The following is a 72,089-nucleotide window of genomic DNA, read 5'->3' on the forward strand; positions in this document are numbered from 1 at the left end:
CAGCTAATAATAATTTAATCTCACTGTCAAGGAATAAGCACTACTAGCGTGCAAACTAATGCAACATCTGCCACTATATCTAATTTCAAACGTTAAGACAAAGTTCAATAATCCAAAGACATTGTTAGATCTATAGGGGAGACATTTACAGCAACAACTCGTAAATAAGAGTATCCTTGAGTCCACATGTATAGTGGGGGAAAAAAACAAAACCATGGGCTAAGAAGGAAAGAATTTCAAACAGCAAGAACTAGGTTGAAAAAAAGAGGTGCATAGTATATCAGATCTCTTAGGTCTCCACAAAACATGTTATGTTGATTCACAGAAACCAGAATCCCCCATATCGAGCATTATAACAGCACACACAAAAGTCTTGGATCATAGGAGACCACTGGAGAAGCTTGCAATTAGGTCTAGGAAGAGACATTCTGCATGCGACAGCTGCATGGCACGACTGAAAGTTCCCAGAATCAGCTCTACCCTGCCCAACTATAAAAACACCTCATGCAAAATGGCAGTTTTGTTCTGCATTTTTCTTATATTAACTATTTGCACCAGACTATAATGGAAATATAAGTGACAGCACAAAGAAACTACAGGTGATGGCTTAGTACCTTGCAATTTCAAAAGCATTTCAGAGAACATACATATTCAGGAGGAAAAGCAAGAAACACTGAAAAGGCCATGAAAAACATGCCAAGATATACAGGATATATTTGCAGAAGTGCTGTAATTCTTCACCATAATAAAATGGAGACAACACACGGACAGCAGAACTGCAACAGAAAGCTAAGACAATTGAACTACATTTGTCTTCATTTGCTTCACTGACCTACACATAATATTTGACATGCATCTAGTCACACATTTATTTTTCTGTGTTTTAACTGTGACACTGCTACCCAATTTTCTTGTTAGTGTGAAAGATTACATATTTTAAATTGTTAGAAGTATCTTTATGCCAGCTGATCCTCTTAATTCAATTGAATCATAATTGAAACAAAACAATAGACACGACATCGTTTTTCTTCTAACACATAAGAATGATATATTTGTATATTCTTTCCTTTACTGGAAAATGACTGTAAAACTATAAAAATAGTAGTTGTTGAATACTTAGAGGTAAATAACTATTAGAACTTGAAAATATAAAATATCTGTGCTAAACTAATGCCAGATTTCAGAGTAAAAGTTGAAACTTGAGTATCATCACAAGTTGGACACAAAGTTAAATGTAACCTGGCATCCTTCTGCACTGCAAAACACATTAATGGATCAGCCATATATTGTGTTGTGGCCAGTGAAGTGAATGCATGCAGTTTCAAGCAAATTAAGATTTTCTCCACTATCTGGGCTGCCTTTGAGAACTGCAAAGTGAGGTTGACTTTTCACACCAATTGGAAGTCATTTACATCCAGTAAGGCACTTAGCTACAAGCTGATCAAAGTTGAGTGTCCTCAAAAGCAAGTCCTTGGATTACAGAGGACCTAATTGTGGTTGGCAAGTGGACTAAAGGCAGTGTCTGAAAGGCAAAATAAGATTCAATTAGTGTAATTTATTTCACGTTTTCGTATTTCTGAGTCCAGCTTTCACCACCATAACATTAATATTAAAAAAAAAAATCTTGTCATCTCTAAAGATAAATGCAAGCTGTTTTTCAAACAGAATTTAGTATTCAGCATATTTTTCTCTCAAGATTTCTGCTCTTCCAGACTTTTATTTCTTGTTTGATAGACTCACAACAAAATAAAAAATACTCCATGTTCCTCGAGTCATATGAGTGTGTCTTCATGATTCAGTCTCTTTCATTTCTTTCAGTCTGCCTTACTTTTCTTCAGAATTGTCTTTCACCTGATCACTCTCTGTTATGCTCCTCAACCGTGTTCCTACAAAGTGTAATCTCCAACTATCTCCTTTCTTTTCGCTTCACCCCCCACCACCATTAACAAAATGTCCTTTATGAACAAATTAAGTATATATCCTCTGTTCCATGGTTAAAAACTACTGCAAAAGAAATGAAATAATGTCTTTGATATTCTTTAAAAATCCATGGAAATAATACTGGGGGCTGAAATTCTTCTGCGAGCCCTTCAACTGCAGCTCAAGTGTACAAGTTCAGACTGAAGCAAACATAATATTAAAAATTACAGAGCTTGCACTGAAACATGTATTCAGTATTTCAGCCTGCACAAAGTAATTGCAATAAGAACGAATCTAATGATGAAAACGTTAACAACCGCCTTTTTATTTTAAGTTGTACACCAGAGATGGAGATGATGTCTGGATAGCAAGGTGAAAGCAAAGACACAACTAACACGACAACATGCAATCAAAATCCACCATTCCATAAAACAGCCTTGTTACTCTCACAAGAGATGACTGTCAAAAATTTACCAGGGTCATAACCATTAATCATTTTATTTAGCTGATAAGCAGGCAGCTTGCTGACTTAATTATATGTAACAGCACCCTTAAAATTCCTGTACTTGCATAAATGTTAACACCACCACAGATTTGTATTTGGGCATTCTTGTTACTCAAGTGACTTCAGAGCCTAAACATTAATTACACTTACATAATTATTGTGCTGACAATTAATCTGAAATTCTGTGCTGAACATGGAATGTTTACTTTTTTTATCCGAATTGACATATTTGGTTTATTCCCTTAGTCACAGATGTACAGCCACCCCTTCGTCAATCTGGACTAACTGCATTATGTTAATTAGAGAAGAAATTTTAATTTCTTTCCCCCGTGTACCCAAAGGAATCAAGAGGACATGGTTGCTAAGACACATTCCTGTAAAAGAAAAGCATTTCTACATATTCACATCCAGCAAATGCTGATTATATACTGAAAACAAACTTCTGTTAACAGAAAGCAGTGAACTAAATTTTAATGATTAAAGATTATTGTGTAAAACTAGAAGAACTTTAGTAAGTCAGAATTAAATTGTGATTAAACCCAGTATGCTTGGCCATTAAGCTTGGTGGCTAAGGTTGAAACGTGCTGCAGTAAACAAAGTTTGGGACAGATACTGAAAATTGGTTATTATTTTCCTAATTATTTTACCACCTCCTACTATTCTTTATAAGCAATAAAAACCTATAAAATTTAATACATCCTATTCCAATATATATAGTACAAACAAGAGACAGTTTCCTTAGGTAAATCTTTACTTGTTTGTAAATGGTTTCAATTTTGATAAATCTTACCTAATCTACCTATCTAATTCCCTTTTTTATTTCCATAGTAAATAATGTAGGAAACTTTCTTTAAAAAATAATTTTGAATTGAAAATATTTCCCAAAGCATACCTCTGTACATTAGCCACAGTTACTACACCATCAGAATGGAGAAATAGTTGAATTGTTTTCTCAAAAAATATTATACAGTTGGTCATGATTTCAAAGATAATTTTACATTAAGTTCACCTAAGTTGCTGAGGGTTTATATTATTTATGGAAGTGTAGATGAAAAATTTCTTGTTCCTAGAAAAGCCTTACCAAAGGTAACCAATATCTCAATGTAGGAAAAGGAAATTTCCAGTTTTCCTCTTTTTTTCCAATTGCAGCTGCGCATTGGAAATGAACCGGAACTGGTAACCTTATATTAATCTATGTTTTGATAATTTGATAATTTAAGTAGCTTGCCTAAAGCTTGCTGTAATAATAGAATCTTTTTTAATGTTCCACTCCTTTGTAAGACTAGCTGTCTGGGTATGAAATATCACAAGACAGACCGATTCCAGGTCATTTTAAAGACAAGAAATGCTGGGGCTTTTAATTATGGAACCTCTTTCCCATAGACTTTAGTCTAACTGCTCGCATCCAGGAGCTTCAAGGAGATACCGACTTTTCAAAGCGAGTCACTGAACAAACTGAAGTCTGACAAGTGTCTGAAGGCAAGACAGGAAAACATTTACTCTTCCTGTGCCAGTCCATGAAGAAGGCATATATCCTAAGAAATGTTAGTACTTGCTATAATGTTTTCTCTCAGCAGCCCACTGCCTGCGTACCAAGGATTGGAGGCCTTGACTGGGAGTGGACATGCTGGGAAGTAGCCTGTAGAGAGATAAGAAAGGTGAAATTTCAGCCAGAGGTGGGGTTGTTAAGATAGGATTGTTGTAGCTCATGGATGCAAGAGGAAAAACACCAATGTAGAAAGGTATAAAATTTCAAAGGAAACAAAACAAAACAAAAACAAGGAGGATAATCCAGTCAGCTGGGCATCACCAGGTCATCAGGATGATTTGATGTTGTCCACAGAGCTGGTAGGAGATGGACCTAGAGTCACACCAGGGTCTGACCTGGGTGCGACAGACTCTTAACCTCTGCTCCTGGAGAGGGTTACACAAGTGCTTAGCTTCTTAACTCATTGCATCTTAGCGATGGTTTATGTGTGCTTGCCAATGAACTACTGGTTTGTATTTTTAAGTGATGTGCATTTTGCTTGCAGAGTCTCTTTGCAACTGATTAGAGAGGCTTGACTCAAAAGAGAGGCCACGACACCATCTTCTACAACAGGTACTTTGAATAGGCTGGTGCATGCAAATGCCCCCCACCCACCATGGTAAGCCCTGTGTAGTCATTTGAACTTAAAAATTTTTCCTTTTCTCTATTTTTGACTATATAGCTCATCTTTTTTACCATTAAGTGTGTGCAGTGTCCAGCAATACGTACTAAAATCCCAGATAACATACATGCACTAGCAAATGAGCAATAAGACAGCACAGTGCTCAAAATTACACAATTAAGTGTTATATTAATCATATCAATAACTTAAAGAACATATGGAACTTGGTCAAGAGTCAATGCTCTTAGTTTAATCATATGTCTTAAATTTTATCTGTTATTTCAGAATTAAATCTTTATTTATTTAATCCTTAGTAAATAATTCACCTTTGATCATCTTCGCATGTCTTTATAGCTAGGATTTTTGCCTTTATTAAATTTAAAAGCATCTATATTTTAATGATATATAGCTTCCCAACATCCTATGGCTTTTCTGAGAGTCTCAACCTAAAAGCATTTTGAATGAATTTATTTTCTGTTCCACATGCTGAATACAAATATAATGATAACTGTGGTTATAATAATACTTAAGTGTACAATTTTTTTTTTTTCTTTATGAGTCTTTATAATCTTTTGTCCAAAAAAGTTTTTTTCAAACTCTCTAGATATTAAAGTAAAATAATCCCGTATACTTTGTACTGGAAGAATAGAATTACCTTCCAAAAGTTCTACATAATTTTTGCAGTTCCAATTCATGAAAGACTATATTATCTCTTCATGTTATATCAATGTACATTAGTGCTTTGGTTAAAAGGGATACCACTTCGCAGTTTATGCCCTGTCAACTTCAAATACACCCACGCTCTTTGACAAGACTAAATTGTACATTTACTTGTCATTTCAATGCTGCAGTTGGTTGAAAATATTATGGCTCTAAGCAGCAAACACAAAGCACATTCTTTTATTATTAAATCCTACCCATGTATCAACCTAAAGACCTCCAGAGTTCTTGCTAAAATGGAAGGTAAGTAAGGTACAGCATTTTTTACAGAAGGTTAAAAGAAGAAATACAAGTTATGCTTTTCCCTAAATTCAAACTGCAGGTACAAGAATGATATTAACATGGAAGGGTTCAATCAGAGAAAAAGAAGCTCTGAATTGTAGTGTGGCATCACATCTAAGTTACTGAAGAGCAGCCACCTCTGGGGTGAAACGTAATAGACTTCTTGCTGCAATAAACTTCATAAATGTGAAGTAAAGAAAACAAACATACAAAACGTTGATGATTGTTAAGATTAATCAGAGAGCATTGGGCTTCAAACACGTCAAGAAACAAGGCAAAGCCCTGTAAGTAAAATAAATCACAAAATCCTCAGGTGTCTCCAGAGCCATTACTGCTGCATTGTTCCCCTACACACTTCTTGATTGTAGATGGCTTCAAACGTCGTAACTGACAGAAAGAATAAAGAGAAGCCAAATCTGAAGAGTTGAGAAAAATTAAGTCACAATGCTCAATAAAGTACTGGCTTTATTTTTCCAAAGAAAACCTGAACGTAAGTCTGCTGAAAAACTCATTGAACATTATGGATAGAGGAACCTGTAATGAAGATAATGTATACAAGTGGCATAACTTGTAACTGCTAAACTAGTCAAACTGAATTTGACTCAAGAACGCCTAACTGTGCTTAATTTAAAAATTGTGAGTTACCCTGAACTTTGTTCATTATTTTCAGTGGCAGTAGGACATGTTAAAATACAACGCTGCAAACAGTGCACGTTCTTTAAGAATTAAAAGCATTGCATTTATATAGCAAATACATTTTAAACGTTTAGTATATTTAAATATATGTTTAAATGTTAACATATTTAAACATAAGCAATGTTTTAAAAATCAGTGGTTTTATTTGAAGAGGTCATTCAATTACTGACCTGAACTTCTACTTGAACTTCTACCAAACCTGATCATATAAAAAACTGATAATCAAACACTTCATGATTTTTACGACGTGCAGTTTTTCCTGTGGCAAATCTATTTTTAATTCTGTTTTATTTTCAGTAACTCTGCTTCACTTTTCTTAACCTTATTTTTAAATAATAAAAGTATTCACATCCTTGATACTGTTCCCTGAGATTATGCTTCATAGAACAGCAGTCCTTCTAAAGGCAAGGTAACTGTGCTGAATAGTGTACCTTACCCTATTTAAGACTACAAAACTGAGGCCAAAATTTGTCTACCTATTATTTCTTTATCTGGAGACGGGCAGGAAAAAAGACTCAAGTTAATGACTTGAGCTTGAAATTTAAATTAGAGCAAGGATTTTCCAAGAAAAAAATTACTTTCAAAGTTGTAATGTCAGATATCCAGACTGAAATGCTCTTTTCAGAAAGAAGAAAAAAACCAACCAACCAAAAAAACCACAAACCAAACCTCAACAGTACTGAAAATAAGCAAGTATTATTAATAAAGGCAAGAACTCAGCAGAAAAACAAAAACAATACAGGACAGCAATATCAGTGACAATTACTTGTACAAATTGGTGAAAAAAACTCTGTAAGAAGAAAAAACATCAGTTTTTTTATTGTCTTGGAATAACCAGAGCAATCTGGTAGCAACGCATATATTTGACTTTAGTATCAACAGTGAAAATTTAGTAATATCAATGTTATCTAGGGACTATATATTTAATTTTACAAGAAAATTAAGAGTATCTCTTCTAATATGCCTGTTTCTGGATTTTAACAAATAATTCCAGAAAAAAAAAAAAAAAAATCACAGAATTCCCGACTGAAAACTGTTACCAGATGGATAAAATTCTTAGCACTCTCTCCTGGCTGACTGGAAGCCAGCTTCAGACTGGAAAGGGCCATTGTGAACTGTTCAGTTGGAGTTTTTTGGTACTAAAGTTTGCCTGAATAGCATCTTTTTAACTCTTCCTTGGAAAGACTAAAGGCCACCGAGATCAACAGGCACAAGAGCGGGCCTCCTGCTGTTGGCAAACCTTGGGAAAGTGGTGATGGTGACATAGATGACACTGACAGGCTGACACTGTAGATTAATTTACAACTAAAGTATTTCTGATATCCTGATCATCAAGTCAGACCATCTGCAATGAGCTATTTGTGCTTAAGGCACAGGGAGAAGCCTACATAGACATTACCTCACCAAAGGCAGGGACCCACTCTGGTCTGGAAATAGAACTATCAAAAAGCTATCAAAAGAATAACACTGTCAAACCCACTTTCTATTTGATTATGTCGACTATTTCCTTTTTATAGTTGTTCATTTATATTTTATTCCTCTGAAGTACATCCACTCTCTATGGAAAGCTGAAGCTGTGGCTGCTTTGAAAATTGTCTCCAACTATGAGCAAACATAATTTCCTCACTTGTTTGGGCAAGCTACAATTTATAAGCTATGGCTAACAGACAGATAAATGGGACCAAAGGATAGAAAAAGAATACTCTTATTTGAAAGGCATAACTATACATACCTTGAAAAAAGGGATGTATTTCCTGGAGCTTGACGAAAATCGATCAAATCCACAGCTTTTTGTAGACATCAAATAGTACACTGAATTAATTGCTGTAAAAACACAGTTCAAAGAGTGGTTCTATCAGGATGTTCTTGTTGAGTAACCATACCACAGTGAGCTAGCCAGGAATACATACTGCAGCTTCACTTCGTACTTGCAGTCCTGCTTTCGAGTGCAAAATCTGTAGAAGCAAATACAGCCATTGCTTAACAAACTGTATTTATTTTATAATTGTTTTCTATTCTGTTTCTTATGCCTCATTTTATCCCTATTTTGATATCATCTGCATTTTCATGTTTTCAGTAAATCAGAGATGCTGAAAAGCGTACAGGACAGGATACAATCTATAAAACAGCCCCAAGTTAGCATGTCTACACCTGGTGGACGTTAAAGGGGAGATACATATGCCAAAGGTGGAGCTTTTGGTGCTCCATTACTCGGCTGAGAAAGCATAAATTTATTTATAAGTAAATTGTCAAAACAAAGCACTTAATATGTTGTCTTATATTGCAAGTCACTGATGCCCTTGGGCTAACAGAATTTACAAGAACTCTATTTTCTTCTCTCTTCTGACTCAATGCATATTTTATATAGCGTATTTCTGACTGCTGAGGCTCTTTTTCAGAGTTGTTCATTTTACAGGATAAAAACTGATGGGAGCATTTCACTTTCGCATATGAAAGTAAAAGGCTTCAGTGCACTGAATTTCAGGGTTAATTAACAGTGAGTAAGTCTGTGAAAATGAAAATGAGCTTCACGATGACAACTCTGGGTAAAGAAATAAGATGCAGGGGTGGGTCACATATCTGACTTGTGACTGAATACAAATCTTTAAATGTTACAGATGTGACTATGCTGGTGTTCAGTGATCATAAAATATAGAGGGAGATAATGTGAAAAACAAAATAAGAGTGTTTCCACAGGTATTTAAACAGCTTATGGATCATACATTTAACTGGTAGAAACAAGGACAACATGAACAATTTCCATTAACTGAAATGGAATGAATGCAAAATTATAAAATTTTCTTCTTTTTAAAAACAACAAAAAAAGAAACATTACTTTATAAGACCAACATTCTAAAAGACCATCCAAATCTTTTTCTGAGACCACTCGAATTTGAGGAAGGCTGCCTTTTCAGGAGTTTAAACTGGTAGTGGAGACTGGTGATATTTTTAAACAAACAAGCAAACTACAGACCTTTTAGAACAACGGAAGAAGTTTTTGGCCTTTTGTGTCTGCTGGGAAATCAAACCAAAAACTCCCACAAGAGAAAACTGACTACAAATATGGATCTGAACTTGTTATAAAAGAAACTATCAACTTTAAATTTTTAATAGAAGAGTCTGAAAAGAAGTTTTTGTTTCTCACAAGGAAACTAGGCAGTGAGTAGTAGGCTAGAAAATAAATCTAGCTTTCCTTGTCACAATTCATTTACTTTACATCTGAATGGAAAAACCTTAAAAATTCAAACTTCTCTTATCTCTGATTTTTCCTTCCTCGTGGTTAAAGCACAATACTTTCCTATCTTTAGTGTTTAAGCATTTATCTGCCTCCCTACAGTGTTATTTCACCATTTTTTAAAGGAGGACTTCAGAACAATTTGAATAGTTTTTATGCATACTGTTGTCTGTACTAACAATCATTTTGAAGATCTAGTTAAGATGTGAGAACTCAAAAAGAATTATGCATACAAAACATGAAAAGATGTCCTCTTCCATTCAAAAGCAAGTTTACATGGAAAGCAAACAGAACTCTTATTTAATTTCTCCAGACTTAGTAGTAGTGCAGAGCATTCAAGAAAGTCATGAAAGCTTTAAGATTAAGATGGACATGCTTTTGAAGAAAGTTGTTTTATATGTAGACACAGACAAAAAACATATGAAATTTCTTTTGACCTAATAAAAAAATCAAAGAGAAATAATTTGTTGAAAATATACAATCAGATTTAAAGAAGTTATCTGTTCAGCAAGCACTGATAATGTGATCAGGGAAAATATTTTTTTTTTTTGACAACTACTGTATTTATGATTTATTAACTTTTTTTATTACCTGCAATTCATTCTTTCTGAGTGTGTTATGTAGGTTTCCCATTTTCTAAAATGAATGTTTTGAAACACACTGGTAAGCCAAGTTAAAATACATTAAGAATTTTTGCTTATGATTTCATATTCCACTGTTCTTGTAAGTTTGAAACTAACTACTTAATTGCCAAGTGAGCCCAAGGAAAAGTGCTGGTTTTAAAACAGCTAGTAGACATTGCTAAAGGAAATCTGAACAGAGTGGAAAACACTGAATTAATTACCTGTTCTTTGACTGAGAGATAAAATAGCATGCAGAGAACATTTTTCTTTTTTGCTTTATGAAAACTTAACATTAATGCCTTTGGGTATTTTTTTCTTCCTGTGAGTTTGTTTTCTAAAGGGCTATATCTATTTCCTTTTCTTATTATATTTAGTTCAGGTAGATTATTGATAATCTCAATGCATTATTTTTTTTCAGTTAGAAAGCACTGGAAGTCTAAGATAATTATTTCACTTCTTTCATGCCTTCTAGCTGTGTTTAATTGGACTTTTAATTTTATCTTCATAAGCAGAACCATGACGACGAAGCCGATCTTATGTAATGACTTATCTGTCATGGCCACAAAACCAGCACTGGAGAGTCCAAGTAACTTTATGTAAAAACTTTTGCTTTTGGACTGAGGGATTTTTAAATTGAGTTTTTGTGGTAGCGAAGTCCTACGTGTATTCCTTCTCTTATCAAGAGTAGAAAGCAGAACTGAAACTCACCCATCTAAACAGTAATCTGTGCTGCTTGGAAATAACATAACATTAAACACATTCCTTCCTCCCATTTGCATCTCCTGATGGCTGTTTGTTTGCTTGCAGTGACTGGGTGTAGAGGAGATGCAATGTGACGGGGTAGGTTTTGTAATTATTCAGCAAGAAGGGTCATCTTGAGTTTGCAGTGAGAAAATTATTCTTAAGGCTATGGGAGATTTCAGCCACTCTTTCAACCACCCTTCATTAACTCTTTTTCCTTTATCTCTTTCTTCTAAACAATTTTTGGCGGGATTTTGGTGCCACAACCCATCACCCAATAGGTGGGATACCTACACACACCTGAACAAAGAAGTATCCTCAAACCCCATATGCCTTACTTCTGAGGAGCCCTATAATAATGCAGGAGCAATCATCCCTATGTTAAAAATATTTCTTCCTCTCATGTTTTCACATAACAAATTAACTACAACTGCTTTATTAATCCTCATAAATTTTTGATGCGTTCTTTTCTTTCCAAACTGCTTATCGGACTCATTCCTTCTTTTCTAATGTCTTTCCTATAGAGGAAAGGATACTGAATGTGTCTTATTTTAATTTCATAAAAATTAGTCCTCATTTCAAATCGAAGATATTGATAGACACAGGCATTTGTAACTACTTCCATATAGGTACTGTATTGCATAAACTCAAATTGAATCTTTCCTACAAAACCACTTAAATTTTCATTATCACCAGTGGGCATTGAAAGGCTACGTGTCAAAACTTGTTAGATGCCCTCTTGGAAAAATAGCCAGCTCTTGGATCCTAAACACATGCCAGAATTATAGCACTGTTTATTAAGTAGAGGAGACTTGATGGTAAACGCGATGGAAAATTATCACATTGTATTACTGAAATTATTTTCAGGGGAAGTTTTAACATGCAACTGTAATATTTTAAGCTTAGTGCTATCTGTTGCTGAGTAATAACATTTTACTGGTTGCCTGAGTATGGTTTCTTTTAGATCTTTTGGAAAGTTATCTCATGAGTGACCTAAGGAGGAATTTTTTTGTTTTAGCTGTAGCATACAGGATATTTTCTTCTATCGGCACTGTGGAAAGTATTCAGCCATGACCTGTCAGCGTAGTGACAGATCAATTACAAATTGCAATTTAAATCATTAAAGTAAAACAAAACAAACGTTCTACTTAAAGGATGGCAAATAATAATTTTTTTTCTTCCTCTTACTTATCCTTTTTATTTTTTTAGGAACAGCTGAACTTTCAAAAACGTGTACCACTATTAGTCTTCAGTCAATAATGTTATGCAGAATCCTAAAAAGGAACTTATTTGAGCAGAGAACATAGGAATAATTTCCTCAAGGCAGTTACTTTCGTTGTTTTCTTCCACTGTGAGACAGACAGATCTAACTATTTTTTCAGGACATGTAACTGATAGAATCCTGTACTACAATCCGTAGAGCCATTATGAATTAACAGCAAATCAGCATTCTTTGGATTTTCTGTTTTTTTGTGTGGTTTTTTTGTGTTTGTTTTTTTTTTTTTTTTTTTTTTTTTTTTTTAAGAAGCATATGGATTTATTTATTTGTAATTCCTGGTAACCTGATGAAATACAAAAAGTGCAGATGTAAAAAGCACGCCATTATAAACTGATCTTTCATATCCCAGATTTAGATAAGCCCATGGGCTCACAGTGCACTGTTCCTTGTATTTTTTTTTTGCAAATACACTTTGTTTAGAGAGATTTAAAGCCATTTTCATTTGGTTTAATATGATTATTTCAAATTTTATCTCTGAAATGTTTTATTGAGCCTAGCCTTTCACGTTTTTCCCAGACAACTCCTTTTCTGATCTGCTGCACATCTACTTCCAAGTCTGTAAATTAAGTAAATACTATGATAGCAATTTCCTGTTTCTTAGTATTCGATGTTCAGATTTTATTCTATTTATTTTAACTAATTTTCATACCTCTGTCAAATCTGATCTAGTTAGTGATTTCCTTGCCCCATTTCTTTTGTCTTTCATAAAAGAAATTTTGCTCTTGCCTAGGGAAGAAGAAATTTCCCAAAGTTCCTCTCCAAGTCTGAGGTCTACTCCATTGCCATCTCGGTTCTGCTGCAATACAATATTTGAACTTATTTTTGCACATCAAAAAAGTGGAGAACAGAAGTCCCATTGTGGTTACATGTTACACAGTTTAGGTCAAGGCTGTCATATCTTTGGACATCTTCTTTCCACGTGGTTTTTTTTTTTTTAAGAAGACGGTAAAGAATGTGTTAATGTTCAGCATTAAAGAAGGAGCAGTTGCACAGTACGGTATTTCATTCGCCAACAAGACTATAACAGAAGGCCAGAAAGCTCGGAGTAAAACACACATTGAAAACCAGAAAATGTTTTATGCCATTATATGACACCTCCAAAGGTTAGTCTTACATTTATACATAACTACTGGAAAGAAAGCAAAACGTAAGTTGAAATAAATGGGTAAATAATCCCAATAAAGTTTAATTAACCCTCATTATCATTCTTAAATTATGAGACCATACATATTACAGCTCTGAATAAAAAAGATTCATTGGGCAGAGAAGCAAATAGATTTTATGATTTAAAAGATCAAGATAAGTTTTATTTTCACCGAAAATTCTTCTATAAACACTAGTAAATCTGTGAGTATTGAGCTGGATATCATCTATTTTGATATCTCTGCTTCTCCCTATCAAACCACCAGTCCTCTACGTAAAAAAAAGAGGAATAAAAAAAAGAAAAAATAAAAAAAGACCTCAGCACCTCCGTAAATATTAGGAAAGAATAAAGACAGACAATATGCTGTTCTGTATCTCAACTCATTAGCAGCTAATGAAGCAGAGAATAACAGCAGTCCAGAAGGAAATAGTATATGATTCAGTTGAAAAAGGGCAGTAAATGAAGACAAGTAACAGGTGTAATGAGCCAACAGAGGAATTTTCAGGTTGCACCTTTGAATTCATAGATAACTCCAGATGTTTTTTCCCATTTCCTTGCACAATGGAGAAATAGAACATTTTTTTTTGTTTTCTTTTTTTTTCTTTTGACAGTTGATGTTTTCATATTATTTCAAAGAGACAGCAAACTGGATCATCTTTAACTACAACTATGCTTTGTCATAATAAATCTTCAGAATTATTCTGGACAAGAATGAATGAAGACCACTAGCACTTAAAGTAATATTTTCTTCAGAGATTGACATGCTTTTCTGTGGAAGCTGATAAAAAACATGTGCAAAGATAGTATTTGGGCAATAGACCAGAGCAAGTAACTTGAAAAACTTTTATTGATATGAATTGCAAGCTTTAAAAAGTAGTTCACTGTAACCGCTACTAATATCAGTATTAGAGTTGCAAGATGAAATTCAGAAGTATGTTTTCATCTTAAATCATTTTAAGGATTAAACGTTCTCAAAATATACCTCCTTGGATACACAGAAAGGGATATGAAAAGTCTAAATAAATTGCAGGACAGCTAGAGTCTCTGCATGTGTTAAAATTTCATCTTGGCTTAAAACCAGATTAAGTTGGGGCCCCCTTCTTGAATTAATCCTTTAGTCCTTGACCACCAATTTTGAGCTGCAAATAAAATACAACAGATTAATTCTCAAAAAGCGTTCATATCCCTTAACACTTTTTGTTTGTTATCAAAGTTTAGACGCTGGAACTTTGTAGAAAAAACAAAGTGGTTTGTGTAAACATTTAATTGTTGATTTGTCATTTATTAGATACCATAAGTCTTTAATGCTGCCACTGGCAGTTTCAGTTACTAAAAATGACATTTACATTAAAATAATCTTGAGGGTCTTCATAGTAATTTAAAAAGTAATGAACATTCCAGCTATTCTTCCTTCCCAGATCTGTGAAAATACTGGGAATAAGCATAAGAAAGAGAAGAGAGTCTCCTGTTTACTGTATCCAAGCTGTTGCAAAAGATCTCTTTGGACATTCAGACACAGCACCTCCTCCCCAACCTGCATTTCTTTCCTCAGCATATGGAATTTAGATACGATATATACAGTTTCCTCTTTCCAATTCCATTTCTGTATAACAAAATCTGCATTTTCACACACCATACTCATACTTTTTAGAACTTATTCTAAACATCTTCACACATATAACCTCTGCAAAGTCTTACTAATGTAAGTAGTACCACATTTAATTAGTTAAGACAAAACTTTCTAGCTTACTCCCAATTTTTACAGAGGAATATTTGAAATAGTAATTATAAATTACTTTATCTTCTTCTGTCAAGCTAATGACCTTCACCATAATGACCATACACTCCAGTACTATAGAAAGACTATGCTTTTTCTCTTTTTAACATTTTTTCTGGTTTGTTGTATTTTTTTCCTTCTTCTGGTACTAGATAGGACAAGGGATAATGGTTTTAAAATAGAGGGAGGTAGATTCAGATTGGATATTAGGAAAAAATTTTTTACCATGAGAGTTGTAGAACACTGGAACAGGTTGCCCAGAGAGGTGGTGGAGGCTCCATCCCTGGAGACATTCAAGGCCAGGTTGGACGAGGCACTGAGCAACCTGATCTAGTTGGAGATATCCCTGTTTGTTGCAGGGGGGTTGGACTAGATGACCTTTGAAGGTCCCTTCCAGCCCTAACCATTCTATGATTCTATGATTCTACTTAATAAGTAAACATTATTTTAAAAAGAAGACACTACAGATAAACAGTTCAAAGGACCTCATTACTCGTTAAAGATGCATTAAAGAGGATGCTGGAAGTGAAGCTGTCAGTGGGCACAGTCACATGTGACTGATGGCTACATGACAACCTCAAACAATCGGTCACCTCAGCAGCTGTCCTGGGGATCTTGTGACCAGCAGCACAGCAGTGCCATGCAATGGCACAATGTAGACAGAAACAGGAATAAAACCAACCGAAAAATCCCGAAGCCATCAGTACCAGCTTACTCCAGCACTGCTCCACACACCCTGGACTATCCAGCAGGAGAGCAGTGTGATGCCTGCAGAGGTACTGACACGTTGTTAACCCCTATGGATCTCTCTCTTGCTCTAGTTCTCCAAAGCATTAACATGTTTAGTGACTTTCAGCTGCAGGGAAGGAGAATTCTTGGCATCTCTTTCTTGCATCATCACTTGATGTTATTTTAAAGAACAGTGTTACAAAGAGGATTAAAATCCTAAAGATATTCTGCTCTCTAACAGCCTCAGAGACCTTGTTACAGCCACAGCAGGGACAGGAAATTGTTCTCCTATCCAGACATGGTCTCCTAATATGTTTGAGATAAAAATAGGAAAGACAGGTCAATTAGCCAAACCTGTCACTCCCTGCTTTCTACCATTACTATTCTGTTGATCGTCTTTCCTCTGCTCTTTCAAAATTAACCTTTGCAGCTACAAACTTTAGAGGGTGGGTGGAAATTTTGACAGTCCAAAGAGTAATCATTTAAAGTCTGTTTCCTTACATCTCCTTTAGTTGTAATATTCCCTGTATATATATTAATAGTCTCTACCTCTTGTAGTTCCCATTTAGATATTTTAATGTTGACTGTGCCACATACAATTACTTTGGGTATTTACCATGAAACACTAAGATTAATGATTATAAAAAATTACTCACAACATAAGTACTGTATAGAGGAACTTAAAGCCTGCAGCCAATACGTAGAACTGAGAATACTAGTATTTCACTTACAACAGGATGTCAACAAGATCTTACCCCATTTTCTCTGAAGGTGTGACCAAACACAAGCTGATAGTATTTGATGACCATTCCTTTTGCTTGTTTCCTTGACCTTGTAAACTGATATGAGGAAAATTATAAACATGTTTTCCCTGCAGGCAGAGGAATCTAGAAGAGCAACAATGCAAATCGTCTTTGGCAAAGTGCATTACAGATTGCTTGTTATCATCATAAACGTCACAAAATATTACCTAGAATAGATATTATTTCATAGTGGGATAATACCTGTCATTCCTGAGATAATCTCTATGCGTATCATCCACAGGTTGAAAAGTATATAAAGAAAAGAGGCCTAAACTTCAACAAATATTTCAGAGTTCATAAGAGAATGGAATTGGTTAAACGAATATATCTACTTCAAAATAAGTTACTCATCTCATATGTTAAATGAATCATCAGGAGGAAGTTTCAGTAAGGCTTTATTTTATTCCTTATCATGTTTCTCTCCCTCCCCTGATCAAAAACTAAATATCAGCTTCTCCCTCATCCTATAAACTATTCTTTTCAGAAACAGCAATTACTCTTTCTGCAACAGTAGAAAGAACTGGCAAAATATTCTTGATACCTACCAAATTGTCAAGTAGAATTTTTCTGTACTTGAGCCAGACGTGCTATATGTAACATACTACAGCTGGCAAGTGATAGGATTTTCAGATTTAAAAACTATCCGTCTGTTCACTACTTTAAGTATAACTCTTATACAAAATTAATTATATGCTTTTCTCTCTTTACATCATAACTTTTCTCTAATATTCCTAGGTAGTAGCCTCAAGACCATTCTCAGAGTAAAAATCCCAAATTGTGTGTTGAATTGCAAGTGCAACATAAACCTTAAAGGCAGCAATATAATTATTGCCATAAGCTCATCTTTATGTCAGCTTAGCATTTGCTAGGGAACAACTTAAGAGTTATTTTTAGGCATTTAAACAGGGGCACATCTGGCATGGGGTGTTCATTAATGAAGTGTGTTAAAACTGGTAAGACATTGCTGATATCAACAGAGGAAAACGTTGAGACTCTGGAACATTTGGCCTGGTATTTTTATGTGCTGCTTTGAATGTTAAGTGTTAATAATGATGAATCAAAACCTGGCAGAATGTTCTTTCTGTAATACCAGCCATAACATCACAATCTTTCAAGGTTTTGACACAAATTTCTGTCTTCAAATTAAGTAGATTCAAGCATTTAGACATACTTCTAGAATGATAACCCATGCAAAAACTGTATTTGGTATTGTGTACTGTTACAGACATAGCATGGATATAACCAATTGCCATACAATCCATTTTTAAAACCAGCAACTGATCATATAAATTATAATATGCTTTCCATAATAAAAATTGTCTAAAATATGCAACATATTGTAGACAAACTACAGCTTCAGTAAGTACTCTTTGTTTTAAATTAGTTGGGAAAAATTTATGTACATAGTAATTTTGATCATTCTAACCTAGAAGAGGTCTTCTTTATAATATGCTACCAGAAAAAGTCCTTGAAAATGCGTAATGCAACAGAATGTGCCACAGCCTGTACTTTGTATGTAAATTTCTTTTCGCGCTTTGCCCTTTTTTTCTTATTGTAGTAAGAGCAAGCTCATAGGAGAACTCAGACAAAAATTATTAAAAATCAAAAGAAGGGCAATAAATTAATAAAGCAAAAATTGAGTAGAATAAAGGATGTTAGATTTTTTGGAAAATAAATTTATACTGAACAATTAGAAATTGGGTAAGCAAAAGAGGATTTTTGAAACTGTGCTGCTAATTTACTTCTTAGTATTTTCTATTTTGTATTTCCTGTCTTGAATAGCATGGAAATAAGTGGCCATAAGGAGCACTCTTATCTCACTGTTCATAATTTATTGGACTAAAAAGACATTTTCCTCTGCAACTTTACATGATGCACAGGCAGAAAGTGTTACGTTATAAGCTTAAGGTTTATTGGCATAGGAGCACGATGAAACGTGTCACACTAATATATACATCTTCATCTCCTGATGTGCAAGACTCACATTTTCCATTCATAAGCAACAACACAGTAAATCCTCTGACAGAAAGTGGATCAAATTAAATGGAGTATGTCCTAGAACTTCTAAAAAAGTTTATAAAATTATTTAAACATCTGAATACTCAGCATCACTCAGAAAACAGAACATAAAGGGTCACAGTCTGGTATCCTGGACAAAATAGGGAAGACACCACCTACATTATTCCTGACAGATGGAAGGGTTACATCCTGGAGACATTTAAAAGCAAGTTAGATAATCTGTTTATTACTTCAGAGTGTGGGTGTCCTGGTTTCAGTAGGACAGTAGGAAGGTACCTATAAACCAACAAGACCCATTTCAGGTATGCTACAAATATTCTAGCTGTACACGAGCAAAAGAAGTAGGAGAAGCCTTATTTTGATGTACTTGAAGAGAAATGAAGGAAAAGAAAATTGAACTCTGTAGTAGCTACAGCCATGACTAGAAATTTCCCATTGATATATATTTATTCCAAAAATAATGCTGGAAACAATTTATACACAGTCTTCCTTTTCCACACAAGGAAATCACTCAGAGATGACGATATTGAAATAACATTCTCACAGCAAACAGTAGTAGTATCATGCTTCAAAGTATGAAATAATTCAACATAGAAACCTAAACATTGAACAGTACAGGTTTAAATATCAGAAATCTTGCTGCCTTTTGCAAAGGTGATGCACTCAAGTACATCATCAGACCAGAAGCATATAAAATATACCTCGTCAGAGAAGTGCATTGTCTGTATGATACTGAATCACTACGCATTTCACATTAAATATATACACTAACCTCACTCTCCACAGATCATGTCTGTAATTCTACAAAGAGTAGTGATTTATTGTCTTTCAAAGGTAAAATTGTGGGAAACATTTGCATACTATGAAGAGGAAAGGTAAACACTGGCTATACGTTGAGAAGAAGAAAGTCTGAGACACCAGAACAGCAAAAGTGATCGTTTTAATTTGCTAAGGTCCACCAGAGGACGTTCCTTGAAACTCCTTAGTAACAGAAGGAAGTTATTTCAGGTCTCTGGAGGAAATTGCTTAATTCATTTGCATGACATTTAGTGTCATATTCATGCTAAGAAATACACATTTAGTTGGAAGGGAATAATTCATTAAAGGAAAGGGTATAAGGTAATTCTCAGCTTCCAGATTTTTTTTTTGTACAGAGGGAAGTCCAAATCCTGCTGAATACTCAGGCAAACTCTATATCGTAAAGTCTGTGTTTTGGCTAGCAGCAGCAAAGATATTGGCTGTGTCTGACACTTCTGCATCCAGTCTTGATGTTTTCCAACTGGAATTGATACTGACTTATGCTTGGCTGTAGTGTGGATGACATGCTCTCAAGAAGATCTGGAAAAGAGAAAAAAGACTCCATGCCAGTAGCAGGAGAGGTTCACGCCCCTGAAGAGACTGCTTTTTTACAAAGCAAAATCCAGATTCATCATTAGTAAAACCAGTAGGATCAGTTTAGCCACGTGGTCAACAGTGGTCCACACAAGGCAATTCCACAAGTGGCATATCTGAGTATTACTCACTACAGGACCAAGACACCTGAAGCAAAAGTTTGCAGCATATGCCAGAATATGGTTTCAAACTGTGCTTGCAGTGAGCATACTTCAAGACAGTTTAGATCTCATTGCTGCACAAACACAAGAGCAGAAAGGTTACGTACAATGTGAGGCTTGAAACATTAAGGAGTTAAGAATTAATAACTTTTTTCTTAATAATCCGAGACTTCTCTTGTGGAAAGCCTCTTTTAAATTGTTATTTTTACATATCTGTTTCAAAGCTTTTGTGAACTGTTGAGTACCTGGCCTTTTTGAAAACCTAACCACTCTCTTCGAATTCCCAGACAGAAGAGAAACACTGCTTCAGGAATTAGTCAGATACTTAAAAGAACTGAACATCTGTGAAAACCTAAATGGAAGTTTTGCCGCGGTGCAGTCTGTAACACTGGGACAGCCTGGTCAAGACAGTTTGCTATGACCGATGTACGGCCTGATGATAAAGTGAACCTGTCTAATGGTTAACTACCACTGAAAGAGGAGGTTCAGCCCTGTTCTTGAATTCTCTTCCCGTGTTCTGGAACTGAAAATTGACTCACTCTGTAGTTAACTGGTAAAAGTTGGTAAACGGCAAGAAATTGTTTATGCCACTACGGACGTCTGATCCCATGGCTTTATCACAGCAAGTCCTGATATAGAGAGGTAGTATATCATAGTCCTGATATATTGAGAGTTGTAGAACACTGGAACAGGTTGCCCAGAGAGGTGGTGGATGCTCCATCCCTGGAGACACTCAAGGCCAGGTTGGACGAGGCCCTGAGCAACCTGATCTAGTTGGAGATATCCCTGTTTGTTGCAGGGGGGTTGGACTAGATGACCTTTGAAGGTCCCTTCCAGCCCTAACCATTCTATGATTCTATGATTCTATAGCCCTCAAAATATCCATTTGATACCTTGCATATGCAACTGGGATCGTTAAGAGCCGAGCTCTGTTCAGCCAGTGGAGCAAAGACATCTTGTACTTCTGGTCTCCTTGCTAGTTTCTGAGGTTATATGCAAACCAGGGTGACTAAATTAGGTTTCCAGGAAAATAAGCTTTAGGAAGTCCGTACAGGGGGTCAAGTAAATTGACATTGTTATGAGTTCAAACGCTACTAACAGAAACTTGTTTAAATGTCTTCCTTACCTTTTGAAAATAACATAGTTTTTTAAAAAATAATAATAACAAAAAGCGCCAGAGCTTTCTGACTGCATACTAAGATTTTTAGCTATTCACTTTCTGCCCGTGGAGACAAAGCCAATCTCATAAATAACTAGGCTATAATCCAAACCCAGAAATCAGGACTCATTTTACAATATTTGTTTCCCTCAAAAAATTTGCAAAAATGTTTATGTCAGTGCATATCGGAGACAAGCATTTCTCAGAAGTGTTTTTTTCATCTGTGGAAAGGGTTTTGCTTTTTCAAACAAGCTCAGACCATTAGCTATATCTTTAGAAACCTTATATTTTCTTTCACAAGCTTCCACATGCTCTAGCTGGAACTGCTTTTGTGTGTATAATCTTACAAAAATGATGACAGTAACAGTGTATATAATTCAAACAATTAAGCTACTGTGATAGGAGGAGTATAATGTCTGTGTGTTAAATCATATTTGCAGTTTGAGTACTGTCCTGCATAATGTATTTGAATGGTGCAATGTTTTGTCTGCCATAAATAGCAGCTTTTACTTTCTTTGTGATTCTACTATATCAGCCATGCACTAGGATAAACAACACACCATAAAAGAGCAGAAGGCACAGTTAAGATAGAATCATTATGCAAATAGGTTATGGCATGCTTTATATGAGAACAGCTTCCCTAAAGAGACCTAATGGGATGACTGACCTATAAAGCATTTAATTTGTTGTTAGCATTTCATTTAATTGTCTTTCAGTTCCTCTAGGAATAAAACTTTTAATTGTAAAAACTTCTAAATGACATAATGGTTGATTTCTCTTTCTGTAACTAACAGGTTCCTCTCATAGTAAAAATAGCTTGCTGTAATTTCTAACTGTACTTTTTAAATTCTGGTAAATTCTGGTGAAAAAGTTAGGATGTTAGATTTCAGCTGACAAAACTCTATTAAAAGAATGCTATTCTAGAAATGCTAATGAGAGGCATGCTGAAGAAAGACTATATATCTTGATATATAGGTATGCAACAGATGATCAATTTTTCTCACATTTGACCTTTGAGTTTTAGACTCAGGATCCATAGTTTTAGTAGAATTGATTATTGTGTGAAGGTTACATGCAATAGGTGGTAAATAGACTATATAAATAAATCTTCATTTTCTTTGACCAACTACTAAAGGAGATTTAAAATTGCTACAAAAAAGCCAGCAGCATCTAGAAGTAAAGGGACTACATAAGTAACATATTATGAAATGTACTGGCTATTTCAATAAAAGCCTTCAGAAGTGTTTACAAAGATAAACTGATTTTTTTTCATAAATGGGCAAATTGTATGTCTTCAAAGGCATACCTGGATGCATCTCTTAGGATATGACAAAGTAAGAGGCCATTACTGTTGGTTTTAACATTTGGGCTTTTTTTGGATGAACAATGGGGTGGCTGACACTATTTGAGTTTAAATCTAAAAGCTATGCTTTTCTGACTAAGTGAAAAATACTGAAGCTTCTTTCAGAGAAATGAGGAAGGAAATGTTTCTTAACCAACGCATCAGTATTTGAGGTATCCAAGTAAAATGAAACATGCTTCAGCACCTCCTTGTGCTTCCCAACAATGATGCGGTTCATTTTTCTCCATGAAGCTGCTCAACATCTCCAGAGGACTTACTTTCACATTATGCATTTATCTAAATGTGTGCTGGCACCAGGGTATATTATAATCCATGTGATGACCTAACCCCAAGTATTATTTTTAGGCCAGACGAGTATCCATACAAAGTAGAACTGCATGAGCAGGAGAGAGACATCCATCATTTAACTGATACTGGCTTGGCCAGACATTCAACTTCTAGCCTATTTAAATACAGTCAAATAATATCAGCTGGAAGATCTGAGAGAACCTCCTTGCCCATATGTGTCAAGAGTTGAGAACAATCCCAAATAGCAGTATAGGCTGAGTCACCCTGCTGAACAGGACCAGGGACTCCTGGTGAACAGCAAGCTGAGCATGAACCAGAAATATGCCCTGGCAGCCAAGACTGTCAACAGCATCTTGGGTTGCATCAGCAAGAGAAGAGCCACAAAGATCAGGGGATTTGATAATTCCACTCCATTCAACATTTTTCAGTCCACATCTGGAACACTTTGTCCAGTTTTGATCCCTCATTTCAAAGAAACAACTAAAAAAAATAGAAAATGGTACAGCAGAGAGCCACCAAGATAATCAGATTATGAGAACTTGGCATGTGAAGGAAGAATGAAAGAATTTGTTTTGTTCATCCAAGAGAAGAGAAAGCTCAGAAAGAAAGCAATCACAAGCTTCCAGTACCAAAAGGTGACTACAGAAGTGATGGAGGTCCTCTCTTCACAAGGATGCGTTCTGACAGGACAAGATGCAATGGGCTTAAGTTGCTTCAGGGGAAATATTGGTCTGGAAATAGGAAAACAATACATTGCAAGAAGAAAACAACATTGAAATAAGTTACACAGAGAAGTGGTGGAATCTCCCTTGCTGGAAATATTCTAGCCTCAGCTTGACAGGGATAACCTTTCAACAGGAGGTTGGAACAGATAGTCTCCAGAGATGCTTCCCAACCTAGATTTTTCTGTGATTTTACAAAAGCCTGGTATGCTGCTATGACATTTCTTCCTACCCAGCCCTTTTTAAAACTTAAAATCTTGTCTGAAATATATACTTCATTTCATAACCATTAATCTTGTTAGCAATTTTGTTATGAAAAGAAACCTCCTTTCTACAAATTGAACAAATGAAAAACACTTCAGTCATCATTAAAACATGTCTATAGGCCAAGTCTGCTGATAAGATATGGTAAAGACAAGAACTGCCAACCAGCTATGGAATTGTGATGGATATATTTTAGTTCTTGCTCCAGAGAATATTAAATTTAAACATAAACATAAAGGTGAAGAGCAACATATTTAAAAAGGTCAGAATAAATATTCCAATTCTAACCTCAAGCAAGGAAAAAAACCCAACAGGATTTTTATAAAGGCTCTTCCTAATTCTAATGTATTGAAATAAAATTGAAAGACACATTTTTAGTGGGGATAGAAATACACACGATCCTTCCAGAAAGAGCGGTTTTAGTATTCTGTTGGCATTCCTTTCCAGGAAGCTGCAGAACTCATGCATTTTCATTTAGATTCCTCCATCTTAACCTTTCTTCATGTCAGTGCACCCTTAAGCAAAAGTGTATAATGTATATTATTTTATCCATTAATCTCTCATTTCTGCTGTTACTATACCTCAAAATGATTCACTGTGGATAATTCTGAAATATTTTGTCCAGCATAATACCACGCACAACAAGCAATGCAAAGCAATCCAATGAAAAATGAAAAAGTCTAAACCCCAGAAATATCTAAGGTTTATCATCCCATGAGTTTCTAAATGTACGATTTAAAGACAAAAAAACCCCATCAAAACTCACACATTTTTTAATTCTACAAAACCTATCCACATTCTGGAATTAATATACATTTCTGAAAGCAAGATAAAACCATACACATTGCTGTTTATAAACTAATGGACATGACTAGTTTGTAATAGGTAATTAAAATTCAATTAAAAGGAAGAAACATTGAACTGATGATGTTGAGAAATTTCGAGTTTCCAACAATGTATAAAACAAGACAGTAAAGTTGCTTAGAGATGATACCAAAAGTAATAACAGGCCTTAAAATATAACAGATGCAATGGAAAATCCTTGTAACACTTGTGCTTTCTAAGCGCTGAGGACAGTGACTTCTGTAGTGTTTTGTTGGAAGTAATTGGAAAAGGAATCAGCGTGAAAGAAGGCACCAGGTAGCATTTCTAACATGGCTGAAGAGTGAGAGAATAAAAATGCATTGCTTCTTTTTTTTTTATACTACCTTCAGAATGTAACACTTGAGGTAATTTTTCCTGAAGTTGTAATTTCGCTACATGTGATGGATACTACTACTACATGTGATGTAGTGATTGTTTCACTACAATTTTATGAGATGTGGTATTAGGGACAGATAATGTTCAATTGCAAACCTGCCAAATTTCACTTGTGCCGCTGTGAACGTAACAGCTTAGCAAGCATAGAAAGGTAACCATTACTGATGTCAATCATCACATCAAAATGATGTATTTCTAGTTTTTACATTACAGAAAAGAAAAACATTAGCTGACTAAGCAAATCATGGAGAAAGTAAAAGATATGTTTACAGAAACGCAGAAGGAGCCAGTGCTTATATCCAGTAGGAATATGCTGAATCAATGCTATCCACACACAGATTTCATGTTACCAAAGATAGCTTGCTCCCTAAATTTTTGGATTATAAAACCTTATGCAATTCACACTGGCATGAGTGGAAAATCACACTTGTTTAACTCCTCCAATTCAGAAGTTTTTCTTCGGAGCAAACTAAACTCAGCTCTGCACAGATTAATGCTCCTAAACTGATTTATATTCAAGTCCCTTAGTAAAGCATCTGTTAAGTTTCTCCATATCATATGCGTGTTAGGCAGAGAGCCTCAGGGTTTTTAACTATAATAAATCCAGAGTTGATTTTCCAAACCTGTTGCTACTGAGGCAGTTTTCCATTTTACAACAGCTTCCTCTTGAATTTATGTTCTTTAAAATGTATTTGCCCTCTACTAATCAAGGATGTTTGGAAATCTCTCTGATTGCTTTCCCCATGATCATCATCTGTACTATCCCCCCGATATCACTGTTTATTTCAACTGTCTCAGATATCTATAATGTTGCAGAAAAAAATATGGCCCAGTTTTGCCAGAAAAAAATAGCACAATCCTAATTTCACTTTCACAGCTTTAAATAAGTGATAGTTTTCAAGTTAATATCACTTTTGATTGAGCAAAGGTAAGGTCAGTAAGACCAAGAACTAAGTCTCTTTCTAGGTCCCTGTTTGCATCAGCTTAATTTATTTCTTGCTACTCAGGATTATCTGCTGAATTATTTCCATAGCTTGATATTTTAGTCTGTAAATTATTTGTTAAAAGTTAACCAGAATGAATTTTTTATAACACAACAGGATGTTACACTGTGTATGTCAACAGTGTCCAAACTACGTGGCATTTGTTTTGATTTGTGGAGAAACAGATCTCTTGTGTAGTAACTGTAAAAGTTCCTTCATCAAGGCATCTCTCTTAGGAGCTGATGCAGGACAGTGTAACGAACTCATGAGGAACTCCAGATCATATAAAATCAAACCCAACGTACAAACATAAAACATGTTTCTTTGGGATTTGTACTCCGAGATCAACACACAACTTTCCTGTTGAAAAGAACAAAATACACTGATTGGCAAATCTGACTCACTCTTTCTAACAGATAACTAGAATAGACTACTAAATATTTGGATGAACAGCACAGAACAAAAACAAAACAAAAATTGTGTCATATTTGAACTTCCAAGATTACATTTCTGATTATTTTTATTTTCTTATAAATATTCTGCAAATATTCATTCATTGCTAATTATTTCAAAAACCATAAGTGAAGAAACACTGCAATCAAAACACAGACTGGCGTATTACACCGTACTATACTGGTTTTAAAATTTCACCTCTTAAAAGTTTATACATAAACTTCATGCTACCATCAGTCCATTGGATCATTTTTTACATCTTTCTCTAAGCAGTTCTTTCTCATAAACAACTTAGAAACCTGCCATACATCCATGGTATTTTTATGTAAGTATGGAACCACAGTTTCAGTCATAATCTAGGAACACAAGGAAAGTAAGAGTTCAAAAAGGGAAACAATTGCAGCATCAGTCCTGCAGGTGTTACTTCAATTTACAGGTTTTAGCAATTGTTTGGGCTGCAACCCAGCAGAGATATACAGTTAGGGTCTTACAGAAGAATTATTCTATGATCAAGCGAAGACTTCTTGAGACATGAATGTGAGAAGAGCTTTCATTATCACAAAAATCTACAAATCTACAAAATACTTACCATGAAGTGCTGTCATTATTACAATAGATCCTTCCTTCTTTTTCACTATTATTACTGATTATTTCGTTTTGAAGAGAAAGGACAGACTATTCTCTACAGTCTGAGTATTCCACTTGCAAGAGGATGCAGACACTTTCTGAAAACATGTCTGTGTCTTATTTAAATCATGCAGGGAATGGATAAAGACTACGTTTATGGCAAATAAAAAGTTTAGAATAACATGGTCATAATATCTGGTTAAAAATAAATCAAATTAATTCGCAGGATTTTACATTTAACTTTGCTGGCATCGTAAGAAATTAAGATGATAATCCAGGCTTTAGAATGAATATTGATAGAATCTACTTATAATGGGTTAAATTCTAAGGTTAAATTTCTGTGATTTTAAAGAAAATTCAGCTCTGACTCTGAGCTGTAGCCAGTATGCGTAGTACTATTAAGGACCCATAAAATGAACCACAAAATTTATTTTCTTTATTAAAAGAATGTAAAATGAAATGTTAACTTTCAGCCTTTTTCATATTAACACAGTGTATCGAAGAATAATCAAAAAGTGTATAAGAACCAGAACTTCCTCACCATATTTTGCTTTTAAGAAAGGAGAAATAATAAAAAGCAGGAAAACCTTAAAAAAACAAATATTACTTTAATAGTCTGAAGATGAAAGGTTTAATAGATTTCCCTGATTTTCCAAGTGCGGTTTAGCATTTAGAGGAGAACAACACATTTTTTATAACTCAGGCTGAAATTTTGTACTCTATGAATGCTGTTAATAATGTAACTGCATAACTTGAAATACAAGCCAAATATTTGGAAATCCAGTTATGTCTGAGCTGCAAATGAATTTGTAAGACTTAGGGTTCCATTTTTAAGTATTCTCACATTTCACAGAATCATAGAATGGTTTGGGTTGGAAGGGACCTCAAAGATCATCCAGTTCCAACCCCCCTGCCATGGGCAGGGACACCCTCCACTACACCATGAATTTTGTTCATTTCAATGAACAAAAAAAGAGTAAACTCCTTTTGGCGTGTTTTGCAAAGGCCGTGTTTATAAATATGGAGAGCTTTGCATACACTATTCTACAGAAAGATAACAATTCTGTATATTTTGTCACTACAGTTATTTGATGCAATGAGTTCTTTTTTATCGGTGTTACAATACAGCAGGTCCACATCCTCCCTCAGCAGTATAAACTTTGATTTGAACAGTGTTCACCGTACAGATTAATCACGTTTCATCACTGCAGCACCACAAATTTGTGTTACGTCTGACACTTGGCAAGACAGTACAGCAAAACTTGTGAAGACAGTCAGCTACCTCTCCCCTCGTTTGGTTTGAGATCTAAATCTGAATGCAGAGTAAATGTCTTTTAAATTGCTGCCACTGATGACTACTCTGCAGTAGGAGGAGAACTGTAATCATATTTACGTAGCTTAATCAGAAGTCACCAATCAATTGCAGTAGCCTGTAAGACACACTGAGATGGACAACACACTAATGTTGCATGAAAGACTGTGCTCCATTCCCAGGAATTAGCACTTCTTGTCTCATTCTTAGAGGCACAGAGCTTAATGTGGGAAAGCTACCCAGAAAAGCTGAATGATACTTGACAGATACAGAGAAAAGGAGGAAGAATGCTAGAAGTTAAAGGAAACTTCTAGATGTGACCTTTTCTGCCCTTTCTGTGGGACTGGACGTTCTGATCACTTATATGCCACTACCTAAAAATTGAAAAGCTATATTGGGATGAGGCTAGAAGGGTGAAATATTAGCTGAGAAAATGACAATGTTCTTTGTTGGTGATTTATTCTAGCTTCAGTTAATGTGTTTTCTTAAGCTTTTGGATAGTGTCATCTTCATTCTAAATTGTTAAGTTTCAGACATGCAGCTATATTATTAAAAATTCCTTTTGATAGAATTAGACTATCATTACCAGGTAATGAGGAGAACATTACTGACTTTGTGAGGAATTATGTCTTCCAGGATTTTCATCTAAATTAAACTTTGGTCTGACTTAAAAGAATAAATTGTCTCTGAAGTCTACCGTTTCCCTGGTGATCTTTTTTATTCTTATGTCATAATGCAAGTAAAAGAAACATTTGAAACTTTTGTTAGATTACTTTCTAATACTGCAAAATATGAAGATCACACAAAAATTGAATGATGCCAAATGAATGGAGTAGAGAGCATGCAATTATGACTAAAGTGGGATTAAAGAAGTAAAGGTTAAGTGCAAGCAGGACATGATAGAGCAGGGAAAAATGGAAAGGAAAAATTTCACTGTGCTTCTTTTCATAACTCATACGTACGAGTTCTATAAGTCATAGATAATTTATATAGATCGTACATATAAGTGTTGTGCAATAGAGTGCTATGAAGTTGCAGAGAGAATCAATCGACTGTGCTTTAAATTAAATTACCAATAGACACACACACGGAAGAAAGGTAGAAATATTTTTTAAAATTAGATGTTAAAGTTATTTCTGTTTGAGAAAATAACACTCCATCTTCCTTGGGGTCTGCCTACCTCTCAGATTTGTATTCTTTTCCTCTCTCTTTCCGTACTATATACATAATATTTTTAAATATACATATACACACAGAATAAAACTAGTGGAAGGGCAAATGGAAATGCTGTAGCACAAGTTTGGGGAAACCAACACAGATATGTACTAATTTGACTTTTTCTTCAAAGACAACTATTTTCATTATCTGGAATTTGTAATAGATAAAACAGCTGCAGAGTCACTACCTTGTAGAAAAGCCGTATGCCAAAGAACTACACAAAAACCAGAATAAATTATTTGACAGTAAGAAATCTAATCCAAAGTACTTCTTTGTATACCTAATGCCTGCTCAAAGTGGATAAAAATTATATGAAAATATAAAAAATTTCCAGAGACACATCAGGGAAAAATGAAATCAAGCACTTTGTCCAGAATATATTTTGTTATACAAAAATACCGGATGCAAGTAGAGCAGTAGGGAGCTTTCAAAGTAGTTTGATCTGAAAAACACCAATATCTTTAAAGAAAGACTTCAGTTCAATATTCATAGTGACTAATATCAACGACAGCAGAATTTCTTTGAAGATAAGGTCCTGGGTTTACCTTTGAGAACGCTCATCACTACTCGTGCTCGCCTCCTTTCCATCTTGCAGAAATTTCCAGAAGTAGAACTCTTGAAAGCACATATTTATTCTAGGGCGGTGTATTGCTGTTTTTTCAAGACAGTTTGTCAGGTTAGTGTCACCCTTTTGTAACTGAAGAGTCATTATGATCAGAGCCAGCTAACTCTTTCAGGATCCGTATGTAGAATCACTCTTCACGGGGCAGATGATTCTCTCTCACGTTGACATTATTTTATGATGATGTGTTACAATTTCAATCAGAAAAGGTCAGAGCTGGCACTAAAAGAACAATGATTTATTATTCAGAGGAAGATTGCATTGCAACCCATAAAGCATTCAGTACTACCATTAAGACAAAAACTACAGTTCGAATAGCAGCAATACTACAGCCTAAGGGTATTTAACTGCTGCCCCAGCAGGAAGTATAAGAACAATCCCATTTATTCAGCAATTTAAACACTACAGTCCTGTGCCTTTTTATTCTCTCCTAATTAAAGTCATAAATAATAATTTGATTAATAATGGCCAAAGTCACTGTCCAATCTTGATTTTTTTTTTCCTATTGCTCAATACTCTTTCAAATATTAATGAAATATTAATTAAAGTTTTTTTTTTTTGTTAGAATAGGATAGAGACAGAATATTAGATAAACATATATAACTATTATACTGCAAACATGATCAAGTACATCCTATTTTTTAAATTTTATGTGGACATTTTAAGAAATCTGAGAAGACAGATAAGCCTTGATAAACCAATCTTTTACAGAAGAATAGCTCAATCAATATTCTAAGAAAAGTATTCACTTGTCTGGAAAAATACACACTTAACTAGGACCTCATTTTGGATCAAATTTTGTGAAACCATGTGGACATCCACAATAGTGGAATAGCCAAGAACCAAGGTGTAGTCACAGTGCTAAAACAGCAGTAAAGAGATGATGTACCTCATCACTCTCTTAACGAGGAAAGGGCATTTGGAGACAGTGGGCTGTTGGCTTGCGTGAGGCTCAAGGTCATTATCTAGACAGAACATTAATTTCTTTCGGAAGAATTCTTACATTATGAGGTGAAATGAGAAAAATAAAAATCTCTTAATTGTTAGGATCTATGCCTAATTTGTCCACAGTTGAACATTTGCTTGGACTTTGCATTCATCACAGCAGGGAAAATGGTTGCAGCTGGACTGGAATGTGTGTGTTGCCTTGCTTCTTGAGTGGATCTACAGAACATTCTTTTCGAATATAGTTCAAAGAATAATAGGAAATAGTAGTGAAAAACGTACCGCTAACACAGATGGAAGTTCTTCGATTGTCTTTACCTCAGCACCCCGAAGCACCTCCCAAAATATCAGTCTGTTTACTGATTTTCAGCTTGTTTTGCCAATGCAATGAATACTTCATTTAAACGGTATTGATTCTACTGAATACTTGGGTGAGTTCTAACCAGTGGTTTCCCACTCAAAAACTGTAGCTTAATATACCTATTATTCCTGTCTATAAACTACTTCGAAAACCTTTTACAGTAGAAATGGAATTTTCCTTCTAATCTCCTGAAAGTCTTCAATTACTGTAACCTATTATTTCATAGCAAGAATTAATATATTAACTTAATTCTTATCAGTATCATTAGGGCATTTCTTAAATTCATGTGTCCGTCTTCAGTAACAGTATTATCATGAGGGGCTAGCAGAAACATCTTTAAAAAGAGAAGCCGATCCTAAATGAGAAAATCAAACGTGAGAGCATTTAAATTTCTTCAAAGTTCCATTTGGGGACCAAAAAGCCAGAGTTATTTTATTTCCTTTATTCTTGAAGAGTGGGAAAGCAAACAAGCAAGGCAGGATTTCTCTGCAGCTATCTGGAGCCTGAAAAATTTGGGACCATGGAAGAAGCCAAGATAAGTTCTCAGGCTTTAAAAGACTAAAAGACTTCTGTGAAGCAGAGAGGTCTGAATACAGATGAGACAGTTTGAAGTAAACCAAGCCTCTATGGAGTTAATACTTGGTACAAGGTTCCACTATCAGAAACTAATTTAATCGTCATTTCCTCTGTTACTGGCACCCCCGGACTTCAGAATTTTTTTTTTTAATGATACATAATAGCTTCCAAATAGTTTGGACCATATTAATCAAGTGGAAAACCATCACAGGTCAAGGCACAACAGGATACTAAGTACTGCCCGAATATGGTAATGAGCATCTTTCTTAAGTAAGGTCAGAAAGTGTGTCCATGGCCGAATCAGGAGTAGAACAGTTCTAGGCCAATCCAAATTGTAAGATCATTGTCTTCTTTCCTCTTGCTGGAGATTTGTTTGTTCAACCAAATTACAGATTCTGTAATCAATCACTGTTGCTTCTCCCTGCCTCCTGTCTTTAAATGGAAAATTTGGAGTTTCTTTGAAAGGAAAAAAGGCTTTTGGTGAGCTCTAAACTCTGAGGTGCACCAAGTTCAGGATGTTTTAGAGCCTGAAGGGGTTTGCTCTGTTGAATACGGTTTGCAAGCAGAAGCTATACTGTTTGGAAACTCATAGCAGTGGAAGAAAACGCATGAACGTAATAAATTTGAGTGCTTTAAATAATGTGTGACCTAATACACCGCTTTAAAATATTAAAATTTCAAATTATGAAAGATTCCTCTTATACCTGATATATGAGGATGTTGCAGCAATTTCCATTATATCTGTAATGATAGCTGTTTCGGAATTGCTGATCCTGACAACTTTACTGAATTGGTTGTAAATCTGGAGAAAATGTACCCCAAAAAACAGCTGGCTGCATAAGGGAAAATCCACAAAACTGTTGAAAGATACTATAATAGATGCTAAAAGCTTACTTTTATGATTAAGATATGTATGCCAAAATATATATTACTCATTACATGTTGTGAAGACAAGGTAAGTAGGTTATGAATTCACATCTTACATTACAATACAGTATTTATGGTTAAGCTGTCTTATTTCTAGCATGGCAACTTCAAAATCCATCAAGCTTTATACTTATGCTCAAAGCAGAGAGATGAGAGAAAAAAAAAATAAAATGTGTTCCATATATAAGAAATAAGAATCTCAAAAAGCAATACTTGTTAAACTAAGTGTATTCAAGTAAAAAAAAATTTATAAATGTTAGAATGGTAAAGACAAAATATTCATCTAATCATCAGAATGTATGAAACACATCACGATTCTCTCCAGCAGCTGTTCTTTTACTGTAAAAATAAGCTGTAAAAATGTCTGAATTAGTTTTGACTGCTTTGACTACCTAGTTTATTTTTGTGACTGTTACAGCTACACGTTTATGGGAGAGCAGGAAGACAGACTTACCAGGCTGTTCTGAGGCCAAATCCACATGGATCGCTAAAACCTGCTGTTAACATCCCTGTCCTTGGATAGCCTCCCACAGATTACTCTCATTGAAATCAGGCTCAAAGCATAACTGCTTTGGGTGAAGTATTTGCAATATCTTATTTATGAATACTTATGTCTGCTTCATCAAACTGAGTACCAATTTCTTTTCTTGTGCTCTTTACTTTTATGCCTAATAGTCACTAACCAAAATGTCCTTTGTAAGGCATAATTTGGCTTGATTTTGGGAAAGCGATATTATCCCTATACCATTCTACCTTCAAGAAAGAGCTTTCTTTAAAAATTAATTCCATCTTACCTTTTTGATGTCTGATACTTTCTAGATAATTTGTTTTCAAACAAATATTGAAGAGATGTTTCCACTTTCTATAGATTGCTGCTTCCTTGTTTGTATTGCATTTCAGACAGATTTTGAAGTCTTGACTTCAGATTCCAAAGCTCCTTCACATTAATTCCCTTAGCACTTCAGACTTGTTGACTTCACTAATTAGTTTCTGTAATTTCTCAGTCTGCTCTTTTGGAATTCGAAACCTTAGTAACCAACCTGTTTTTGTTTATCCTTCTATTTAATTGAAAACATATACATTCATGCTCATTCATTCAAAAGCTGCTCTCGTTGGCCAAGTAAGAACATACCCTCCTGTTGGTTCACTGACTATCCAGAATGAAGGAATCTAATGACTAATGCCTCCGACAGAATGACATTTCCATCATTATTGGCAGTACTTGCTCCAGTCAATATGTGCAAATGTAATGTCTACCGGAATGACACAGATCTTGGCAGAATATCTCTCTCCATAACATTAACAATCTCCCCACCCATTTAAATCTGTCCATGGAAACTGGAGCAGAACAAAACACTGACTTAGAGAATATTTTTTCACAATCTTTCCCCCAGCAATTTGCTGATTCTTACCTCTATTGTACCGTGTTTCTTCTAAGAAATGCTGCCCCACTGTGCCATTGCCTCTTTTTCTTTGTTTCAAACCCAACTTTTTGAAAAGCAAGTACTCTTCAATTTCTCTGTTCTAGTCATGATGGCTCTTAAACAATGTTTCTATTATTTCCCAAAAGATTTTTTTAAACCAAGAAGACTTGACACTAAAAAAAACCCCAACAAACCTAAACCTGTTTGAGTCAGATATTTCTGCATAGGAATATGAACACATATTCTGGAACTTCATCCAGTGAAATTTGAGCTCTGGCTGTACCTATAACATTTAGTACAGCATTCATACTGTGTTGTTGCATTAGTGTTTGTAATATTAGTAAAAATATTGCCAAAATAAAAGTTTAAATTGGAACCCACATTCAAAGGACAAATATTCTGTGTTGATACAGAGCAAATGCTTTATGGAGCACAAGAGGTCTCTGTAGATTGTACCCTTCAGATGCTCTATAGACATATTTATATATATGAGAAACTTAAAGTATAATTTAAATGCAATTATCTCTGTTTTGTATGGTTCATAAACAAAACGGAAAATCAATCCTCCAAAGTGTCAAACCAAAGTGTGTGGTTTTTAAGACTCATTTTAACTGTAATATTAATTATCTATGTTTTGAACCCCCATCTTCTACTCCAACTGTTTATATTTTTCAAGCTTCTGCTTTGAAAAATGAAAATTAACTTCTTTATTCAATCTGGTGTTCTGCTTTAATATGTAACAAAGACAGAATAAGTCTTTGTTATTTCTCACATGATTTTCTTTGCATTTATATTCAACATACATTTGTGCTATTTTTCTAGTCTTTTATTCCATTGAACAACACATTAATTCTTCCTTTTAATTAAAATGGCGTACTAAATTTTATAAATAAAAGGCCTCCAAGAAATTTTTTTGATGATGCTATTTAAGGTACATTAATAGGGAAATATATATTCCTATATATCTATTACGTTAGTCTCCAGTTGGAGTTTTGAATCTAGATAGCAACTAACAAAACATTGAAAAAAAATTTTTTTCAAATAATTTTTTAGTGGTATTCTGGTTTAGTTCTGTACTAAGATTTGTATATCTTGGATCTCAATGCTGGCTGAAAGAATAGGTTACTTTCCATCTGAGCTAAACTGTTTCCACTAAGAGATTTTAGTATGCGTATCACAGTTTAAAACGTATGTTTCAGCCTATTTTAACCTTTTACATTTTAATATTGAACCAAAGACTTACTTCATGTAATTGATCTATAAATATCGTAGGATGAAACAGTCAATTCAACGAGAATCAATTGAAGATTTTCTTTTTAACAAATTAAAAAAAAAATAAACAGCCTACACAACCTCTTTAACCTATAAATCCCATATTCTTAATTTGAGTAGCTGCCTTTTTTTTTTTTTTTTTTTTTTTTTTTACTCCCCCCTCCAGTTTGGTAGCAGAACCTAATAGTGAAACTGTCTGCATTAATTCTAGTACAGAACTACATCAATTCTGAAACAGGGTAAAGGACTGTGTGCAGAACACCGAAGGGGCATTTCTGGGAAGCTGAAGTAAACCATAAAAATATAAAGAATTGACTCTTCAGGGTGATCATTATAGCAAAATAAGAGTTATTGTTGAGAAGAATTATAACCAAACATCATGTAAGAAACAGAGTTGGAAACCACAGACAAAGGGTTATTGTTGTAATGAGCTTTGGTCAAGATGTGTGAGTACTTACTTGGGATTACAACTGTACAAAGACACCGGGGAGCTGGACCTGACATTGTGATTCTTCAGCTTCTTTTCAGCTTGAAATGAATTCTCAAACACTTGCTGAGATTCGTTTCCCATCCAACGGCAAGCATGTCACTGCAGCTAATTTCATTTGAGTGGCTGTTTCAAACAAACAAAATTAAATCACTTTTTCAAAATCAAACACAGCCATTTTAAGCAGCACTCCAGAAGATCAGGTGGTTGTTAATTTACTGTATCAGAAGATCTGTTCAACCCTTCACAAAACTGAAAACATACCTTCTGTTATTAAAGCCATTTCCTTTTCAATTCTTAATTTTCAGGACATGTCATCCAACATGAGAGTAGCAGACACTTTCAATAATTTCTCCATGTTTTGAATTGTGGGTTTTACTTGATTACAATCCAGAGCATGTAACAAATAGGTAAATTAATGTTTAAAACATGCAAGAAGCAGCAGAAGTAGTCAGAGAAATACAATTGAATAACTCATAGTGAAGTTATCTGCTGCTAAATTAACTTTTTGTCTTCAGCTAAGTTGACTTTAGCAGCTTTATCACAGACAAAATTTCTTACGCAGTCCAATGAATCTTAGGTTTGAACTTAATAAGCAAGTAATAAAATCATAAAATTCACTATACCTGAGTAAATTCATGGCAGTACATGTCCAAATTCTGCCTTTTATTATGCTGAAAACACACATACTTGCACAATGAAAACTTCTGGAAGCCAAGTATTTGTCACTATGGCAGAACTCTGTTCAAATGCAAAAGATATCAGAGTAATTTTTAGTAATTACATAGTAATTTTTTATAGATTTTTTTTTTAATGAAAAATGGCACAGAATGGATGAAGAACAAGATTATTAAAATTTTTCTAGTTTACTTCCACAAGTTTCTTGACTTTTATATCGGCAGAATAATCACCTATAGGTACCTTCAACCTCAAAAATACTTACAGAAGTATGGATCTTACCTGTAAAGCTGATGAAACCAACAATTTCGAAGTAGAATGTTATTTTGTGCTTAAGTTGTGCAAAAAATGTTTTCTCTCTTACTAATTTTATTTAAATCTTCCAGAAATTCAGCACCTTAAGACCAGAGCTTTGTAGCTCTCCACGTCTTTTCACTGCAAAATATCACTGCCGAAAAACAAAGCATGATCTATCCCCACTTCATTCCAAATATCATATGGAAAAAACCAAAGCACGTTCCATACATCTGATAAACTATTTGTATGTTGGGACTGTCCTTCCTGTTTTTGGTCATGTTTTCCAGCTTCAGCCTGCTACTTCTGCCTTTTATTTTCTCCTTTTCCCTCTTTTTACTTAACAATTTTAGCAGGATTTCAACTCAGTTGTTTACACTATGTCAATTCCAGTTTAATGTTATTTAAAAAAAATTAAATTTATATGTGACAGGAAAAAGAGAGATAAGAGAGTTGCAGAAAATTTGCGGAAACTACATCATTGATACATTTGATTTTACAAGTTTAAAAGCCTCCAGCATTCTGTAACATGCTTGTTCATAGCATCTTACAAGCTACAAAAACAGAAAATGAAAATAGTATGGATACTTTCATAGAACATTTATAACAGAAAACAAGTCTAAAGGCACAAACCTTTGCTAGAAGCAAAAAAGCTGATGTTGATTACCTTTGACTTCTCTTTCACTTCATTGGCAACACATGATAACATACGGTTTTGACAGGAAAATAAAAGGAATTAACAAAACAGTAACTGAAGACATGTTCCAACTTCAGATCCCAATTATAGCCCACATTGCTTAAAGCTAAGAAATGTGCAAACATCTAACACAAATGAAGAAGAGAAAACTAATGAAAAAGACAACATGACATGAGAAAACAGGAGCAGAAGCAGCTAATTAAACCTATACAACTGTAATGCAGAAGAATTCTTGAGAGGCAGAAGTTAGTGATAAACTTGTAGCGCTTTCATGCTGAAAGAAGATTTAAAATTAAACAACCTGCAAGACAGAAGATGTATGTAGGGTTGGGGGATGTTGAGTAGCTAGCATTGCGTTTTTTTTCTGCGGCTGTAACCTACTATGCCATCCAATCTACATACCAAAGATTGCACCAGACAGGTTTGCCTCTTTGCTGCAGGGTTTTGATAACAAGCTGTGTAGTGCACACTATAAAATGTTTTTTTCTTTGGAAAATAAACCTCCATCCACCATCATTATTAACAACAACCAAGCATAAGTGTATTTAAAAGGCAATGTTCTTTTTGGTTATTATGAAGGCTCATTCTGTAATTAAAATAATTGAAAAACTTCCTGCTTGACAGTGAGGTTTCTAACACTCATCTACAACCCAGCTATAGGATAAAGCAGCCTATACAGCAGAATGAACTTGACACCAGGAAATTAGGGACCTGGTGTGGGTCAATATCACTGTTAATTTTTGGCATGTGGCAACCACAATGAAGTAACGTGGCAATAAGACTCATTCAACTTCCACGGGTCGCATGCAATAGAAAAGGACAACCAAAAGTTCATGCTCGGGTACCTCAGGAGGATCCACATCTCAATGCAGAACAAGAACTCAGGCTCTGGATCTGGCACAGAGACCTGTGCAGGACAACAGGAGGAGGTCTCACCTCCGCACACTGCACTGGCCAATGTTACTGTGATGTAGTAATGGGAATCTGCAGAGGGAGACTGAGTAAACACATGTCACCATGTCACCTCAGATGCTCTAGGAGTCCTGTCTTTCCATGAGTGATTCTCCATTGTGTACGCCTACTTCCAGATTCATGGTGCTTGAAGTGTTTTTACAGACTTTCTGTTGACTTTTTGAATATTTGCTGTAAAGTGGAAGAAAAGCAGTAAAGAGTTGCACTAACAGTTTATCATTTGGAAGCAAATTCTTTATATGGAAGATTTTCTGCAAGTTGCTAAGGTTTTTAAAATAGCTTTGAAACAGTTACTTCAACAAGCTGATAATTTAATCATGTTAATGATTACACAACTCCACTGAAATCAGACTGAATCAGAACAGCTTTGTGTATTCAACACAAATGACAAACCCCTCTAATCGAAGCCTTTCCACGTACTCTGTACCTGCTTTCCCACCGTTACAGGCAAATGCTTTCATGTGACGAGATCTCTTTGTAATAAACTGGTTTTTAGCTGGAGTGAAAATCCATACTTGACTTCCAGGCTTCACTGACTGGGCAGATATGACCTTCTCTCTTCCTTCCCTCCAAAGAAAGTATTTTTCTATTTGGTGAAATAAAAGATTAAGCAGAATAGGAAAATAATCTCCCCTGTAATTCATTATTGTGCAACTCACTGAACTTTAAAAACCATCATGGATTAAACTCCCTCCACCCAGATGACAACATGTCTGTATTTACAATGTAGATTTAACTCCTAAAATATCATTAAGTGTTCTGTAAATCCTCTTTTCTTCAAACACTGTTTTCCTTCAAGAGAGATTTAGAGTTTGCACTTAAAAATGCTATGAGAAGTCTTACAATATCTCTAACCACATTTTTTTTATATCTGTAAAACAGTCATCTAGAGTAGATAGGTATTTTAAAGAACAGTTTTGGCAAAATCCTGTATCTCGGTGTAACTAAAATACCGTAAATCTTTCAGAGCTATTTTCCTGTGGGCCATTTAAACGTGTCACTAGAATCTTCGGTTTTGAACAGAACATTCCTTAAATCAGGCCTTACCACTGGCATATCATTGACCTTACACAGTTATTACCTTACTGAAATAGAGTAAATCCCAGGCCCAGGTCTCATTTAACTACATGACATAGAAAAACCCGTTCTGAAAAAAACACACCAACAAACCACTTTAAGAGCACATCCATCACAATATATGTGTTTGCACAGCAAGTTGTTACTATACAGAAGAATACAGAATTTCATAGTTTCAAAAAGTCTCATATTTGGACATCTGTAAAAACAACTGAAACTAACAGTAAGTTTTCAAATTATTAATTAATTTATAAACAATCAAATTCCATTCGGTAAAAGAATAAAAAAACCCAATTGACTTAATAATTTTGAAATTTTAAGATATTGCTTAGGAAATGTAAGTGTAATGACTTGAATTTCTTGCCCTTTTCTGCAAAATCTTTCATGCTTTTTTGACAAATTATTTTCATCAACAGTGTCTTGTTTTTAAAACTTCCTTTAGAGAAAGCTTTACTAATGAAAAACAATTAACTACTTTTTTCCCCAATATCAGTGAGTTTCTCACAATGAAACTGAATTTGTTCCTCCTAATCTAAATTGTTATACGTTATTTTTGTAAGAACAGATGCTTCAGTAGTTTCCCACTGATCACTTTCTCTGACCTAAATTACTTAGTTCTTTGCTACTGATCATGGTTACTACAGAATTTGTCAAGTATTTTTCATTTAAGTCTCTGAAAATTTCAAAACAGTCCTTAAAGCATTCCTGATATCCTTTAAACTGTCATATGTGTGAGAGATGATCTCAGGTTTCTCTCTCTTATTTGGTTTTAATGTAATTAAATTTTGGGTTTAATGTAATTAGTAAATTTATATTTAATAGCACTAATATTAAGCATTTGAGCTCTACAAATACAGGAATCCATAGGTATGTCAATATTTCAGACTTCCTACTTTAACTTTGCACTGTATTTGGTTTGCACAGTACCCTGGAGCATCTGTACACTCTAAACACAGAAGAGAATTCCATTTCCAAAACTGACACAGGAGGAATGAAACTGTCAAATAGCTGTGACGTGCATTTTTACAGCAGAAAAGAATTTAGTTTTGTATTACCAGTGTGAAATTTGCAAGTAGCACTTTTAAAAGTACAAAGTGCTAATTTAAGAGAATATCTATGGACCCACAATAGGCTCAGCAGTACATATAAATCAGGATTTCGTGTATTAGTGTAGCAAAAGTCGTCTTAAAACCAGAAATAGATTGCAGTCATTTTCTTAGTCCTGTTGTACGTGTCCTGCAATAAATTAATCGAATGCAACCATCCTTCCTTTTTCCCATTCTCTCATACAGCAACAAGATCCGTAACATCATTAACAAAACCTCTTCCTGATGAAGTAACGTGTTAAGACAATGTGTTTATCATAACTTCTTTCATCCAAAGTACTTTCATGTCAGTTGAGACAGGAAATTTCCTATCAAGACAACTTCCTCATAAATCCCTTACTTCTAGTACTGCTCCTGTACATTTCAAGAGTTTATATGAAAATAAACAAGTTAAATTCCTATCAGTCCTAAAAGTAGTGTTATTCTCTTTTTATTGATGAGACTGATTTAAAAAGGAAGTGGTAAAATAAGGATAATATTTTCCAGCGTTCATAGACAGCCAGCTGAAATCCAATAGTCAAGGGCCACGTAGAAACTTAAGGGAGCCAAAATCACAATTTCTCTGCAGAGACATGGTCAAACTGTTCAAAACAAACTGATTGACACACATAACAAAAAGATGCCTTATGTATAGTAGTTATATGTGCAATAACTTCTTGTATTACTTCACAGCAATGCTCCGCATGTTTCCTTTTGTTTAAAATGTGCTACCAAAGATAGGAAAATATAATAATAGGTATCTTCCAAGTAAAATAATTCTGTCAAGCAATTTGACTTGGTCAACTTTTCTGCCTTTAAAAAAAAATTAAAATAAAATACAAATAAAACTACTCCCTAGTTTTGTTTCCAGAAGATAAAATTGTAAGATGTTTTTTGTACGCTAAGAAAATCATAGTTTTTAGCAATGTGGTCTGGCATAATTTCCAATGGACAAACACCTGTTGTAACTACACAGCCGTTTCTCACTTTAGCTTGTGAAGCTAGTTTTAGTTCTTATTTCCTGGATTTCAAGGGTTATACAACATATTTTCCCTCTCTAACCTGTAAACTTGCAGAAAGTAATGAAATGCAGGGTTACGAATTCCAATGCTTTCTCACACATGGGAAAAGGAGAACCAAGTCCTATGAAACTGATTTCATATTTTCTAAGTTTTATTCACCAAATACATCGAAAACTTTGATGTGTAAAGAAAAGACAACAGAGAAGCATTTTCAAGTAACTTGTTTCTTAAATTTACTAGGAAACAGAGTTTTCATAGTGTTTCGTAAAAAACAGTTTTTTAGTGGACTGTTTTATTCTATATTGGAAAGCTATAAATACTGTAACAAAACAAACAAAAAAATCAGATCAGGCATATTTCTTATTCTTTGTGGATAGTCTAGCTGGATTGCTAAATGAATTTTCTGATCCTTGCACTGTCACACATTGCCTAGGAAGTACTCAGAAAATGAAATTACGTTAAATTTTTTGTTAAATTTTAAGTATCTAAATTTACTGCCAAAACCAAAAGATGAAATAATAGATATGAGTAGAAATCAGTTATTACTCTCTGTAAAAAGAGGGCTCTTGTGATTTCCTGATCAATATGAAATTTCCAGAATGGAGTTGTTAATATTAGAGAAACAGAAGGGGCCAAAGTCTTTCATAAATACATGTTAATTTTGTATTTTCATAAATACAAATTAATTTATCTTATTTCCATACCTCAGTATGGAGAATATGGAATTATTATCAAAACAGCTTGGCAAAAATTCTAAAAATATAAATATCCTCTCTCTGGGTTTGCTTCTCTGATAGCTTATCAGACCTCGCTGAACAAATATTGGTGAATAAGGAGTGGAGTTTCAAAAAATATGGTGCATGGCAGTAAAACAGTTGGCACTGTGCTTACCAGAATAGCAGTGCACTCAACCACAACATGGAGTGCTCCGTTCCTTTTGATGGACCACTTCTGCGTGACACTGCTCTCCAAATACAAGATATCCCTCCCTGTCAATCAGGTGTGGCAGCTATTTTAACATCTTCTAACAGTCAGTTAAGCACCGTGTACTTATACTTGAAAAATAATTCAGCTGAAGGATTTGCCAGAAAATACCCTACAAATATCTTGGGCAAGTATCAAAAAGCATCAAAACTCCTGTTTGTCCAAGGAATTATTATTGATACTGATGGTCTATGAATCTGAAGGCTGGAGTTCACTATTCAAATTAGTTTTTCAAAATAATTTGGAAGAAACATGCATCTTAGGATGGGGGTTTTGACATGAACAATGCTGAGATATAGAAATATATCAAACATTCAGCAACATCATCAGTTCATTTATGTCTTTTTAGATAATAACCTCAGACCTTTGACATATTAGATGGGTTTGGAAGTAAAGTAAACATCCAGGTAAGACAAAGAATAACACTGACAACTAAAATAGCTCAAATCAAACACGAGACTGATATTCTTTACTTGAAAGAGAAGGTTACAGCACAGGAAGAGACAGGCACTTTATTTTTCTTTTATTCATTGTTTTTAAAAGCCAATTCCTTTGTCTGACTTTGTAACTCTATGTGGTGGCATGTGTAAATGAAAAAAATCGTTGAGCTCAAAGGGACTTTCAAAGATCATCTTGTCTTTTCCCTGCAGATCAACTCTGTTACAGGTGTTTGCCTAACCTTTTCCTGAAAGTTGTCAGAAATGGTCAACAAACTATACCTATGTTTCAGCATCCTTACCACTAACAAACTTTTCTTCATATCGAATCTGAATCTCTCTTACTGCAGTTAAGCCCCATTATTATTTATCTGTGTAGGATAAGCACGGGAAATAGCCTATTTCTTTTCTCTGAGAAAAAAATACCCAACTGTACTTTTTCCATTTGAAGACTCTTATCATATTCCTGCTTCATCTTTTCCTCTTTAGCCCGAATAATCACAGCTCCTTTAATCTTTCCTTCTGTTATGTCTCATTCTTGCGATTTTCTTTTGACTCTCTCAAATGACTCTCAGAGGGTTAAATCTGGACAAAGACCTCCAGCTGAGCCCCTATGACAGCTGAGTGCAGGAAAAAGGTTTCATGCATCCAGCAAAACACCAATTCATGTTCTCATGTGCTACAGCCCAGGTTGCCTTACTGGTAATAACGTGCCATAATTGATAGCGTTTAGCTTGCAAGTCATAAGCAGTCCTCAGACTCTCCCACCCAAAGAACTCCTATTCTTGTCCCAGCAGAAGACCCACCCCTATTAACAAATTAAAGCAAGTTCATTTTGATAACAACGTTGACTAATATGCAGTTTCTTCCAGCATTATGGGATGCACAAAATGAATATGTATACTCCCTTCTCTATCTTCCAGTCATCTATGATGATACCGAACAACAGAGTTCAGGGTAACCTCATGTAGTTTACACTTCCATTTTGACAGTTGGTAATTGGCAACTCCTCTCTTAATGGAGTTTCCTCTTCAGTTTCGCATTACTCAAAGTTCAGACTTTACTATTTACAAGGCTTTGATTAATCTCACAGAATCATTTTTCAATCAATGCTGTAAGTGTGGAAAACATCATTTAGCATTATAAAGCAGGAAAAACCTGTACCTTTACATTGTATTACTATAACTCTGAGGAAAAAAAAAAAGTAAGGAAAATTGACTAACCTTTTATTAGTCTCTGTTGGAGCGCTGTGTGCAGTTGTGGTCTCCATAGCAAAAGAGAGACGTGGACATACTGGAGAGAGACCAGCACGGGGCCATGAACCATGAAGTGATTAAGGGACTGGAGCATCTCTCATAGAAGGAGAGGCTAAGAGAGCTGGGACAGCTCAGCCTCCAGGAGCAAAGGTTCAAGGGGGAATCAAATTAATTAATAAAAATCATATCCAATGAGGATAGTAAAGACGACTGGAGCCAGACCTTTCTCAGTGGTATCCAGTGACAGGACAAGAGGCAATGGGCATAAAAGGAAACATAGGAAATTGCACTTAAGAAAAAAAAACCTTTTCTTTTCCCACTGTGAGAGTGGTCAACCATCACAGCAAGTTGCCCAGAGAGTTTGTGGAGTCGCCATCCTTGAAGATCTATAAAACCCCACTGGACATGGCCAGCAAAGTGCCAGGGAAAGGATTCAGCTCAGGGACCTATGGTTAGGTGAGACTGAGGGCATTAATTAGGCTTGCTTATTCCAGGACGAGAAGGCTAAGCCAGGGGGATCCACCAGCAATCAGCCACCTAATGAGAGCCTTAGAGAAGGCAGAAAGAGACGCTGGCCAGAGACACACAATGAAAGCCAAGAGGTGATGGTCACAGGTCTCCACAGTGGACTGTTGGGCTGGATGCAAGGGAGAAAGTAAGCATCAGACCACTGGCCTTCAGAGACTGTGCGCCTATCTAGTTTTTGGACTTATCAAAACTTACCTGGAGAAGGTCATGAGCAACCCAAATTTACTTTTAAAATTCTATTGATATAAATTGAATAGGCATACCTTTATTTAAATTAATCTTAGTATTTAGCCCAAGTTGGAGAAGGAGGCTGAAATGAGAGACCTCTACAGGTCATCCCAACCTGATTTTTTCTCCAATTCCAGCTACGTGACACTACATAATCAGGTATTTCTTAAATATTGCAGTCTGTGCTGCATTTGAGATCTGTCTTTGAACCATAGTGATTTTATGGTTCACTTCCTATGTTGAAGTGTTTGCATTGAAATTAATACACATCTTGCACTCTTTTTAAGATATACTCTTCCATACCACATCTCACCAGGGCCATTATATTTAAATATGGCATATTATTGTCATTTCAAAACTTTTTTTTAAAAAAATACCTACCTGTTTAAGATTTCTTCTCCTCTATTCATTTATTCTTGATAAAATGAGCAAGAATCATAATTTCAGGTCTTTTTATTTTACTTTTCAAGGTATAATGCATCATTTAAAAAGGAAATATAGCTCTAAAAGTTGCTGTTAAGGACCATAAAGCAGAGAAATAATATGTAGTTCCTTTGCAAGGTTTTTATCTTAACAGCATTACTAACTGTGACATTTATCCTGCTTAACCTCACCAAATGTACCCTAGGGAAATGTCAACAGAGTCTTATGGTTTTAATACAAATGAATTATCAAAGAGTTTGAATAATGTAATCATCTTAATGTATTCAGTTTTTATAATGAACATCTGTTATGGGGATAGAGAAGCAAAGTGACTGGTTAATGTAACAATTAAATAAACAATTAAATGTAAAAATTAATAGAACTGATTTTATATTTTTAACTATTTCAGTAACAACCTGAAGTAACCGTCCTTGAAATATTCCTTACATCCCTTATTTCTGTTGGATACAACTTTTCTTTAATGGAATTCGTATTGCTTTCTAATGCTTGTTATGGGTATAATCCTGTTTACAAAGACAGCTTGTTCCCTGGATAGAAATCTTCTCCCTTGAATGATGCATATTTGTGTTCTTAAAGTTCCTGCCAAATCCCTTACTTTACATGCCTTTGCCAATAATCCTTTTGCAGTGTATTTTCTGTCAACTCCACTTATTAAGAGGGTTGTTTTCAAACATCCTGCTAGCATACATTACAGCAATTCTACTCTCATAGGAATACATTCTCTAATTATCGAGATGGTCTAACAAATGCCTCTGATATTTACTGCTATTATATTTTATTTTGGCACTATACTTTATGACCTGAATATAAAATTCTGGAAAATTTACATGAATGATACATAATTTCGCAGTCCATACTGTTTTGAACTACATTTTGTGAGTATTTAAGGAAATCATCTCATCATTTACAATTCAGAAAATAAATATCCTCAGTTTTATCCGAGTTCCTGAATGACATTTATCTCAATCTCCATGTTCTGAACCAGTTTGTTCTTTTGCTCCTGAAATGCAGATATCTGGAGTATACTTCAGGCACTCTTGTCAGCTTGTCATCACACATCCACATAGACAGGACATTTTAGCTCCTGAGCATGCAAATCTGGTGTATTGAAATTATACTCTCAGGCATCCCGTGCCAGGTTAGCTCAAGGCTTGATTCATCTGCTTTTGTCTGATGCCGTTTGCTTGACAGCTACTGTTTGCTATTCACAAATTGTTACGTGGTGATACTACTCTGAATGCAGCTTGCACTATCACGGTGAAAGTTATCACATGATCAGAGGTCTCGATTACTCTTAGATTAACCACAGAATCACAGTGACAGAGAGAAGTCATGACTTTGACCGCAACCGACTTAACTGGAGTTTAACGTGCAACGCTTTTGCTGCTATTGTAACACTTAGCTTTTAGATTTCTCACTGAAATCCACATCCTCAAGGTAAACAACTGTTTGGTATGTCGTGTCTAGGGGGCTTATATACTTCACTATGCTATTCACAGTCTCTAGTGTTTTGACAAGGAAAAAACCAAAATGGTTATATCTGATTTTCAAAGGAAAACAGGTCTATACTCTTGAGGTTGCACACTAAGCTCAGGTCTTCAAGGAGTTCTCTGCCTCCTGTCAAGATTCAGAATTTATAACCAGCACTCGAGGAATTGCCTATCTCTTCACTTAGCAAGAACAAGTGTGGTAATACACCTTAAAAATCACGATACGATAACCGTATTTTCTCTTCCTATATAGAAATGTTACAGTCAAAACACACTAGATGCAGCAGACAGGTTCAAATCTGATTTACATGTACATTTCTAGCTGTTCTAGAGAGCACTTCATATCATCCTGAAACTCTTCCTATTGAAAGTACGACACAAGAAAATGAAGATTTCAAAGATCATGATTAGGCAGAGAACGATAATTATTGCTGAAAATCAGTGGAGAAAGACTTTGGAAGTGAGGAATCCTGGCTCCAGTGGGCGCTCACTCTTCAATAGCCAAGGGAATAACTGATTCCCATACATGACACCTCTGAAACCCGGGCACATGGGCAAGTTTTCTCACAGGGAAAATCAGTCATTTCAGTCAAGAGCTAATGTGGAAGTTGCTGCTGTCAAAATCACAAGAACATATGCATAATTTTCATTCTTGCATTCATATTCATCATTACTAAGAAGCATGTAGAGCAACCAAAACAGATGCCTGCGGAGCTGAACATAACTTATCCCGTTTACTGTCTGTTGAGTTTGATTACTTAGTTGACGATGCCCTCACCTGTCCGACTATGGTTTTCCTTTCACTCCACTGTCTGGCTACCACAATCAACCCTGAATTTTACTGTACCCCATACCCCTTCACTTATCCCTCTCTTCTGTTTCAATCCTTTTCAAACCACTGAACCATCTAAAACCTGACCACTCTGACCAGTATCCCAAAGGCAAAATAACAACGTGCTTTTGACAGGATCTTCTATGCAATTTTCTGTGTATAAGTGTTTTTTGTTTGTTTGTTTGGGTTTTTTTACCCTATATTCACATTATGTTGAATTTTTTTAGGAATGGTGACACTATGGTCATCCAGAGATCTGTATCTATTTCATGTGATGCAGGGGACAAGGGGCTCTGGCCATCAGGTGTGGTCTGAGCACGGCTGGTCTTTCAGGTAGTAGCGACCTGGAATAATTAGGCAGAAGATCTCATCTGGGGCAAGATTTGAAATAGAGGCCAAGCTGTGACATAGTAGTAGCCATCGTGTGTGTGAAAAGAGACCAGAATTTAGAGAAATCTTCCTGGAGCACCTGGAAGCACTCACTGATTGTTGTCTCCTCACATTCAGGCAGAAATTGGAAGGATTACACTTCTTGACATTAAATGCCTATATTCTGCCCCAGTTATACTTTAAATGCATTTTGTGAATTAAGCCTTGGTCTTTTAAAATTAATTATCTTTAATTACCAGGTTCACTCTTCTGTCCTCTGAAAATTGTCACTTCATTTGCTTTGTTCTAATATTTGCTTACCTTCCCAGTTAAACATGACTTTTCATAAAGAAATTCTCAGTTGTACAGCAGGGTATTTCTAGCTAATTTCCTTAATACCCAAAGGATGCACATAATCTGGACTTTGAGAAATGAGTATTAATTTTTTTTCTGTGTATTCCCTCCTTTGATCTTAGTTATTTTTACAAGGTCAGTTCTAAGCATAACTTCATAAATTTTCAGATACCTCCTCTAATTTCATTTTCTGTGTCCTTCAGCATTAGCAGTCAGAGGTAAATGATAACCCAGCTTTTTTTCCGTGCATTATTTTCCATTTCCCGAAGATTTCACTGCTACGTTCCCTGGAGTTTCATTTTGCATGCCAGCAACCAAGATTCCTTTGACATAAAACTACCTCTCCAAATCTTGCCTTTGCATGGCTCCTTGAGTTACTCATTTTCATTTTCATTAATATTCCACCCATATAAACCAGCACATTAGATTTCAGTAATGCATAGAAAATCCCAATTGGTGTCACCCACTTTGCTTCTGCAGTCTACTACTTCTGTTTGTTTCTTCTCTTTCCAGACATCCATTTTAATACATTAACATAGAGTTCCCATTTTTCTTCTAATCTGATTTCTCTCTCAGTTAATACATTTCTGAATAAACTGAAATTGCCTTGCATGTTTTAGCTCAGGTGCCGCTTGAACTCTGCTCCCCTTCACCATCCCCTCTCCCCCAAAACAGGTCTTGAAGACATTAAAGTTCATGCAGACCATGAAATAGACTGCTATGCAGAAAGGATTTGCTGCTAAAAGTGATAACTATTTGTCCTGGCAAGTTTTGTGTGCCTTTGTGCTTTGCTTTTCAATAAGTGCTTTAAAGGCAGAGGGGAAAAGGCTCTCCAAGATTTTGACAATGAGAAGCATATCCATTAAAGATGATTTAAATTATTTTAACGTTTGAAAATTAAAAAGAATCCAATATTTTAGGTTATATTAAAAATAATAACTTGGTGGTAATATTTGGCATAATGAACCTTAAGATATATATTAAACAATGGCAGAAAATCCAAGAAGTCTATCTGTAATAATGAGTCTGTAACTTTAATTGACATTCAAATCTTGTTTAAACATTGGCTTATTGAACTGTAAGTCTCTCTATTTAATTGAGTTTAATGCTAAAATAGAAAGATATTTTAATTTTAGATGTGGCCACTAAAAAAAAAAAAAAAACAAACCTAAATTAAAGTGATAAGATCTGAAATCTCTCGGAATTTAAACCCAAGTTTTTCTTAACTCAGTAAAATTGATTTTACAGGGCCTAGTCTTTGAGGATCTGGTTACCTATACATTATTTTCACTATTGTATTTTGCATGTTTGCTTCTTTTTTACTATATTTTTTCTCTTTCCTTTCTTGAATGCACAGTATAATTCACTTTCCAATGTAAGAGGTTGATATGATTTCTCAAAAATGCTACAAAGCAATTCATTCACTTTAGTGCTGCCAAAGCTAAGAAAGGAGGGAAAGTTTGAGCATAGACTTTTCACCCTTCTTCCCAAGCAGAGCTAATAATGAAGATTTGGAAGGAGAAACAGCTTTATCTTAACAAAAATATTTCCTTACAAGTCTATATTTTAACTTATAAGTTCATTCCTTAATATTTTTAAGGAATCTTTCCTGTAAAAACGTTCACCATTTTCCAAATTATTCAGTTTAAGATGCTCTTTTCTTCCAAAAGTCTAAAATGTGTGAGTAAAGAGAAAAAAATTTCTCCTCAATCGTTGATAAACAGATAATTAGAAGCAAACTAGGCTTGAAATTAGATTATATACTTTTACAAGAGGCTGTATAACCTCAAGAATTATAAACTAATTGCAGGGGAAAAAAGGTAGGCTTTAATTTGTTGAGGCACAGGATGAGGTAAGCTTTCAGAGACTGAGCTTGAAATGAGAGCCTTTTGTAGTACAAAAACACGATGAGACAGCCTTTCACAGCATTTCAAGCTTTTCCATAATGTATTGTCATTGCAGCCAAAGAACCCGTCATAGATGATAATTTTCACACAGTTTTGAATAAGAACCTCAAACAGATCAAACCAAACTTTCAAGTTGCTTTATGGTTTGTAAATATATTTAGATGTTACTTTGTATCATAAACAATAGCACTCTAAGCACTTCAAAAAAGAAAGCTGTTATTTATGTTACCTAACGAAAGCAGCGTTATTTACTGGGAATAGTTTACAACACTTACAGCGGATGGAAACATTTATGTAAACAGCAAAATACTGGAATGACATTGTAAAGCATACTTGTACAACAACCATATCGATTGCAGTTACTGCCGAATTTTCTATTTAATTGCTTTTATAATAATATACTGAAAAAAAATCATTGAATTGTCTCAGCCCAGGGATGATGTGACTTGCTAAATATTTGAATAAATAGAAGTATGAGACTGCACAAACCTTAAGTTCCTCTGATGAATAATCTAGAGAAGAAAAAAAAAAAAATAAAACCAACAAATCTTCCTGATGCTGTTACTCATTATCCTCAGAACAGTCACCATTTAAAAGAGGCACATTGCAGTTAAACGTGTGGACATATGTTGGCAGTGAAATATATCACTAAAACATGTTGTATACAGAACACGAAATGAACAGTTTATTGCAGGAATTGCATCTAAGGAAGACAAAGTCAAGGCTGTCACCAAGGGAGGTAGCATCAAATAAAAATGTTACATATTCCCAATAAGTTTTGGATTAAGAAAGGCATTTAAGTTTGGTATCTACCTGGTGAGTAAGGAATAGTGAATTTTCCATCGATTATGCCATTTTCCATACTGCCTGGTTGCTGCTTTAACACACCACTGCTTGGCCAGTCTGTTCTCATGGCTCTTAGTTAACAGAAACTAGTCTCCAAAGATGCCACAACCCAAAAAATGTCACTAATTGGTAGAGTAATTTAGGAGCTAGATTGAAAGAGTTGGGCTTTTTATATAATGACATTTGGAAAATGAAAATGAAGTCTTTTTTTCGTTTTGTGGAAATATTTTCATTTTCTTAGGACAAATGGGAGCATGCCATGTTGACAAACATAGAATGTAACTTGTTTAGGGTATGTGCAGGAGCACAAAATGCTTTTCCTTATTAAAATTTTTATAGAAGCTGATTTGTTTCCATTACGACCAGATCCAAATCCTTATTTCATTTCGTGACAAACGCTGGAGGAATTTGCACTCTTAGATTCCGATAAATGCTGTATGTTGAGATATACTGTGCTGGTCATATAATCTTTATCACTGCTATACAGGGAGGTTTTATTCATTTTAAATCATACAGATCCCAAAACAATAATCCAAAAGGCAGACTTAACTGAGTTCCCTTGGAAGCACACCACTCAGATTATTTTCTCTAAATCTCTAAGGCCATTAGCAGAAACCTGATAAATGAGAAATAGTACTGAATAAAAAGAATGTTACTGCAAGGCTATAATTTCATTTTATAGAATTTTTCTAATATTTTAAGTTTTTAATAGCACTAAGATTAACTGAGTCATACTTCATTATCTTACTTTGCTTCAAATATTTGACCTCTTTTGATTTCATTAACGGAAAGTATTCTTCTCTTCTGTGAATGTTACTGTCATTGTTATCTTATATTTTCCCTAGCTTTTATAATTCAGCAATGTATACATAAACTATCCAAATAATTATCAGTTTTACTTTTGTCATTTTGGATACTGGTGGATGTTGCTGGATATTCAAAAAAATCACATTTATAAATCAATAAGTACATTTAGAGTAGAGGTATACGTCCATTAAAGAAAAATCACATATTCTCAGTTATTCTTGGTTCAGCAGTTCTGTCTCTATGCACACAGACAACAAATATGCCAAACTAATGAAAAACAAATCTAAATAAACACCTCCTTTCAAGATCGTGCATAATCCTTCCTGTGCAAAACAAATATCTACCAGGAGCCGCTCCAAAAATCTCCCATTAATTTTCTTATCAGCATAACTCCATTTTGAATATTCATTTGCAAGGCATATGCTTCTCTTTGTAAGCAATGCTCCCTATTCCTAGTGGATATCAAACCACATAACAGGGTTCCTGCTATTATTTAGTAATTCTTGTCTTTTACCAGGTGGCACTGGAATAAGTGTTTTCTCTCATTTTCTCTCCCACTTCAGAAAAAAAAAGGGGGCAGATAACTATTTCCATAGGCGTGCAAGGATGGAGGTGGCTGCTGAACCTGGATTGCGTCCAGCTAATGTAAATCAGACAGTTTACACAAACAAACCCATTAATGACTGAACAAAAATTTCCTGTGTTTTCAATGGAGGGCATTGCACGCCCAAAGGTTTCAGATTTTTGCTCTTTACTCAACATCTTTAGCCTGGTCTCTTTAAATTTGAATTTCACCTGTGAAAGAGAGATTTCCAGCCTTGCCTATTTGAAGAGCTTTTTATTAGAAAAAAAAAATAAAAAATTTACCATATCATAGATTAATAGATGTATTTTTCCGAAAATTTGCTCTGTTTTTAAGGTCTTTCTAATAATAAAAGCAAAAACATAAACATGTCTTATCATAAAAATAAAATTGCTTGGTCAAATGTGGATTTATAAAATACTTGTACATTCCTTTTTACCACAGCTCTAGTAATTAAGAGTTGGACAGCATTTAATTAGCTTGTCAAGTCTAAGTACAAGCTCTTACATATTTTTTTTTCTTCAAAAGAACTGTATCAAAATTTTATAATCTGCCTCTTCACAGACTGAACCTTCCTACAGAAAACAAATGATTTTATTCCTTCTGGAAATGTGAATCATGTACTAAATCCCATGCCATATAAATAATACCTCCTGGACACAGACAGATCAAACATAAAAAGTCTAAGCTTTAATCCTCATCCCCAGACAATGCAAGCAACTTTAGAAAGCAAACATATCGTGTCTGAAAAAGGCTGGTTCTGCTCCAAAGTCAGAGACACACAACCATCATTGAATACTATTGTTGCTTCCATAACAGTTTACCCCTCGTTTTACAAAAGGATACTTGTGATATTATCCGACAATGATGTCTTTTTAACTGCACTACAAGTTATTTATAAAGATAATTGCCTTTAAGCTGCTCAAATAAACTGAGAAAATGCTGTTTTTACATACTACTTCATTTATTGAGGATGCAAGCAAATGCATGCATATACACGCACTTTTCGCATGATCCACCACCTTGGATCAAAGCAAAATGTGCTGCATATGTTTTGAGCAGCAAAGAGCTGAACTTTCAGGTAATTTTAGCAGCTTAAAAGCTTTCTTAAAACCTCATTAAGAAAAGCAGCAACAATTCCTGACTAACACCATGCTGCAAATGGAGAATATTACTGTTCAGAGGTAGATTAATCATATGCAAGGTCTTTAGAAATGCTTAATGCAGTTGCTTTTTTGCTTGAGAGTCATTCTTGGCATGCCAGTGCTCCATTCCATATCACATTCTTCAGTAAGACAATGAATAATCTTTACCTAAAGAGCAATTACAGATCCCTAATTTCAAGTTTTTCATTTCCCATAATTAGAGTAAGTACCAAGGGCAGAAAATATAGGCAAGCCCCAACTGCCATTAACAGCAAATGAGATTTGTGTGAGTAACTTATTTGAATCTTAAATCTCTACACCTGCACTGCATATGTCTACTACATAATTAGTTTATATGCTCTTATAGATGCTACGTATACTCCTATTTCTCCATAGGTGAAACATCTTTCCCTCTTTCGGGACCATAAACAAAGCTGATGAACACCTATCAAGCAGTTCCCAGGTTTCTACTTTCCTAAGAAGAAAAGCTGATCATGTTTTGCAAGCTGCTGTCCAGATTGCAGGACCCATTGCACGCTGCGTCCAGACCTGTCCCTGCATCCTGATTTTCTCCCAGTGGAAATGTACACATAGGCATGATCTGAAACTACGTGGGAAAAACGTGGGATGTACTCTCACATCCTCTGTTCAGTCACTTTCTTTGTAAACCAGTTACTTCTTATGGTGTTAGCAAGTTTAATTTTGCTTAGAAAGATTTTTTTCTATGCTAATGTTATACATAATAGTTTTCAGAATACAACATGACATATGGGAAAAATAAATTAATGAATTTAATAAATGTAAATGTCTATTAAAAACAATGTCATGGAGCTTTGAATTTTGTAACTTTGTCTTCTCTATTGTTAGCTGGCAACGCACCTGTGAATGTATAAATTCTAAATTGTAGAGTTTAAATTTTTACATTTTCCTTATTAAAGGTTATTAACAGTATGTGACCTCATGTGGTAATAGAACATGATCTAGCACTTTTTTTAAACTTCTTTGTTGGATAGGCTAAAGAAAAACTAGTTATTAGCAAAAATATTTTCTTCTTTTTCCACATCTTTTAAAAACCTTTCTAATTTTCAGAGAAAATCTCTGGTCTTATGTTTTAACTTTTCTTATTGTAGAACATGAAAGGATGGGAAGATAGATTTTCAAAAGATTCTTCTTGTGGTAATTTCTTACTATATGTTGTAGGTGGTAATTCAGATTGTCTAGACTAAAAATGAGATGTTATCTCAGGGACTAAAATAAAAACTGTACAGGCTTGTCTGTGCTTCAAAATATTTTTTAAAAGATAGAAGTTAATGCTTCTTAATATGCTGTCGTCTTTAACTCTTACATTTCTTTGGGACAATTATGGACACACTTTCTGCAGCAGAAAGAACTGCTGCCTGTTCCCATCTACCTCCGCTGCATTTAAAAAAATTACAAAAAGACTATGCATTAAAAAGTCAAATTCTGGCAAAATTTGGACAAAAGACTCGTAAAATATGATTTCACTGATCATGCCTAGATATGAAAAGTACTGACTTTACAGATGACCTCAAAAAGACAAATCCTTCTCATGGAGTTAGATGATAATCTTTTAAGTGGTTTATTCTCCTCTTCATTATCAATACATCTTAACATGTAAAGGTGAAATGATCTCTGGAGGCTTGGCAGATATCTTTTTGCAGGTGAATTTGTTGTCTGTTTGAACTGAGTATGTTATTTGCCAATTTTTCACGTACATATTTCCCCTGGCATCTTAAGCATCAAAGTAGGTTACACATCAGAATGGGCGATCACCATCCTAGACCAAACACAGAGATGAGCTAATAGAACAACCTGAGTGTTGGGGATTTGGGGGTGGGAGGGGGAACTGAAACATATGAACACTGCAAATCGTCAGCAATTCATTTCAGTGAGTATGCAAAGATGGGACTGCAAGAAAAAGGGTATAAGGCTAAAAGTAAACAAAAATATTGGCCAGTCATCTGCTACAAAATTCTTCCTACACTTACTTTTTTAAAATTTAATATAAAGAAAATTTTGTAACAATGTAAAACAGTGCTTTGGATTTTTTTCATACTCTGTTTTTTAGCAGTGTTTTTCTGGTATCCAATTTCTCTACCTGTAATGTTACAAACCATTGTTATAAATCATTAGGTTGTGTCAGAGGGAAAAATGAACAAACACAGAAAAACTGACCCTGATAATATCATCGCATAATTTCTAACTCAGAAAATAAGAGTAGATTTTGGTGGAAGCTCTGAATATCAAGCTGCTTTGAGAGCTCTGCCTTTGGACTGCTATTACAACCAGCCACGCAAAGTGCAAACATGAAAGAAACTCATCAGCACAGCTTCTCATAGGTTACATCTATTTTACTGCAGTTGTTAAATTACAGCTACTCTCATTTCCTTAAAATCAAATTTGAAATTTCTATCAAAATATGTCAAATTTTACCAAAAAAAATTTGCTACCTCCAGATGTTATTTGTTTTCACTCTCCTTTTATATATATAAAAAGTAACGTCACTAACTTCTTACAAGCACGTCTCTAAAAACATATGATAATATTTACAAAATCAGCAATTTTTAATACAGTTTTGTAGATGAGATATTGTTTTGTATTTCGTAAGGTCTCATTTGTGTTATGATAGGCAATTAAGCAGCTGGCATATTTCAAACAAAGTCATGGTTGATGAAGTTTCTGTGTGATGTTGTCACGGCAATGGTGACAATCTTTTTCTAAATTTAGGAGCTCTCTGAGAGATTTATAATGTATCCCACAGAATTTCACTTCCTTAAGATTCACTACCATATTTGGATTTCTTATCTGTACTGAAGAGTTTCCTCTTGATTTAAAGAAGCTATCAAGAATGCATTACATCCATTCTTCCCCATACACTTAGAGTTTTCTCCTCAAAACAATACGTAACTGATAGGCAGCAGGGATAAATTTTAAAAACAAGTTTAAGTAGTAATTCAAAACACCAGCTCAACTTACATATATAAAACATTTGCATTGCACGACTTTACCTAACAGATATAAAAAAATATATACTTTTTAATTAATTAACCCTGTCAAGCTAAAACATAAATCCACATCATACCTACTCTACTATTGTTTCTGTGCACTTAAACATTAAAAAAGATCCTCTCCATTGGCCTTGAGTAATAAGTGGCAAAAAACCTAAAACCTGAATATTTCTTTCACTGCAAAATTCTAAGTTTCTATAAAATAAAGAATAATTCATGTACATCATGTACATTGTTTCTATAGGTACTTTGATTTTTAATTTATCTTTGTTTTGTGCATTATTTGAGAAAATATATTCTTAGAACAAGTGGGATATTGGATATCATCTTGCACGCAACACAAAGAAAATGTTACATGTTTACTCCACATAAGCATCACTCACATTGCTGTACACAAACACTGAAGAAGCAGCTTTCACACACAGCTCAGTAGAATACACAGTTCCTTTGTTTTCTGTGGTTACTTTATATTCTACAAACAACACACTTCCTGAGGGAGACCCTTATGAATCTGTGCTTGTGATCTCCCTTAATTGTACAAGCTGACTATTTACTCCAGCCACCTTCTAGCCAGTGACTTACCTGTGGCAGGACATTCTCTTGTATTTCATTGGGGTCTTTTTTTGTTTCCGTAAACCCTTTTGCAACAGACTTTGTCAAAATCCTTTTAGAAATGGTAGCAATTTAGAGAAAACAGAGCACCTTTATCTGCGTTCTTGCTGACACCTCCAAAGAACTCCAAGCAGAAGCCAAGGCAGGACTTTACTTTACAAATGCCATGTCACTCTTCCCAAGTAAACTGTACTTATTTCGGTATTGAGTGATTCCTCATTTATGATATCCTCTAAATAAATGCTTACACAGTTGTAGTTGTCCAGACTTTCCTTCTACTTCTTTGTTAAGGTTGGTTGTTTGGGGTTTTTTCTTACCCTCCACCCCAAAACTTGCAACTCTCTGACTTACAGAGGCTGAGCAAGTAGGGGCTTACATACATCTCACCGGTCTCTTCTACAGTCAACACCAACACAAATGATTCATTTATCTGCTCTGCAGTTTTAACTTAATTACACCTCTTATGGGATAAATTTCTAGTAAAAATTCCCATTCTCTACTGATTTTTTTCATACTTAGGTGGTACAGTTTGAAATAAATAAAAATTAATTCAACTTAATTTAATTCGTTCTAATGGATTTACATCCGTACAGATAGAATGATCAGGTTTTAGGCATGTATTACTTGCCTTCACTTTATTCACCAATATGACAAATTTATCTCATAAGAAAACAGTATTTATTATCACTCAGCTTATTATATCAGCAAAACAAGCATTACTGATATGTTCCAAGTTAAGTTTTTAAGAGAAAGGTTGAATTCAAACAGACAGTTAGACAATCAATTAAAATATAATACTGCTAAGCCACTTAAATTCAAGATATTCTATTATATTAATTTCTCTCCGTTGTTGCTCACGTATCAGAACTAAAAAACAAAGCCTCCAAACTATATTGTAAAGAGTTCCTATAACTTTGATCTCATACCACCCTGACAGTCTTGAGAGTTAGCTATTAAGAAAGCCAGGCAAACTTCTGTCAAAAAAAAAAAAAATCAGGATGAAGAAATTTATCCAGGGGCTTTTTTTTTTTTTTTTAAATTTACAATTTGTAACAGTTCCATTTCAAATTATATGGAGGGAAGGAAATTGTGAGCTTGAGTTCTTAGTATAGTTTGAAAAGGTATGAAAAATCAATTTCTGCTTCCAAAAAATCCAGGTCAATAATGTGCAGAACTGTTCTTCCTACTTTGATGCTTCCTATGTCTCCTTCTCCATTAAAAAAGCATTAGTAGAGGGAGCCTCATCACTACTGTTCATATCTACCTGTATAATCCTCTCATTAAAGGGTTACTAAGGTTTACACTGTATGGAATAAATTTTCAAACCTACTTCAGTTAAAGAATGAACAGGTTCCAAGGGAAAATAGATCAGAGTTTCTGCTCTTTAGATCCCCAACCCTGAGTTGTAGCTAATTTTGAAGCTTCTTAATCTTTCCTGAAGCAAAATTATGCAGCAGGATTACACTGGTAGCTGGGCGTACAGTTCATCGTGTGATAGATAATATTCTCTTTGTGACTACAACATTCCCATAAAGCACAAGAGTCACATATTATCTAGTGATCTGCTTTGGTTTTCTGTAGCAATATTTTATAACTGAAGTGGCATTTAATTTCCAGGTAACTAGCTAACAGTAGTGCAACTTCTACACAACATCTCATTTTTTTCTGAATAATGCTCACTGCTACAGCTATCCACAAATTCTAAATAAACAAAAAACCCTTTGTAATTATAACAGCAAGATACAAATATTGATTGCACTACCCTGTGGCGTAAATATAAATAAAAAAAACCCTCTGGTATATTCAATTAATTCTATTAAAGAATGAACCAACTATAACTCATCCAAGTTAAGAGCCTCTCTCGTTGATATTATTGGCCTGAAGAATGACAGCAAAGCACGCTGGGATGCTGAAAGCTGATAGTTAAGATATGCATAAACAGTGGTTGGTATTCCCCACTACATATTCAAATTGCAGAAAAAGACTGAAATGTCCCACACTTAACATTATGATTGAACTGTACTGTTCATAGGCAGGTTCTCACCTCAGTAAGGTAACGGAGACTGGAGTTTCAATTTCTATAATTTGGTTATTAACCTTCACTTTAGGCTATGAGATATTTCAACAACTACTGTATATTTTATTTTTATGCTGGTTTTATCCATTATTTTAAATAGAATGTGAGACAACCCTTTTTATCTTTCAAACTTTTATGGCTATGCCATCAGTCTGCAAAACCTTTTCAGCTACTATAATAAATGTGATCAGAAAAACTTTTTGTTCAAATCAAATCAGCTTATTTTATGATTATTTACATAGTCAAAGTTCCCAAGAGTGCTTCAGTAATTAATTAGCAGGAAACATGCTGAACAAGGTAATAGATATGGGATATTAATCTTTTTTTTTCTAAGGTACTGGTTCAAGTTTATTTGTTGTTAAAGATTAGAAAAAGATGATTTGTTTTTGTTTGCTCCCTGATGTCAGATTAAAAACTGTTCATTGCATGTCTGGTCTCAGCCCATTTTCCTCCTGGTCATTAATATGGAAATTGTTTTAAATATTTGCGTAAAAGAAAGCACTAAAAAACCAAAATTTCAGACACATACCCAGCATTTATTCTGCCAAATACACAAGACAATATACATCCTGAAGACTCTGTAGAATTAGTTACTTGAAACTGATGCTAATGTCAGAAAGCACCTCTGTTGGCCTGTGCTAACCAGAATTAAGGCACTGAAATAACACGACCTGTACCATTGAATACGAGCAACTGTTTAACGTCAGTTTGTATTAAAATTAAACCAGCCAGAAAAAACTCGTGAGTGGAACTGCTAAACAGGTAAAAGGTCCACTAAAGATAAAGCTCTCCAGAATGTGAGTTAAGAATTTTTAAAAGCACTTACTCTACAAAATGTCAGTACCAGCAAAAAGGCAGTTGAAATGTTGACAGTAGTTAGACCAAAGGGACACGATGCTTTGATGGCTGCTAATATAGAATAAATATCTGGAAAAAAAAGGACTGCAAAGATATTTAATGAACATAACATGCATACTTTGAATAGAGAATTGTAAGAAACAGAAGACATTAATCATAAAATTACTAGGCTCGAATTATAAGGTAGCCTCTGGAAGAGCATTTGCAGAAGGTGAACAGTTTGTGCTATGCACACAGCTGTATACTTAGTCAAGAGATTTGCCAGGAAGACTTCCACAGGGCCAACTGTGCCAAGACAGCAGATGTGCACAGAGTGGCAGGACTCACTGGTATGAGTTAGTAACCCAAGCCGGTTTTGAATGAAATCTGGTTCAAATCCTAATTGCGTTCAGCACAGGTCGAGTTACACTATCGCCTCTTCTGATGTCCTGCAAACCTTCCAGAGATGACTTCACAGAGAGCAAATAGAAACCAAGTTGCTGACAGCTCTGATATCTCAGTGGCAACCCACCTGTCCATGTTTCAGAACAAGGCATTCTAGCGAGCGTGCAGGTAGGTCTGTGTCCCCCCGGGGAACAGGCATCCTCCAGCAGCAGGTCAGCGAGGCTCCATCTATGTAGAGCACTTTTGCAAAGGGCCATGAACCAGATTTTGTCTGATTTCTGTCTCGGAACAAGTGCATCATGAAAGCTTTCCTCACTTTTCACAGATTAAAATGAGACTGAGCCCACAGACTGAGATCACAAACCAGCTGCCATCCCTACGCCGAGCGCAAGATGCAGCTATGATCCATACGGGTGGTCATGGCAGTACACTGGCAAACTGACACACTGCTCAGGAAAAAGGTATCATTCATATACAGAGAAATCAAAGTGAGAAATAGTGGCCTTTTTAATAAGTGGTACAGGAAGCAGAGCACAGTGTCGCTGCGCTGGGACAGAACTTACAAAGCACGGTGATTCCGTGGTATATTCCGATTTGTCTTTGCATTTTCGTGTCCCCTTTGCCTGCCTCTGCTTTTTGAACTTTCTGTTTCCTTGTCTAGCTATCTTGCTGCGATTGCTCTTGCTTTTCTGTCCTCAGAGTATGTGCTATTATTTACTTATTAATCTTTAGTTTCCTGAACGTGAACCTTAATAAATATGAAACTAATGCTAAGCAAAACCAGAGGTGAATAAGTAATGAAATATGTTCTCTTTTGCTTCTCTTAGCATCTCCCAATTCGGTCACTACCTCCTCTGTTTTAATGTCACTGCTTATAGATCTTTTTATAACCACAAGCACAGACCCAGACAAGAAATATGCAATGTAGAAAACAGAAATATGACTCCCTCAGGCAGAATATTAAATATTGCTTTTCCTTTTTTTGATAAATATTATTTATTCATAGACAAAGCCACTTAAATAGATATTTCTTAACAGAAGCTTTTATTTCTCTTCCTTGAGAATTAAAGTCATGCACTCTGTTTGCAAAGCTGTCAAATAATGTTTCAGTGAAGCCAAAGGAAATTTGGGGATTTAAGAAGCTCTTTCAGGCAGGAAATATAAGGCGGCAAGACTGAGAGTTACTAAGTGGCTCTTGTTTGGGTGACAAGCTTCTCACTACAAACTGCCCCAGAGGATGACTTGGAGATTCAAAGAGAGTTTCGCAGAATCTCTTTGACAAAACGCTCCTGAGCAGAGGGGTGAAGGATAAGATAAACATTCCTTCTGTTCTCCAACAGGCAAAAGCTCCTCAGATGGGCAAAGCTTCTAGCACAGCGGTTTGACTACTGGTTTTGACCAGATTAACAGTACAAAGCCAAGTAAGTATTAATAAAGCATTACACTTATATTTGATAGAGGCAAACCCAACAAAATTAGAAACCACAAAGAGAAGCTACCCTTGGTGGAATGCATAGGAAGGATCCAGATGTTGACTTTCTTCCTTCTACGTGTCCCATAGAAGTCGACTGACTCTGCTGTAATAACATGTCTAGGGATGTTGTGCAGCTGAGGGTTCTGGGGTTGAGACAGGGGATGAAAAGCTATTTTAACCTCAAGTGTTGAACATGAAATAGTAGGCAGAATGGGGAGACTGGGAGAAAGCCAGATAGAATAGGGAATGCCTCTGAAACATGCAGGATGGGGTCATCAGACACTAACTAACAAGCCTCTAGGAAGACAGAAGCAGGAAAGAGAAGCATTCAGGAACACATGGAAAAAAAACATGTATGCAGAACTATTGTGAGACTTTTGTATTTATCTTACACTGTAAAAATTCAGAACTCCTTTAAAGAGAAGAATTCATAAATTAAAGTGCTGGTGTCTTCTTTAACAGAAACAAATTGTGGTTGATTATTTAGATTTGGCAAATAAAAGCTGAGTCCTTAATTATCAACTCATTTCAAAATACGTGCTTTTGCAATAAAAGTTGGACACAGATCAGTTTGCATCCCTTGAAGATGTATCAATAGTCTGAGATGTGAATAAACCATTTTTATGTCAACTTTCAGATTTCAACACATCTAAAAGAGAGACAGAGCAGAGTTTGGAAGGCTTCCCAGAAGGTTTCTGAAATTAACTATCAATACGGTTAAATGCATTAAAATTTGAGTTAAAAAGAAACCGGAATTTTGCAGATTCAACAGAAGAGACTGCTCCAAATGTGCACATACACGAGTGATCAAATTGGTCCCCTTTCCTAAAAGATGAGAGGTCTATTTTTAGTAGGAAAAGAGTGATATTCTTACAGATAGAAACCAAGTACATTTGTGTATCCCCTTTCAGTTGATATACTTAAATTATATGAAGAAAATCGACCTTAATCTTCCTGTGAATTTATCCCACAAGATCCCCAAATCTTGTTAGCAAACAAGATTTAAGACCAGAAGGGAAGATTATAATATTTGCAAGATTTTCTGTTGGGATCAGAAGAGAATGGTATGCCTTAACAGAAAAAAAGTAAGAAGCAACGTATCAGCAAACTGCCGTTTACTTGAGCACAGTGTCTTGCGTAATCTGAAGTCAAAAGTATTTTATTGTCTTTAAGAAATTTCACAGTATCACTGAAGTTCAATTATACTTTTCTAAGGATTTTAATGGTTCTAATTCTGCTTTGTAAGAAATAATATCAGATGCCTATTACCTTTAAATATATGTTTTCATATCAACACTATTCATTGCAGGTTGGAATTAATTTTAAATGTAAACTTCACTGTATTTCCAAGAATCATATGGTTTGGTCACAGAGTAGTTATAAACCTCAAATCTCTCATTAGGTTTGTTTTTTAACCCATAATTAAATTTTGTTGTTGCTGTTTCAAAACTTTTCATGTTTGATTCCTTTAGGCTACGCTATGCTTTCTTTTTAATAACATTAATTTTATAACTAAACATAGAGTAGGATATGATACTGTAGTGAAATCAAAAGTTAGGGAAAATAAATTCCAATTTTAAGAAGATTAACTATGAAAGTTATATAAAGTGAATATGTTTAACTAAATTTGTAAAGAATAACTATTACCATTAGCACAGTAATTCCTGATTTTCTGTGAGTTTGGTAGCCCTAGTCAGCAACCTGGAATGAAACGAATACAAGTTACATTTTCAAAAAGAATATATGTAAGGACTAAAGAAGAGTCTCTGATTCCTAATATTTTTATTCAATCCTTTTATCTGACAGGTTTCCTTAAAGGAATAGCCCATTCTTAATATCAAACTTAATCAATTTCTGCTCACCGTTGTACAATTCTTTTTAAGTATTGCATCTGTCATCTTTATGTTAGGGTCAGGATCAAGAAAACCCAAACATCACTGCGTATTCCTGTATTAGGACCTCCTGAGACCTTAAGATAATGAAGATAAGTTTTGCAGTTTTACTTTTCTGTGAAATTCAGACTAGTCTACTAGAAAACTTGAAGAAATAGTAGAATATTGGTTCAAGAGTTTACTGTGTCCCTGTGAGATAAAGATGTTTCTGAAAGAATCAAGAAGCATGAAATGCACACTTATAAAAAAGTTAATAAAATGAAACTCTTCAGTCAAAGAATAGCTATTTACTAAAATCCTAAGCATCTCATCTTTGATTTATGATGAATACATGGAATTTGGAAACTGCTTAGAATGTAATGACTTCTCCTGGTAAAGCCTGTTAAAGTAACCTCTGAGCTGAGGTTATACAGGGTTTCTGATATACATTTATCTTTGACAGATTTAATCTCCAGGTCTTATTATCATCTTAGAGTTCCTTCAAGTTCTTGAAAAAAAGTCAGAAAGGTAAGCTTTCATGAAGGGACTAAATCCATTCGGGGAGTTTCTTGACTCTGTGCAAAGATCAAAGTTTCCTCCGTTCAGTTTTCACTCCTAGCCAGCCACAACACTTAGACTGAAAGATGACACTCCACTGAATTAACACGTCCCTTCATGAGCATAACTGAAATCATGTCATTTAAACTTTGGAAATATATTAAATAGAGAGATAAACTAAGATTACTATCTAAAGCACATCAGATTTGAAATAAAAGGATTCTACTACCCTTAAAATCTATGTGTAACAAAAGAACTAATTTCATCTTATTTGTAAGCTCAAGATTCTGTATTTCCTGTGTTCCTTTGGTGGTTTTGCTTTTGCCCACCCCTCCTGGAGCATCCACAGCCCTAGCAGAATCACAAAAACCCAAAATCATAAGACTGCATGCTTTCATACAGTGTCCTGCTGATGTGCAAACTTGTAAAAAGTAAGAATAACTGCCTCTATCTTTCCAACCCCAAAACTCAGACAGAGCTTTATTAATAATCCATCCTATTTTTGAAACATTTAATGTAGCATTCAGGTTCTTACGACCTTAATTCATAACAAGATTTTTATGTAATATGATCTTTGCTTCATCTCAAGGGAATAATTATTTAAAGATCATGAATTTAAAGATTAAAAAAAAATTATTGTCATTTTGTATATTAAAGTCAAATGAAATTAAGTATACTGACAAGTTTTTGTACAATAGGACAGAGACTGAAGGAAACCTTTAACCAAGAACAGACACGAAGCCCTAAGGCTTCCTGATGGAAATAATTACATTCATTATCTTTACTGGAAATAGTAGTGAATGGGTAAGCTATTTTGAAAGCCTCTGATTTGTACATTAAACAGATATTTATGTTGTATTCTCTTTGTTTCTGCATCATTTAATACCCACTCTTCCACATCCTGATATTCATAGTACAAGAATATCTGGATAGAAATGTCTTACAACATAAGATCTTGTTTGTAAAGCATGCATGTCTTCATTGCATATACACATACCACAAGACCATAGGAAGTATAAAAACTGTAAAATTAAGGTAGTGACAGGTATCACATGAAACGCCAGATAACAACCACCAGGTTAACACCTCTCTGGACAAGCCACACAAGTCTGGTTCTGACCCGTGCAAAGAGGAAGTGTAATTCTTTGATCCAGAGTGGTCTCAATCCATAAAAAAAAATATATATATATAAAGACCCACGATGCACAGCGAATCTTGGGAAAGAGAGAAGACACCACTTCAGTTGTGGCTTCCCATATAGAAGAGGTCTCAAGCCTGGTCTCTGCCACCTCCACGAAGAAGAACCACCAATGAGTATAGCCAACAAGACAGCATCACACTCGCGTGGTATCATAAATCTAATGCTGAATTACTATGTTTGATTAATGCTTCAATCTTAATTGTTAACAGATGGATTGCCTTAAATTTGAGCATAAAGGGTCATTTGAAGCCTTGAGGTCTGCCTGATGTCTCAGTCTCTGAAAATATTTCCATCGTAGTGGTACCAATTTTCCTGCAAACCAGTGTTTGCCCTGCCCTACTATTTATTTTACTTTTTTTCCCCCTTCTTTTTTTTTTGAAAGTACTACCTTGTTCATTCAACAAAAGCATTACATACTGTGGTGTTTTAGATACATATTGCAGGAAGTAAACCTACCATTCAATTTATTGACAAAGAAAAGATTAAATTGATAAGATGGAAGCTTTGAAGTCCAAAAGAAGGCATTTAGGTTTTAATCCACTGTTGCATCCTGAGTAGGTATTATATACTCTACAGAGCAACTATTCCTTTCAAAGGATTATTTCCAATGCTGCAGGAGCACCCAAGTTCAGCTCAAGATTAGCATCCCATCCCATTAGAGGATATGCAGGCACATAAACAGATACTATTTATGCTATAATCTGAAAAAAAAATACAATTTAATTCTTAGAAAGTTATTTTGACCTCAAAATATTCTGAAACAATAATTGTATTTCACCTATTAATAATAAGCTATACGATTTTATTAAATCTTTGTAGAAATATGACAGTTTTTAACTAAATTCTGTAAGGAAGCTGTTTAAGTTTCCCTCTTATCACTATTACTTTAATCAATTTTGTTAAGGACAGGGAGCACGTGTTCCTTCAAACCATTCCTGTTGTCGAGCGTGGCTGAGAGTTGGAACAGTTCGTGTACTGTTGGCATGTTGGTGTCTCCCCTGAGACACACAGTGAAGCAACATTGCCACGTTTGTTTCATTGATAAGAACACATTTCCCTCTTCATCTTTGCCATCTACTGCATTACTCCTCAGTGAAATAAGCAATAGAAGAGATCTGTCAAAAGTTAGATACCTCAATTTTGGAATGAGTTTGAATTTACACGTGTAAAAGGACATCAGTAATTTTCTCACATTTTCCTAATCTTCCCTGATGGATTCAGGCCATGCTTTTCATTTACTCCAGATGCGATAACCAAACTGTCAGCTATGTTTCAGCTTTTCCTTTAATCTTTCCCTGGAGCCAATAATAAAAGATTAGTAATTGACAGTGGTTGCTAGGCTAAGGGTAATGCTTATTTTAAACATGGGAAGCAAGAGCTGTATTCTTTGAAGGGATAATTTGTGGGAGGCCAGAAAATTGGATTACTTTGTTATCTGTTGTGTAAATGACAAAGATATTCAGTGTCCTTAAAATGTCAAGGCAAGTTTAATTAAAAATTTACTACCTAATTTGAAGGTGGGAGAAGAGAAGGAAAGAGATGAAATGGAGTTATGTTTACAGGTAATTTAGAAATATTGCAGCAAGTATATAATGTTAATAAAAGTTATAAAAAAAGATAAAAAGGATACTGCTCTTCTGATGTATAAACATACATCGAATTTTTAAACCATATAGACTTTTTTAAAAAGGAAAAAGTATCTGTTCTCATCAGAAGCTAAACATATGCAACACATCACCAACTAGGCATTAATGACATTATTATCTATATTTTAAAAGTCCAGAGCTGGGAATGAAAGTCTCAAGAAAACATTTAGAAAAATGAGCTCCTTAGAAAAATTCTCCAACCGCATCCATACTTCACATAAGTTGTCTGCAGAGAGATGAATTTCCCTTAACTGTGAAGTCACTTAATTACACAGCATATTACCACACCAAGTAACATAGCACTTTTCCTAGATTATATGCAGAGCACATTGTTTCCTTTATAAAGTGAGGGAAATTGCATGGAGAACATTAATACTTTGGGACAGATTCTGTTTCAGGCAGCACAGCTGAGCTCAAGTCCACTACAGCACGTAGGCATTCATTAACTAATCAAATTGGATATAGGAAATTTGAATTGAAATGTTAGTGCAAAATTTTATTGGTGTGGCTCTAACTGAGAAAAGCTGTGGCTGAAATGTTGCCACTGACAGCAGAGAACACAACACAGATTTTGCTGGAATAAGACACACAGTTCAAATAAGGTCAACAAATTTTTGGAAGTAAAAGTACTTTTTTGTTTGTTTGGTCTTAAAAACAAACATTTTCATGTTTCACAAAATAAATTATCTATCTTTAATTTTCTATTATACATCTCAACTTTTTTTTTTTCTTTTTATTAATCTGGCTTCTTTCCATTACATAGACTTTTCTTATTAATCAGATATATGTACAGATAGCTGTGTAGATATCTAAGGCACAAGCTACCCTTACAGCTGATGCTCATGCAGGAACAGAAATAATGCTGTAAGCTTCATACCCACCACAGGTGGGTGGAACATCAGTGTGGCACAGGTGCAACACCACGTCTTGCCACCCGGGAGCACACCAGTAACCTGAGCACTTTCCTTGTCATTACTCTTCCGAGAAAAATTTGGATCTGCAAATAATTTATATCCTAATAATAGTGTCTAGCACTTTAACTTGGTCACATACTGTTTTTCTTATAACTAAGGAAACTTCTATTGCAAAATAAAGGAGGTAAAATGTAATCCAATACTGAGACCTTTCATAAATAGGATAAATGACAAGCACCGTGGTAAAGATCAACACGAACAAGAAAACTGGAAAAGCAAAAGAGATAAAGGAGGCTTTGAATTTTCTAATCCATTTAATTCATAATTATTATAGCTTTCATGGAAATGTGCTGCAGTGCCATTGAGCTGATTCCGTACCAAGGATCTTTATCTAAATAGTCACAGTTTGGCTTGCACCTGTTCTGTAAATGTAAAAAGATTTAGAGAGTTTACAAATTGGCTTCAAACATTACTCATAAAATATTATCCTGCTATTTAGCTTACAACATATTGTGCTATGTGACAACATAAAGCCATGCGCATGAGGGAGATGGCTGAGTATGTTACAGAAAAAAATCTCTGTCTATATTTGTTTATTCTTTTGAGCTTCACCATCCTTTCTGATTTCATTCTCAAGAACTGAAAGCCCAGTTCTCCACACAATAAATCACTGGTCAATGAGAAAATTGAGTACCGTTTGAAATAGTCCATCTCAATATGGAAGTAGTGTTTTGCAGAAACGTGTATTGGAGTTAGATGGGTACGTGTGTTCTGTGACCCCTTCCACAGAGGTCACTGACCATTAACAAACAGCACTGTGCTTTCACTAAAAATGTGTGGGTAGAAACAGACTGTTAGAATTTAGGAGAAAGATGGAAAACATTACAGTTCAACATATGTCTATCTTGAAGCACACTCTCATTTTCCAAAACATTTTGGTATTTGTAGTTATAAGAGCTCCGTTAGTTTTGTATCTAATTTAGAAGAGCATTTTCTGCAATCAAATGTCCAGACAAATTGATAGAAAATGAGATGGTATCTTTCTATTAATATTTTATTTATGCAGTTAAGTACAGATCCTTTTTGAAAATTTAGATGGTTAAATCAATAACAGTACCAGGCTCAATCAGCATTAAGACTGGAGTTCAAGAGTATATACAGACTGATGAGCCAGATTTGACTAAAAGCCTGAATTAAAGAACTATGTGCTTCACTATTTGTGAAAGAATCTAAAGGTCACATAACTCAATATTGGAATAAACTTTCCCAGGGCAGGCAAGTGAAACAAAATGCTTTTTATGGTTACAAATTAGCAGATAATTTGTGAGTGAACATTTTCATAATGACTCAGTCTATGAATCGATAAATTCTATTCAGAATCAATATCGTACATCTGAAAAATAGAGCTAGAATCCTTGTAACCAGATAGATTAATCCCTAAATTGAATGGAAAATATTGACAATTTAAGTTTCTAAAGAAACGTATTTTCCTGTTGGAGTTCAGCAATTTGTTTGTACAACTTTTTATTAAGTATTACCTCAAGAATATGGGATATTTTCTGGCTTCACCAATGATCGAGAAGAGAGAGGAAAAACATGTTAGAATGATTTAAAAAACCTTTATTAACAAGTGAAGTGGGGTTTTTGCCTCTATTTTATTCTTTTTGTATATAGAGATATTATTAACATTTCCCCAAAAATAATTTTAGTTTCCTAAAAAAGGTGCCTAGATTTAAGCTAGAGATGATCAGTCTCTTATGATGCTCCTCCCAAAGAAGAAGAGAATATGGAGGATGCCTGAATCACAGGTGCCTCCATAATGTAGTGATATATATTTACTAATACATCTTAAATAGGATAACATTTGTGAGAAAGGAGTTGATCACAGTGAGAGGTTGCATAAAAGCTTTGGTTTATCATGACTTCTTCAGAAGTAGCACCTAAAGCACTTCACTTTTATGCACTAAAATGACAAAAGATGCAGAAGACGTAAAAAGGAAAAAGGGATCCTCAGTAGGGTACACTTGGGAAGGGATATTCTGTGTTTGGGGATGACTTGAAAATGCTACATCTCTAACACGAGGGAAGGGCTGCACAGAGCTGGCAACAAGATAAAGCTTTTAAGGCAAAATATTACTTCCTCTGCTATGACAAAATGTCACAGTTGGGATTTGTTTATGAGATAAATGCCATTTAGGGGCATTGAAAGGAGATTCCCAAACTCATTTTCCTTGTCCTTAGCTTCATACATCTCTTACTACTTTTTACAAGGGTGTGTAGTGATAGGACAAGGGGCAATGGATTTAAACTGAAAGAGGGCAGATTTAGGTTAGATATAAGAAAGAAATTTTTCACTCTGAGAGTGGTGAGGCAGTGGAACAGGTTGCCCAGAGAAGTTGTGGCTGCCCCATCCCTGGCAGTGTTCAAGGCCAGGTTGGACGAGGCTTTGGGCAACCTGGTGTAGTGGAGGGTTTCCCTGCCCATGGCAGGGGGGTTGGAACTAGATGATCTTTAAGGTCCCTTCCAACCCTAACCATTCTATGATTCTACTTGTATAAGACTCTGTGTGTGGACAGCCCTGGAAGTGCTGCTGCCTCAGCGTGCCCACCCCCAGCCTCTCCGCTGCCCCATGGGCATGAGCAGCAAAGCTGGGAAGGAGCCTGAGTGTAACAGGACAAAATATTTTAAGGACTTGAGGATGATACTGGTCATAGATACGGGTTTCAGTGAGTGACTGTGACTGACAAAGAATTGACGTGTCTCACAGCAAAACCTCAGAGCTGGCAGGGCCAAGGGACACTAAGAACCTTTCCCTACAGCATGAAATCACATCAAAAGGAAGAGGGCGATTCCAAGGCAACCAGAGATGTACAGAAGACAAAGTGAGAGATCCTCTTTCTCTTGTAAGTTCCTGGCCCAAACTCTTTTCAATGACAGAACTAAAAAGTGAATCAGCAACCCTGACAAACCCATGGGTCAACAGGAATGGAC

This window comes from Tauraco erythrolophus, chromosome 13 (genome assembly GCF_009769465.1).
Source record: "Tauraco erythrolophus isolate bTauEry1 chromosome 13, bTauEry1.pri, whole genome shotgun sequence".
In the NCBI taxonomy this organism is placed as follows: Eukaryota; Metazoa; Chordata; class Aves; order Musophagiformes; family Musophagidae; genus Tauraco; species Tauraco erythrolophus.